Source organism: Syngnathus leptorhynchus, chromosome 3, assembly GCF_054491065.1.
Source record: "Syngnathus leptorhynchus isolate UIUO chromosome 3, UIUO_Slep, whole genome shotgun sequence".
In the NCBI taxonomy this organism is placed as follows: domain Eukaryota; kingdom Metazoa; phylum Chordata; class Actinopteri; order Syngnathiformes; family Syngnathidae; genus Syngnathus; species Syngnathus leptorhynchus.
The window spans coordinates 7,026,543-7,095,973 of record NC_141197.1 but is presented as its reverse complement, the minus strand read 5'-3'; the positions used below and the strand labels follow the sequence as shown (position 1 = coordinate 7,095,973).

General features: G+C 40.4%; 8 protein-coding genes across 11 annotated transcripts in view; 4 read left to right on the top strand and 4 right to left on the bottom strand.

Annotated features, from left to right (window-relative positions):
* The window catches only part of LOC147059020 (SMAD family member 6-like), a 16,638-nt gene extending 5,408 nt beyond the window's left edge, over positions 1 to 11,230 (bottom strand). The window contains exons 1-3 of the mRNA XM_085907429.1: positions 9,942 to 11,230; positions 8,868 to 8,921; positions 7,541 to 7,600 (exon numbers count right to left, since the gene is read on the bottom strand). Of these exons, the coding sequence (XP_085763555.1) occupies positions 7,541 to 7,600; positions 8,868 to 8,921; positions 9,942 to 10,587 (760 nt within the window). The 5' untranslated portion in view covers positions 10,588 to 11,230. The remainder of the gene's footprint in view (positions 1 to 7,540; positions 7,601 to 8,867; positions 8,922 to 9,941) is intronic.
* Positions 11,231 to 19,864: 8,634 nt separating this feature from the next.
* tmem208 (transmembrane protein 208) lies at positions 19,865 to 21,618 on the bottom strand. Its single transcript, XM_085908217.1, has 6 exons — positions 21,405 to 21,618; positions 21,063 to 21,158; positions 20,874 to 20,933; positions 20,648 to 20,784; positions 20,431 to 20,515; positions 19,865 to 20,344 (listed from the first exon to the last, which is right to left on the bottom strand). The coding sequence occupies exons 1-6, from the start codon at positions 21,408 to 21,410 to the stop codon at positions 20,207 to 20,209; spliced, it is 522 nt and encodes a 173-aa protein (XP_085764343.1). The 5' UTR covers positions 21,411 to 21,618; the 3' UTR covers positions 19,865 to 20,206.
* A 712-nt stretch (positions 21,619 to 22,330) lies between these two features.
* Positions 22,331 to 26,119, top strand: slc39a1 (solute carrier family 39 member 1). Its single transcript, XM_085908216.1, has 4 exons — positions 22,331 to 22,600; positions 23,230 to 23,363; positions 23,595 to 23,915; positions 24,953 to 26,119. The coding sequence occupies exons 1-4, from the start codon at positions 22,486 to 22,488 to the stop codon at positions 25,304 to 25,306; spliced, it is 924 nt and encodes a 307-aa protein (XP_085764342.1). The 5' UTR covers positions 22,331 to 22,485; the 3' UTR covers positions 25,307 to 26,119.
* Positions 26,120 to 29,729: 3,610 nt separating this feature from the next.
* On the top strand, positions 29,730 to 32,526 carry LOC147059017 (retinaldehyde-binding protein 1-like). Its single transcript, XM_085907192.1, has 7 exons — positions 29,730 to 29,738; positions 30,169 to 30,297; positions 30,357 to 30,561; positions 31,692 to 31,870; positions 31,959 to 32,117; positions 32,193 to 32,303; positions 32,380 to 32,526. The coding sequence occupies exons 1-7, from the start codon at positions 29,730 to 29,732 to the stop codon at positions 32,524 to 32,526; spliced, it is 939 nt and encodes a 312-aa protein (XP_085763318.1).
* A 1,671-nt stretch (positions 32,527 to 34,197) lies between these two features.
* Positions 34,198 to 43,726, bottom strand: LOC147059016 (monoacylglycerol lipase ABHD2). Its single transcript, XM_085908235.1, has 11 exons — positions 43,571 to 43,726; positions 42,575 to 42,650; positions 41,767 to 41,982; positions 40,078 to 40,253; positions 39,603 to 39,770; positions 39,325 to 39,508; positions 38,719 to 38,811; positions 38,403 to 38,504; positions 38,252 to 38,321; positions 38,085 to 38,169; positions 34,198 to 35,643 (listed from the first exon to the last, which is right to left on the bottom strand). The coding sequence occupies exons 3-11, from the start codon at positions 41,973 to 41,975 to the stop codon at positions 35,435 to 35,437; spliced, it is 1,296 nt and encodes a 431-aa protein (XP_085764361.1). The 5' UTR covers positions 41,976 to 41,982; positions 42,575 to 42,650; positions 43,571 to 43,726; the 3' UTR covers positions 34,198 to 35,434.
* Positions 43,727 to 44,739: 1,013 nt separating this feature from the next.
* LOC147059015 (lactadherin-like) lies at positions 44,740 to 51,850 on the top strand. 2 transcript variants are annotated; one of them, XM_085907011.1, is made up of 10 exons: positions 44,740 to 44,986; positions 47,113 to 47,238; positions 47,308 to 47,439; positions 49,057 to 49,170; positions 49,422 to 49,603; positions 49,672 to 49,827; positions 49,893 to 50,037; positions 50,492 to 50,676; positions 50,751 to 50,906; positions 51,126 to 51,850. In XM_085907011.1, the coding sequence occupies exons 1-10, from the start codon at positions 44,911 to 44,913 to the stop codon at positions 51,267 to 51,269; spliced, it is 1,416 nt and encodes a 471-aa protein (XP_085763137.1). In that variant the 5' UTR covers positions 44,740 to 44,910; the 3' UTR covers positions 51,270 to 51,850. The 2 variants fall into 2 exon arrangements, with proteins under 2 accessions (XP_085763137.1, XP_085763136.1); XM_085907010.1 differs by having other exon boundaries at positions 50,474 to 50,676.
* Positions 51,851 to 52,823: 973 nt separating this feature from the next.
* Positions 52,824 to 58,730, top strand: LOC147059014 (nucleobindin-2-like). 2 transcript variants are annotated; one of them, XM_085907009.1, is made up of 13 exons: positions 52,824 to 52,994; positions 53,435 to 53,572; positions 53,923 to 54,030; positions 55,066 to 55,198; positions 55,275 to 55,378; positions 55,700 to 55,885; positions 56,026 to 56,116; positions 56,204 to 56,262; positions 56,332 to 56,424; positions 56,555 to 56,644; positions 56,711 to 56,881; positions 57,216 to 57,276; positions 57,348 to 58,730. In XM_085907009.1, the coding sequence occupies exons 1-13, from the start codon at positions 52,887 to 52,889 to the stop codon at positions 57,581 to 57,583; spliced, it is 1,578 nt and encodes a 525-aa protein (XP_085763135.1). In that variant the 5' UTR covers positions 52,824 to 52,886; the 3' UTR covers positions 57,584 to 58,730. The 2 variants fall into 2 exon arrangements, with proteins under 2 accessions (XP_085763135.1, XP_085763134.1); XM_085907008.1 differs by having other exon boundaries at positions 52,826 to 52,994; positions 57,345 to 58,730.
* A 123-nt stretch (positions 58,731 to 58,853) lies between these two features.
* On the bottom strand, positions 58,854 to 66,925 carry LOC147059013 (caprin-1-like). 2 transcript variants are annotated; one of them, XM_085907006.1, is made up of 17 exons: positions 66,732 to 66,925; positions 65,885 to 66,019; positions 65,323 to 65,385; positions 65,152 to 65,238; positions 63,972 to 64,213; positions 63,803 to 63,885; positions 63,349 to 63,510; positions 63,217 to 63,263; positions 63,044 to 63,127; positions 62,801 to 62,962; positions 62,500 to 62,599; positions 60,868 to 60,929; positions 60,361 to 60,477; positions 59,982 to 60,135; positions 59,698 to 59,886; positions 59,503 to 59,612; positions 58,854 to 59,391 (listed from the first exon to the last, which is right to left on the bottom strand). In XM_085907006.1, exons 2-17 carry the CDS (start codon positions 66,017 to 66,019, stop codon positions 59,332 to 59,334), a joined length of 1,857 nt encoding a protein of 618 aa, XP_085763132.1. In that variant the 5' UTR covers positions 66,732 to 66,925; the 3' UTR covers positions 58,854 to 59,331. The 2 variants fall into 2 exon arrangements, with proteins under 2 accessions (XP_085763132.1, XP_085763133.1); XM_085907007.1 differs by lacking the exon at positions 60,361 to 60,477.
* Between the last annotated feature and the right edge of the window lie 2,506 nt (positions 66,926 to 69,431).

The following is a 69,431-nucleotide window of genomic DNA, read 5'->3' as shown; positions in this document are numbered from 1 at the left end:
GACTATCTCTGCCATCAGAGGACTGTTATCGCCAGACATTGGCTTCACAGTCCACCACAATGGGGCTGTTGCTCACAAACACGCACACTGCTCCCTCCGTTTTGATGTTCCAGTGTGAAAATCCCATGCTTCTAGTTTAACAATATTAATATGACATTATTCCAGAGCTTCCCAAGTTCTTAGAATCTGACAATGCCAGTAGAATTCCAAAGATGTGTGACTCCAAAAGAAATCTTCCAGAGGAAAAGAGAAAGTGACCTGTTTCCTGCATTTCTCCGTGTCGGGCCAGGGAATTCTTCAGGTATGACATACGTCATTCATCCTGCTTGACTGGACGTCCAAACATTATATCATCCACCAAGAAGCTTTGCCTTGGCACAACATGTATGTTGGACCGAGTTACTGAGCCTTTACAGGGAATTCATTCAAGTACTTTGAAAAAGTTGTTGTGGTACATTGCATGACAATTACAGCAATTTTCCTGACTTATTTCAAACCACTCTACTTATTTGTTTTGTGTAAAAAAAAGTTGCATCATTGGCACATTCGTCCTGCATGGGCAAGTGTACCATTGGCTTTGTGGATTATCTTGGGTAATTTCTATGATGTATCCATAATAATTGGTGGGAGAGGTGATCACCGTGATTTTGGTAATACGGTCACTTTGGGAGCTTGTGCGTGTATGTGCATGACCATTTGGGCTACTTGCGCATTTGGGAATCTCAGCTCTGCCATCTAAACTGGGCCCTAGGATATGTGTCGTGCTTAGTGCAGCATGGAGGCCTCAAACTTTCCATCAATTCCGAGTAGGCTCTATTTTTGTGAACAGAGTAAATTTTGTGTGGTGTATCTCTGCGTGGAGATGCAGTTCACCAAAGGGCAGGGAGCGGTATATCTGCAAGAGGGAGGGTCACGCCGCTGTGGGAGTGGTCACAGTCGACTTCAGACATGCCCAATCAAAGTAGGTCCTTTGATTCTTTTTAAATGCGACACACTAGTCGCATAATAGTCTCCACATGGTAGTAGTACATCTGGGTTGTATAATGGGCATCCATCCATCCATCCATCCATCCATCCATCCATCCATCCATCCATCCATCCATCCATCCATCCATCCATCCATCCATCCATCCATCCATCCATCCATCCATCCATCCAAAGACAGACTACACCCTGAACTGGTCAACAGCCAGTCACAGGGCACATATGGAGAGACAAACAACCATCTACACAAACATGCAGACCATCACTGAGTCTGAATCGATCCCACGCTGTCAGGTGAGTGTACCCCTCCACCATCAGCGACTGGAGAACACTCTATAAAATTGGCAAACAGCCCCAGTGAGCTTCGCATTGATACTTGTATACAGAGTGTCCAAGAAAATTTATCAAAGTAAGAGCCCTTTGATTGTAAATTAACAAAGGATTGAATCAGATCACCATATTGAAAAACATTCCCATAATGAGTGACACAAATTAAGCATGTTATAATGAATGTTGCGGTATCAGTCAAGCTCTCGGTTAATCTTGTTGGATTTTCCGTGACAAACAGAGTTAGCCCAGTCCCAGTTCGTGTGGTATACAGCGCTTAAAAAGCCTGCATGTGGTTACATGTCGGAGGAAAATTCTCTGATGTAGCCTTGTAACCATAAATCCATATAGAGACATAAATCTGATGATGAATAAACTTGTCTGTCTAATTATTTTTTTATTCGAATGGGAATACATACGGTCAGGCAGCAAGTTAAAGAGTAAAAGGGGGGGGGGGCTTATAGTTGACATGCGCCCTTCCAACACATTCCTGGACAAGCCCTCTTCCTCGACACTTCCTCCCTCGCTCAGCCAGTCGCGGAGGTCAAGTTGACAAGTGTCTCATTGAGTCTCACGTGGGCCAACTATATGGCCTTCACTCTTCAGAATGTAATAACACAAATTAGTCATGGATCACATCCACTTTTTCCACTATGAGGAAGAAATTCCGACAAATGGTTAATTAGGGGGCATTATCAGAGTATGATATTCCAGCAGCAGAATATAATGTTTGCACAGTAAAGTCATATAGACACAAGAACTGTGTGAGCTTTGCATGATAAGTGAAATCACAGTGTATCACTTTTTAAAAGCTTTGGACCTTTCTGATGCAATGATATTCATAACAAAAGGAAAGAATGTTGCAATCCCAAATCCAAATTCGGGAATATTAGACTCGACGTACTCAAGATCGTGTCTCTCCTGTGGCCTGTGAGATGACTCGGTGATGAAAACGTAAATATTGCTGACTCACACAAAAAGCAACCGCAGCTTGTGAAAACAAGGTGAGTGTTGTTTTTCCAAGATAAACACATTTTGAGTCATTCCGCATTGCGTTCACAGTCACAGCGCAGGGTACGCTGTCCTACATTTCATCAAGTCAGTGCCTTTCAACATCTGCAAAGAATCTTTAAGTTTGGCGGCATGGCAGGATTCCATTAAAAGCCAAATTGCGAGTTGGCAGAAACTCTAAGGGAACAAAGGAAAGCCACAGCCAGTCCTGTAATTTAAACCTTATTTTAAACCGTGAAGATCTGACAACATGGACTAAGGCAGCGCATTGGAAAGACACAGAGAATGACAGGACAGCCAAAACTCAATCGAATTACATGCGTGTGTTCAGTAAACACGAAAAGCCGAGAGAAAACATGAAACTGACAAAAACGCTGATGAGCAAGTAGTAAAAACTGGAGGAAAACAGATAGCCTACCAATGCGTGACTCGGTGTCTTTAGAGGCTTGTGGTGAAAAAAGGGCCGTGATGGAAAATATTTGAGGAAATGGCAAACGGTTAATGGGCCAACCCTTGATGTAGAATTCCATAGCCTAATGGCTCTCAGTCAGGCATGAGAGTTCCAATGGTAAGCGTGCCAGCAAACAGGCCACTAAGACGACCCGTCCCGACTTGGGCAGACATATTCAAGATGGTCATAGCACACTTTGGATATCTACTGTTTGCACTATTTTTACATCCAGCCTAATAATATCTCGAGAATTGATTCTTCCTGGATTCTGCTCGGGAATGGAATTTAATATTCATGTTCATTGTCTGACGTGGACTTGAGAAGAACAGAGCCCCAACAGAACGTTGACCGATGCTTGTCATACAGCGTGGACCGACGTGGAACATTTTTATCCCGCAAGACCACTTCAACAGCGCTCTCTTGAAACCGTCTCCCAAACTTCCAAGAATGTCGGCTCCTCTCTGTGTGTCTTAACTATTAGTGGTGATATGTTCAAACATGTATCAGATGTCACTCTCCAGAGTCATTCAGACCCCACCGGCCCCCTCTCCCGCCTCTTTTGCACCGAGACCCTACTCCCCCTCACCTTCCCAACATTCCTGGGCTGTGCCCCATCAGTCAAAGAGCCAATTCATGAGGTTAATGCTGCAGTGAGTGCAGACAGGGCTTAGAGACGTGATTGTTTGGCTGATACCTTGCTCAACTTACCAAAAAATATATATATATGATGGAGGGGGGTGGGAGAGGGTTTGCTCCACCAGCCCCCTTATTTGTAGCTCCAGAACTGTTATTCCTTGTGTTTTGGTTGGGACAGCACATGGATAGCGGGACTTGTCTCTGTGCCGACGATACAAAGGCAACCTGTCATTTATTGTTGTTCGGGAAAATACGCTCATCTCATTTAGATGCCTTCAGCATTGGTTTTTGTGTTCATTTGATTGGCCCGATTCACAGGGGAACCAGAGCACAACTCAGTTGGCGAATGTAGCAAGTGTACCAGGTTATAAGTTTTGTTGGGCTCCAAGAGTCAGGTTTAACCCTAACCCTATATTTTGGGAGTTTCCCGAACGGCCGGTCTATTTCTGGCTCTGTCGGACCCTAGCTACCCCCACCCCACGCCTCACCTTGCCCCTGTTGCCGATTACATTTCATTTTTAATATAATTACACTGGTCAACAGTAAATTTTAATCAGACATGGCTTTGTGTGCCTGAATGTATTTTTTATGCAGATTTATGCGTATATATATAATTTTTGTTTATTAAATGTATTTACTTTTTTTCTATCTCAACAGGTTTTTTTAGATCTTTAAATTTGTTTTAATTAATTAATTAAATTTATTAATTCATTTTACATTATATTTTTTGTATTTATGTTTTGACTTTTTTGTTTTTAATTTTGACCTTTAAAAGCTTGCACAATACAGATTTTACCGTGCCTTGAAATTTATAGCTCTAACATTTCCGAATAAAAAATCCACCAGTTGCTAAAGTTTAGTTTCACCTAATCCAAACATATTACTAAGTATATATTACTGTATGACATATCACTGTTATTATATTATTACCACATTATTATTATCATTCATATAACCACACAAGCACAGGGAAAACATGCAAACTCCACACAAGGTCGGCAAATTTGAATCTTTTGCTGTAAGACTGCAGTGTTAACCACTTTGCACTCTAATCATAAATAACTAAATGACTAAAAATGCATTCAATGATGAAAGGCAACAACCAACTTCCGTTTAACTCGTGTGGTCCTGTGCGTGAGTGCATCTGTGTTTGTCCTGATGGAACCCCTATTTGAGCACACTGAAACGATCTTATCAGCAAGTCATTGCAGAAATTCCTCTGTGTCACAAACACACACGACAGACAGACAGACAGACAGACAGACAATAAGAGTTGAATGCTAAAAATTGATATCACATGAGGAACCGATATCGACTGAAGTTTCCTTTTTCAAGCTGCGCTGTCGTTTAAAGGGAATATTAACTGATTGAATGATAAAAGAGGCGAGGGCAAAGGTATGTATGGACCACGCCCTGCTTGCTGCTTTTTACTTCTAAACCTCAAGCAAACAGCAGCTTTAAAGCAGAAACCAAAGCACATTTGTTATGTAGAAAACATCACAGGCTAGTTTGTGAAAGACTCATAATAGATTCAAAGGAGACAGTAAATGTTTCATAAGCCGGCCGGCCTCTTCATCGACAACATGTTCACAAACCACCTGTGTCGCCACTGGAGCATCTCATAAAGTGGCAAACAAAATCTGAGATGAGAACAATGTGCAGATCTGTTTGTTTCTTGTGTGTACTGCATAAAAGTTCCGGAACGTTAGTGCGGTGGGTGCGGTGTAGGGGGCAGGGGAGCTGAGACCACACACATGCGTGCTCTCGCACAAACACGACACGCAGCATGTCTGTAAGGAAATTAAGCGCTGCTTCACGTCGCCCAGCACAATCAGTGCTGCCTCCTGTTGCGGTTCACAGTATCCAAAAGTCCACCTCAAGTGGAATCCCTCGCAAGCTTTAGAAACACTTTAGAATCCAAGTTATAAAATGGAGTGGAATAAAAATGAAGAAAAGAATCATGATTTTTATGATCAGTTTGAAATTTGCATGTTGACATTTTTAGACTTCCCTAAAGAGCCAGACAAGCCATTGATTATATCCTTTCACTTCCGGTAGATGTAAGACTTCTAAACATTCACACAGTTCAAACAATCAATATACGTATAAAACCCTGACTTGCACAAACTCTTTAAGTACTCATAGTGAGGGATGATGATTTACTAAGAGCGGCCCTCAAAATTCAAAACATGTCTAAAAAGAATATTAGAGTCCGGGCCTTCAACAAGGCCAATCCTAATTTGGAACATCAACTCATCACAGATATTCCTGACTAACTCCAAGTGCGAAAATTAGGATTTAATGTTCTCTTTTTTACACTTATTCAAATCCGAATACCATTGATTCGTGACTGTACCGAATGCATAACAACAATCACTATAGTTGACCATTGAAAACATCATTTCGGTCAAAAAGCTTCACCACAACTCATTGCGTAATAAGCAGAACCCAAACTAGAAAATCATCTATATTAATAATTTAGGCATTCTGTGGTCTAAAAATTCCATTGAGCAAGTATTGAATGCGTCATTGTTATTGCAATAGATTCATCTGGGTCATTTGTGATCTGTGGAAGAACCAGATTTCTAGTTGAGCTGAGAAAGTTGAGGAAATCTTGCTATGTACGCAGAACATTTGGCAGATCCCACTTTTGTACTTTACCATGACACGACTAGACATATCTGGTCTAAAATCCCATAAAATCCACGAGCTATGCGTGTGGGGTGGGCTGCGGGGGTGTCAAATTGTCAACGACTTGAGGATCTCTCACAGCCCAGCAACAGGCGGCTTCCAACACTCATGACAACAAGGCAAGACAGTGATGAGTACATCAGCTGTACATCGGACATGTCTGAGATGCCGCGACGACACCGCACGGGGTTCTTCGGTGCCCGTTCATCATTCAGCACCTTCCACAATGTTGTCCAGACAGGCGTGATCGAGTGGGTTTGTGGCCATTTTTTATTTTTTTTTAATACTACGTGGACCTCTCTGGCCGACCCCAGCACTTAAACAAATAAAGCTCTAGTTTCATCATCTAGAGGGGGCTGTTTCCTGGCCAAGCGCAACCCTAAACTGCCCCTTTCCACATATACACACGCAAATTCTACACCTAAGCCAGATCACAACCGCCAGGATCCCCCGCCCCCAAAAATACAAGTCTCTTTCCACTGCTCAATTGCCGAGAGGAATGAAGGGATTTGAGGGAAGAAAGAGGGGGATGGGCGCTTAGAGAGGCAAAGGGGATTGGGTGTATGCGTGGAGATCTTATTGCAACTTCATCCCAGTGAAATATTTGGCTGTGGTGGAGAGGAAAAGAGAGATGGGGAAAGGGGGAGTGGAAGGCTACTTTTGCAGCATCAGGGTAGTGAGAGACCCCAAACAAAGTCCCCCCCCATGCCTCACTGACAATAGACGCTTTATGCTGCAGGCTTTGGGGTTATCTTAACAGCCTTCGAAAATAGGAAGGAAGGTATGACATTGCAACAGCGCCGCGACTTATCAATGTATGCAAATGTTCATTTCAACATACTACACGTCGCACACAAATACGCACAATTACATTCATACAATTTTGTTTGCTTGAGAGGTATACACAAACAATTCAAATTTCACAGCCATGTACCACAGGAATGGATGGAGGACCAAACGTACCAAAATTTAATTAATCAATAAAAATGTTTCACTAAAATGTCATTATTTAATAACATTTTTTATGTCTTATGTCAATGAAATTAAATGATAATAAATGAATACACCATTAAAAATCATAAAACACTGCAACACAGGACCATGAAAATGTGATTGAAATAATCATTATAATTACCTATTGTTGGAAATTGTGTTAATTAATTCAAAAACACATTGATTGATTTAATTCCATATTTAATGAATAAAAGAAACATTTAATTAATAGAACATCTATTTAATTATTTAATGCTGTATTTATTTTTTGTTTGATTGTACAATTCTGTATTAAATTCATAAATGAAACATTAATTTAATTAATGAAAATTTTAATTCAACATTTCATAGTGTATACATTTATTTATTTTGAGTACTTTTGGTTCTCCATAGGAATGGGAAAAACTCTAATATTTGCAATGAAAAAAATACTGCTATGTAATCTACCTGTATAGTCGGTCGGTCTGATGGGAGAGGGCGGAGTTTCAGTGTAAGACAATACAGAGTCTGGAAAATGTTGAAAAAAGGAAAGCATAAAACATACTTGCATTAAAATTTCCCCTTTTCCTATCAATTTCATATTAAACAAATACAGCAAAGCCCCAATTTTACATGGTTCAATTCTACACGACTTTATATCTAACGCAGTTTGGTCATGGGCCCCATTTTTTTTTTCCGTCGTAAGTACATTTCACTACTAACCTTAAAACATTTGGAACACAACTGACACAGCAATCGGTAAGGGCTATTTGATCTTTATGACTTTGAGACATCGTAGCTTTCGCAAAGAAGCAAGCTGTAAAGCAAAAGGGTATTGTGGGCTATTTTAAACATGGAAATCAAGAATGACTTTTGGGATTACTTTAAAGTCATGATTTCAAGTTAATGTAAGAACGTAACACTACACGTCACAGTTTAAGGATGTTCTCTGTTTCAGAGATCGAAATTTTCATTTTCATTTCAAATAACGTTTCTTATTTACACGCGTTATAGTTTTTTTGCTATCGTTCGGTGAGCATGGTTTTGCTGCAATAATACGATGTCTATTTGTTTTTTTCAAATTTTTAATAATTATATCGTATTCATTTTCACCTAGAACAATGATGTTACTCCCCAACCATAAACATCTTATCTTAGTATCATTAATATCTTAGTATGTATTCCCCAACTGCAATTACCCGATACACTCGTATGCATGGCTCAGATTTTTTTTTTTTCCCCCCTTCCAAGACTTTCTATCCAAATTTTTTTTGGGGGGGGATTCCCAAATTCTGGACCCCAAAGTCCGCGTAAAATTGAGGCTTAGCTGGTGACATTTCTTGGGTTTGGTCAACAAAATACAATCCAGTGGAACCTTAAACACTCCTTTTGTCACCACAAATGATTTATGATGGTGACAGCCTTTTTTTAAATTTCCATGTGTTCATTCCGACCGTTTTGATTGAACTTTGAACTAATATGAATCTTTTTGTTAACAACCAAACCAGAAATTACATTTGTTTTTCTTAAACTATCCATCTGTTTTCTATGGCCCACTGCTTTCACAGATCAGTAGTTAGTACCCAGACTGTAGTTTGCTATCCTTTCTAAACACCCAGTGGAAACATGTGATTAAGCATCAGATTCATTTTTAGATAGACTTTATTTTTCAACATGTAATTTTACATCCAAGCCATGATGTCAACCACAGAAGAAAACCTGTCAGCCTGCTCTGGCTGAAAGATGACGACGCCTGTCATTTACTGCTTTGTCGTGTGTCTGCTGCCAAACTCACCCAGTGGCTTGTGTTCATCCGAATGGGACACCGAGTATGGAGGAGGAGGTGACTCTGGAACAAAACACGGCAACGTTTCGAAAATTAAAATGATCACTTATAACAGTGTTTCTTTCATGGAACAGTCAGTATTGCTCATGTATGTTACTGAAATGAGAATTCCCGCCGTATCAAACAGCATTCAGGCTCTCTCCCTTCAACACGTACGCAGTGAAATGAAGCGCGCTGGCCCTTTAAGAGCACAGGCAGTAATTGCCGAGTCCTCTGTCAGATACCCAGCGAGTCAGTCTGGCGCCAGCTCTATGCAAACTGTATATTATCGGCACTCCTTCGCCTAAATAACAAGAAGAGGACCTCCTTGTCAGTAGGAGACAGAAGGGGGAGAGCAGGGGGGGGGGTCAGAACCTCATTGCAATTTGAGAGCAGCCTTCAATCGGATCATGTTGCAAGCAAGTTTTCTGGAGCAAATTTAAACAGTCTGTAAGAGTTGTGTTTGAAAGTCTGGACTCTGTAGGAATAGAAGAGCTTGACCAATTCAGCAAACTATTATTGTTGACTTCTGATTTCAAAATTAATAAGGCATCAATTTGTTGTGTATATGTAATACGTAATATGATGAAACATTTATTTGCTTTCACCATCATAATGACCCAATAAGGGAAGCCATAACTACAATGAAAATGCTTTTGACACTCAAACGAGTTTTCGTGCTTGTGTGTCTGTCGTCCGATGTCAAACTCTACTGCCATTGAGTGCATGCCTCATGGCTCGCTGTGTGGCTGGCTTCAAGGTTCACCAAATGGGCTCCCAAATGGGGTCTCCACAAACACACACACACACACACACACACACACACACACGCACACACACACACTTCCCCGAGGTATTTGGTGGTTTCATATCACATGGATGGATGGATGGATGGATGGATGGATGGATGGGTGAGTGGATGGATGGGTGTGTGGATAAATGGATGATGGATGGGCGAGTGGATGGATGAGTGGAAGGATGGGTGAGTGGATGACAGACAGACGGACGGACGGATGGACAGACAGACAGACATTGGCTATTCACCTGGCCCACATAATCGACTGTAGTGGTAAGGGTTGCAGCACACCTTTCCACCGTCCCCCCCTTGGAAACTTTGGCAGTGGTGCAGAACTTTGAGCGGGGACGAGAGCGCCAGGTCACTCCATCGGTACATCCGACCCAGGAGGTACTGAGGCGAAATGTGATGAGCCCCTAAACGAAACTCTGTGCTGAGGACCATGACGCACTCACTTGGAACCCCTCCTTTGGACTCCACAGCCTTCAGTAACAGGTCCAGACTTTGCTCTGGCAGTCTTTTGAGAAAGGCGTAGGCAATATTCACGATGTCACACTCGCAGGGGGCCCTGTTGTCTTTAGGGGGGCCTGAGTGGGGACCCCGAGGTCTGCGATCCCACTCCCCAAACAAACAACACGTCACCGTCGCGTCCGCCTCCTGTTCACTGCGAGAGCTTGTGCGTCCCCGATCGTCGTCAGCCTGCTCCCCTTCCTCCCTGTCCCCGGCTTCGCCCGCGGGGTCCTCCCCGGCGCGTGTCACCGGCCCCTGTTCTTTTCTGGGCAGCCCGGAGCCACATGGACATCCTCCTTCAGCTCGGCCGCTTCCATCGCTCTGGGTGAGCGCACGGCTTCTCCACAGTCGCCGTACAAGCCCGGAGCGTCTCGACCTGAACATACGACAACCTAGACCGTCCCGGATGCGTCGCGTCGGTCTCGTCCGGCTCTCGGAGGGTCCCACATGGGTTTATTTAGACTAGGCGCCCGGGACGTGCGGATGGTGCACAGTGCGCCCAACATGCGCAGCCAGGGGTGGCCGTCCCCGGGCTCACACGCAACATTTGGGAGAGAAAGCGTTCACTTCGACATCACAGCTCCACGTGAAGCACGCAAACCGCACACGTTGAAGGTCTTGCTTCGAAACTCTATGGAACCTCAACTCATTCAACTCCACATCCCACGCACAGTCCTCGAACCATAGTTCCAAGAGCACTATCACTATCATCTGACAGCGTGGCGTTCGTGTCACACCTCCTACGTTTCCTTTTCTTCGGCACCACAACAGCATCTAAAAAGCAACATGTGCAGGATTACATCCAAGAGCCTGCCAGGAGTTTGCCTCCTCCTCAAGAAATTCCGGCATCCACTTAAAAGAAAACTTCCACTCTGACGTAAATCCCGAGTCGACAGAAATCCCTTAATAATCCCGCTACAAAATCCGGAGATAAAGCACCACACTGGAGCTCTTTTTCAATGATAGCTTCCGTTCTTTGAAACTGAGTTGGAATCGTTCCTCTCCAGTCCCCCTGCAAGCAAGTCCTTCACAGGCACACACACGCGCACTCAAACATGCGCAGGCATTGGAATGACGCGACGTCAAATAGGCCATTGGAAGGAGAGTCTTATTCCGCATGTATTTTCAGAATAAAAGACACATCCTCCAAGTCGCCCCGAGCAAAATTTGATTTTGGACCCTTATATCTGTCAGTTATATTTATTATTAATCATGAATTGTTAAAACGTACCATTACAGTATAATGTATATTTAAGATTTATATTTCATAATAGTGATGATGAATAGTGTACTACACCCACTACTACTACTCCTTCTCTTCCTCCTCCTCCTTCTACTACTACTACTACTACTACTACTACTACTACTACTAATAATAATAATAATAATAATAATAATAATAATAATAATAATAATGATAATGGGGGGGGGCTATCAAGAGTGGCCTGGCGTTGCGTTAGTTGACATTCTAAATGTGTAAGAACAACACAAACAAAAATCTCTTTGACCAGAGGTATTGAAATGATGTAACAAATTTTGCAAACAAATAAAAATATGAATAATTTGTTCTTAAACTATGAAACGATGTATTTTTTTGTAATAAAAATAAAATGAACAACTTCTAAGAAAAACATTTGACTTTATGGGCCTAGGACAAGTCTGACGCAAAGCAAGGTCTAATTGTGCAAAATTATGAAATTTTCTTTTCGTAGAGGTGCGTGGTTAATGTTTAATTTAGGGAATGAACACAGAATTCATGAGAAAACTGTGCGTGCTGCCAAGATGGTATGTTCTTTTAGTCAGTAAACAAAAGCATTGTTTACTGACTAATAGAAGCAGCACCTTTCCTTAACTTTAAATACTATATGTGCAGGGTAGGTGCACTGTCTGGTCGAAGCGGACGGACTAAAATCCTTGCAAGGGATTAAACACAAAATAAAATAGATCGACATTTACAAAGAACTGCAAGACCTCCAATTGCAGATGAGGTAAATTTGACTTCTGTGAATCAGACAATGTGACGATGTTTTGTGAAAGACCAATCATGTGACAACCTAAACCTACATCTAAGGTGCTTTTAAAAACAAAACTCTAAAAAAAAATAAAGGGTGAATAACACACCAAACATATTCAGATTCAGATGTTTGTAAATCATCATTCAGCAATCAACGAATTACCAAACCCATCATTTTAATAATACATGTATGTATGAAAAACACTTCTCGGACATGAAACAATCAAATAAAATTGTACTGCAATAACTGAGTTTGCATTTTGTTTCAGTGACATGAATTTACATGTGCGCTGCTCAATCGAAACATCATACATAATGTCAGTAGAGGAATACATTCACCTCTGAATTAACTTGCAATTAGCCACTTGTAATACTTTTATTTTGAAGTCTCTCTCTCTCCCTCTCTCTCTAATTCCCATCATCATGTGCCAGTCTAGACGCTTAGGCGGCGGAGAGACGCACTGGCTGGTGGCGCAAATGGTTTCAAGTTTCTCAACTCTTAAAAAGTCTTCACATCCTGCTTTGCATCAAGGGGAAATAACATCGTGGTAATCGCTGGGACCAATTCAAAAGAGAAAATGCTGCTAAAATGTGTCCATCTCATAAGTTGACCAAAATATTAGAAACAGCTTTCAATAGCCTACGGTTAGTATTATATGTACATAATCATGTAGGAGGGGAGAAACGCTCTTTACACTCTATTACACTCTAAAAACTGCGGAATCATTTTGGGTTATGCAGTTGTTGATTCAAAAACTAGTCTCCAAAGAAAAACAAATGTTTTGAGCATTGCAACGTTAAACAAATTCTGTTTAATAGTTGAACACGAATTGGGTTTAAAGTTAAGACGCAATGATACAATAGATGTAAATGTTTACAACTGAACAATACTTCAAAAACTACAAAAAACGTACAGCACAGTATGCAATATATTTTTTCTAGGAGCGCCAACCTACTGTAAATGTTGGATAGTTTTGCAGCTTTTAAATGTTGTTGGATTTTATTTGTATCTAATTTGGTGATTTGCTTCCCCCCCAAATACTAATAGGGAGACCCTGGGTGTGAACACAGCCAGCTTGATTCACCAATAATTGAAAGGAGTTTTCTCCTTCCCTTTAAATGTCATGAGGAATACGCCGACAAGTGGAGGGAAGAAGTGAGACAAAGAAACGGCAAGCATGCTTCCACAGGTGGATCATACGTATCTGTGTGCGGACCCCCCTTCGCTATGGGAAGATTTGAAAGAGTATATAACAAAGATGGTGACGATAATAATAATGCGTTCACCTTTCTACAATGCTTAACACCGTTTGATGGATCCTGTTATGTATAAGAATAAATTATGATGACATCTACCACACATCCGTGATCACAATCTGTCTCCCTGATCTGTCTAATTAAATTCACCAAAATCTTATTACACTACCTGTGCCAATATTTTGAAATCATAATACACACGTTTTTGCCATATATATATATATATATATATAGGTCAGCAGCAGCCTCGCCATATAGTGGCATGTTGGTCAGCGTGTGTGTCCTGTCGCCAACAGACTCCTCCAAATCTGCCTGAAGAGACGGGAGTCGTGTTGCAGTGACTGACAGACCGTATCATTGAAGGAGCAAGAGAGAGGAGTCGTGTGCTTCACTGGGCACCTGTCCAAAATGTGTTTCCTTCTGTAACTCAATCATTTGTAGAGGTATAGTGGTAAGGAAGGAACTTTGTGGATCATAATACTTTAACTCCTCTATCCAGAGGTATTTGGACGCTGAGTTTATATATATATGATATATATATATATTTATATATATATATATATATATATATATATATATATATATATATATATATATATATATATATATATATATATATATATATATATATATATATATAGTCTTTGTGTATGTTGGGTTATACGATACCACAATGAATGTGACATAAAATTATCAAGGACACTAGACTTCAAAATGTATGAATTGTAAGGTGTAAAGGATTTGACTAGAAGCTCACACTTCAGCCTATTTGCAAATAACAGTAACAACAACCAAGCTGAAGTCTTTAACCTTAGATCTTCAACTTTGTCAACGGTCAAATGAGTGGCCAAATGGTAACTTAACCGAGCATATTTTTCACTTAACAAAGCCAGATGTGAATGCAATAAGCCCCATGAAAAACATCATGGTGGCCTCCTTATTCAAATGTCATTTTTTCCTAGTATGCTCCACCAATTTACTTCCTATAAAACTAATATTGCGCATGTCATAAACAATCTCCTCGGTGTAGGTTACAGCTGAGCTGTTTTGTGTCCACTTTGAGTGAACCGACCCACTAACAATCTTTGTCATTCCAGTCACCCAACCAAAACATTGTTGCGTGAGTGCTAGTGATAAGGTGTGTATGTGTTTTGAGTGTGGGAAGAGATGGGTGGAGTGTATGGAGGCTAGCAGGAGTGTAGACACTGTGTCCAGCACCAAACCGCCTCCCAAAATAAACGCCGTCCTTGCGTCTCCATGTCTGTCCGGGGGCAGACCTGCAGGCTCCCCAGTGCCCCAGCGGCAGCAACGAGGAGTCTGGGGCCCACAGGAACAGCATGTCATCACCTTCATCACTCCCCCTAATGGTCCTCCTCAAGACCAGAGACATGGCAGACTGGGTTGCCCTACCAAGGCGGCAGTTGACACACACACACACACACGCATGCATACATAAACATGCACACACAACTACTCCCAGCCTCTTATAGACCGGACTGGAAAGACTCACAGGTCCTCTTATGAAAACATGAAGGGGTGCGGGAGATAATGTCTTGCTAGAACTCTGGACGCGTGCCAGGCTGTCCTCTATGAAGGTTTTTAACAATGGACCGATAAAATGTTCATGTTTACAAGTCAGCCTTATTTTCAAAAATAGTCATTTGGATTTAACCTGTCAGGAGCACTGGGGGCCAGTGATGCCTTCCTTTCTGAACGAAACAGTCAGAAGCACTGTCCCCTATTTACAGTGCATGCCAGTATTTCTTCCATGAAATTTTGTCATTGCAAGCATCCCCACTTCAGTCCGTTCTCTTCATTTTGTGGCTTTTCTCAAAGTACTGTTCTTGAAGTTTTGTTCAATATGTTCTGCAATATCAAATTAAATCGGAAGGTATACAATATTTCCTCGCTACATCACGGTTCACCTTTCACGGCCTCGTTGCTTCACAGATTTTTTTTCAGTCATCGTGGTATGGCTTCAGAAGAAAAAGACACTTCGAGTCAGGCCGCAGCGAAATACACGTGAGTCACAATTTGTCCTACTATATACTACGTACTTTGTATTGATAATTAACATTATTCTTTTACTGTAGTTATTTGTAAAACACATTTTTGATTTAATTCAACTTAATTCATTTAATTTTGGTAGGCCGATTGAGCACTCCAAATTGCCTCGAGCTATGAGTGCAAGTGCAGATGGTTGTTTGTGTGCCCTGCCATTGGCTGGCAACCTGTTCAGGGTGTCCCCCACCTACTGCCCGATGACTGCTGGGATAAGCTCCAGCATGCCCAAGACCCCCGTGGGGACAACCGGTATAGAAAATGAATGGATGGATGGATTATTTAATTTTAATTTAGTAGACAAATGCTTGGGCCTGAAAACAGGCTTTTGTTCATTGGTGTCACTTTTGTACATGTATAATAATAGCAAAAAATAAAAATGGAAAAAAAGGTTATTACTTCATGTATTTCACCTATCACGAGTTTTTTTTTTTTCAGAATGTAACCCCAGCGAAAATGAGGGATTACTGCATAGGGAATTTGTTGAAGCGCGTGTGATGCTTTTGTCGCCCCCATGCGGACAAACACTTCAAACGTCAGTTAATAACTTAGTCATACTGTCAGAGAGAGCGTTCTATTTTAAAACTAAAAAGATACTGTCCGTGATCATACACAAATTATATTGAACGAGACCACAATTATCACAATCATCATTTCATTTGGTGCGATGATATATTTTGTGTTACAAAAACAGCCAACACAACAACAACATTGTTTATTGTGCACTCACACTATAGGTTGATTTATTTCCGCTGCAGAATAGGCTAGCAGGTCAAGAGGGCAATGAATGTCAAGAGGCCTCAAACCCAACCTTTCCTTGTCAGCGGGTCTCAGTGGTGCACACGCCCATCCTCGTCCGCTTGACTTGTGGCACCAGGGAGGTGTAAATCTCTTCTCGCTCGTCACACTCAACTCTAATGCTGCGACAAGCTTTTGAATATTTCACTCCCCTGTAATGAATTTCCACGCATGTAATGTTTTAAGGCGAGATATTAATTTTTCTTCCTCCGTCTTGGGTCTGACTCTCACTTGGGCAAGGCTGGCGGCAACAGTTAAACTCGTTAATCACTCTTCTTCTTCTCGCTAATGGAAAACATTAATCATTCCTAAAATATGTGGAGTTCTGTTGCCATATTTGTGTAATCATGCAAGGTGGACGCCATTGTGATCAAATGAAAGCATTTTGCATTTAGCATGAGGATTCATTTACAATTCCATATGGGCTCCAGAATTTTCCACTAGCTTCTCAATTTCACCATAAACTCTTGTGTGATGGATGACCTATTGTATTCGCACTCCAGGTTCTTGTTGTAAGTCTTTGGTTTGGTAAAGTGTGCACAACCTGGATGCCCCAGCCCCAAATTATTGGCCCGGAACTTTGCATGCCCCTGATCTGTCATTTATGCATTGATATGGAACACACAGTAACCATCTGTTGCCCTTACTTTGTACATAGATGCTGCATTTGCTTCTTCGGCCTTTGGGGACATTATGAAAGAAGTTGGAATTTAATTAACCATCAATCATTGTGATCCTTCCTACAGTATACCACCAAAGTCCAGAATGTAAAGGTCGTCATATATGTAGATGTAAGTCTGGTAACTTTCACAGTATTGTTTTTTTTGTTTTGTTTTTTACTTCCACGTGGGGAGACAGTGTCTAAGAAAACGAGGAAGGAAACGGGATGAAAACAAAAGGAAAAGGAAGGGAACCACGGTGTGATGATGCCGGTCCCCTTTCAAAGATCTCGGGCAGGCTGGAGTCATGTGGACAGTGGCGCCACTGCTACGACTAATGGCTGTGGTCGCTCACGAGAGACCTTTTATTTATTTATTTATTTGACTAATAGACCAACAAGGGAATTTAAATCCTTAATGGCAGGGGCGGGGGTGATGTTGCCAAACAGAGTTACTATGGCAACTTAACATCAGTAACTTCCCAAATATGCTGAGAAGGTTTTTTTTGCCTTTTTATTTTGCATTTTCAGTAGTTTGACCACAGCTTCCTTTTAAGGAGACAATGAGAAAACTGTGCGTGCTGCCAAGATGGACACAGGAGGAATCATCAGCAGATGATCAGATTAAACTGGGGAAGTAACTTGTGGCTTGATGTTACACAAAGTATTATTCTTCAAATTCCGTGAAGTCTGTTGGGGTCATTGTGTTTCAGAGTAAAAACAAGGTCAAAATGAAGTAGGGCTTGATCAAATTGAAGGAGCCAACACCCACACATTGCCAAACATACTCTCAGCTCTGATTCTGTTTACATAGAGGGGGCCAAATGTTGAAGGCAACACACTCAGCACAGCTTGTAATTGCTTGTGATTCTCTCCCCTGACTTCAAAGTCAAGGATGGCTGCAGTTCAAAGGTCAAAAGCTCCAGCAGTGCCCAATGCCCCCTCAATTTCCTGTTACGTCTGGTGTCCCAGGTTAAAAGGATTTCAAATGTGAAGGTCACTTTCTTTTAGGTTCAACCAGACAAAAACATCAACTGGTTCCAGCTTTTTTTTTCACCTTATATACGGAAAACCAATAAACATATCCCATGAGCCGTTTGTATCAATTGAAGTCCTTGCCACATTATTTGATACAGTTCTTGTATTGTTGTGGCTGGTCATTCATTCTACGTTCTTGTTCATCTTGAATCAACTGCAACAGTTGAGGCCATTTTGAAAAAGGTGCAACCAAAGAATCTGAGACAAGCTTTGTAAATGGAATGCTTTTTCAACCTCCTTATTTCATCTTGTCAGGAGAAACCCTTTTTTACAGCCATCCATGGCGCATGAGACGCTCTCCCTTTTGCTCTTCTCTCCAACTTCAAGCAGCGGCCAAGGATTCTCATATGCTGTAAATTATCACGGGATCCATCTCACTCCGTGTTTCGCTCCAACAGCATGAAATGGAAAGTGGGATGACGAACATAAATTTGTGTGTACGTTTTATTGAAAATATTACTTACGATATTGAACCTAGTAAGACCGGCTCCGTGGAAGAGTGGGGTTGAAATATCAAATAAGCCTCGGTGTTCTGTGCACACACACACACACACACACACACACACACACACACACACACACACACACACACACACACACACACACACACACACACGTACTATATTTATATATTGGTGATTTTGTGGGGGGTTGGGCAAACATGCGTGTGAGGAGACCCAGTGCTAAATTACACTGAAACCTGGTCCCTCTCACAAGCCACATGTGGGATTGGCCCTGACAACTGGATGCAGTACTGCTCTCATTTTGGTTACTTTGTTTACAACCCTATAATAGAGACGGGATTGGACCACAGGGCAGGACACAGACAAAGCAAAAGCAAGCTATCCTGGAAAAGTTTCCGGAGAAGAATGACCTTAGCTAAAATGAGCTTGTTCGAATGACTGTATGGAATGGATTAACTTCAAGCTTTGATTTTTGTTGGTATTTTTATTTTCTTGCAACAATTGACTTTCAAACTGAGTGGAAGGATTTCAACAGGAGGTAGTGGTTTGTTGAGTTAAGCGGCTGCGTATGTAATTACAAGAGAAATGTGTAATTATATTGCAGATGGATCTGAATTTCACCAGCCTACTCCCTCTCTTTGCATTAACAGTGCAATCATTGACACACTTTGTTTATGCGTAAAAGATACATTTAACAAAGTCTCTATTTAGGAATGGAGTCATCACCTACACTCAAATAACATGCATTCACTTGTCACAGCTTGAGCTGTTGAGAATTTGGTTTCCTTGCTCTCCAGATCAACTCGGGAGTGGATGGAGTCACTTTGATTTTTCTTTTTAGGTTCAAGGCATGTCTCGAACAGAAAAAAAACTATTGCCATCCGTCAACTGTCTATAATTAGCCAAAGACATAAATGATCAGCTAAAGTAAAAAATAAACATTTATATTTATTTACTGTATATAGAGTTGTGCCTAAAAAGATTCCTCCCCATGCCAGATTTGGATAAGTTGCCAACAATGTTTTAAAAAAACAAAAACAAAAAAAAAACATTATTTTTAAATTGATTATTTTATCTTTTATTCCAATGACCAAACTTTCCTTTCCCAGCTGAGCGAGAGGCCCTGGACTAGTCTCCAGCCAATAGCAAAGACAAATCATTGCGCACAACAATAACCATTTGAGTCTTCTCTAAATTGCAAATGCAAATGTCCAAAGAAAATACACACAAATACTAGGGGGCGAAAGTCGAGGCTGAAATGCGAACCACTAGTTCACTGTGCCACGTAGCCTTGCAGAAGAAATAAACAATAAATAAAAAAATATAAATGGCTGCATGGTTGCATTATCAACAAACAGCCAAACTGCTGAGTATCGTCAATTTTTTAATCAAAAATAAAATAAATCAAGACAAAAACATTCCTGCAGCATAATATGACTTGGAACTCAATTTTACTTGTATGAGTTAGATGTTTATGCGCAACACAAAATAAAAATGTACAGGTGCAAAGTGGACATTTGACACCTTTACAAGACAGGTGACATTTAGCAAGGAAACTGGATTGCATGCAGGAAGAAAACAAACACGGAAATCACATGATGACAAGATCAGGTTTGCATTTAATTTAACAACAAAATGTCTTCTATGTCATAATTTAGGATTACAATAGATCCTGTGTATAAAAAAAATACTGCTTTCTTTAGTTGTGCAGTATCAGAATCTTTTCATTTGTCGCCGATCTTGTCTTCTCTGTCTTTTCTCATTCACTTCCTCTGGTGCCGATTGGCTTGTTGCAGAAAACCAGGGGCCCAGAATGTTCACCCAAAGCAGGTGAGCGGCGCGTGCCGGTGCCTGGCAAACAACGCGAACATTACTTCTCTTTAAAATAAGGAATCAAATAAATGTACATGGGTCGAGAGTAAAAATGAAACTCTTACCAGCAACCACAGATACCAAAAATATGAAGAGATACAGCTGAGGACTTGGACAAACACTGTGAGTAGGATAACATCCTTTAGGTGCCTGGTAGAGATAAAAGCATATATATATATTTAATGTAATATATATTTTAATGATCTAACTTGTTAATAACAAGTTACATACAATTTTTAAATGTTTTATGGTGAGACAGTACCGTGTACTGTGATCACTTACTCCGCCATTCCTTGCTCCATGTTCAAGTCTATTCCTCCATCAAAGAGACTTCCGTCATCAGCAAACACTGGTTTGGCCATCGTGGACATGGAGCGGTAGCTCCCAACGTACACAGCTAGCGCAAATGCGAATAGCAGCTGCATGAAAATGAAAACATCAAAAAATTCACTTCAAATAATAGTTGGCCAAAGATTTCTAATAGCATATCAATAGACATAATGCTCACCCATGTCCAAAAAGTAGATGAACTGTAGAAGATGAAAAGATTTACAGCAACATATATGGCCTGCACATAATTCATATTATTAGACAATTGACCAACAGTACGCTTGAGAAACAGCAAAAGAAAGAAGCATCAGCTTATTATCAATAATTATGAATGGACATCTTGCCATTTACTAAGATTACTGCATACATTAGCTCCCAGAATGACTCTTGTGTAGAATTTGAGAGTTGACTCGTTATCCTCGAAAATCTGCTTCTTTCCCTTAGTACCAACTTTGCCTTTGGGCTGGAAAGACAGAGAGACAGAGAGGGGGGGGTGGGGGGGTCATTAATAACTTCATATAAGCACTTCATGTCATTAAATTAATTGCTGCTTTTAAATGATTTTAAATATACATTAAATACAACAGTGAACTAAATGACAAAATGACTGGATAAAAACTGATGGTGATATGTCAATCCATAGTCCAAATGTGCATAGTCGGACAGTTGAGTCAGTGAAAGAAAAAGTGCAAGTATGTTGCAAGCTCACCGCCATGATCTCTCAGCGAGATACTTGTGCACGCTTCCTCTGTGTCCCCTTACAACACGCTGTCCTCGTAACAACTTTAATACGTATGTTACCTCATCGAAAACTCGCAGAGAAAATCACTCCTTATTTCTTGTAACACATCAGCGTTCAACCAGGTCCGGGATCGGCAGTTCCGGCGCGTGAAATAAACGTCATTCCGGTCCTTAGAAACTGAAATTTGGTGTTAGTTTGTCCTCTGGTGGCCGTTTTGCAACTACAGTATTGCATTGTACAGTAGTACAAACAGAGAACATTTAATTTTAACTTGAGTTTTAATTTGACGTAGTACTTATACAAATATGTGATTTGTAAGTATTTCCACTACTTTCCACAGTTGCTTTACTGTCATAGTCACGTCAAAGTCCTCGCCATATTGGATGTGGCAACGTGGCCGCGTTCATTTTCAACTGCCGATATTAAATTAAAATTCTTCCTTACAAAGGCGTATTACTGCAGGCAGCCACTTGCCTGTAGCCCCCAAACAATAATAATAATAATAATAATAATAATAATAATAATAATAATAATAAAATGATGCAAAAGCTTTCCTCGATTATAGTTTTTGTCCTAATTAATGCGATTTTATAGTGTAACATATTTAATATGTAAATTAAATGTGTAATATCTACAAAACAGTAGCAGCGCAAACTAAGGTATTTACGGCACAAGCCAGCACAAACGAACGTTCATTTAGAGCAGAGAGGGGCTCGATGACCTCTAAAATAATCTCTCGTAATTAAAAAAAAAACGTAGCAGCACAAACAAAAATTTTTACAGCACAAACAACGCACAGACTATTTTCTTCAAATTTTGCGTGGGGTGGGAGGCCAGCTTCAAGCACCCTCTTAACGTAGCATCGCTCCTTGTGTGTGTGTTTTTATTGGCTCCTTTTCGACCTTTGTCGGCCACCGTCGAAACAGCGACTCGTCCACAGTCCGTCCATCCGTGTTTGTGTTGACGAACAATCCTGATGTAGTTTTCACAACTAACTTATTTGTAGGTCAGGCGGGGAGCGAGGCTCTGTCTGACACTTTAACACATTATGGATTTTTTGCTTCAAGTAAAAATAGGCGCTCTGGTCGGTTTGTTACTTTTAACCCTTTTTTTCGGCTTCATCCCGGCGAGTGTCGCTTGGTTCAAAAACACAAATGGGACAGGTAAGTGCACTTATTGATTTTTGACAAACGGCCGCTGAATTTCTTGCTTTTAATTTTTAAATTACGTTGACCGAATTACAGGTAAACGAATGCTTAATTTATAACCAAAACTATTTTTTAAGCCGGACTCTGATAGATCTGGCAGGATTGTATGAATGATTTTTTACTCAGTGAAGAGTCACGTGTTAGATTAATCGTCAGTGATTTGATCAATTGTTGTACATTATCAATTACGTGGGTCTAACACCCAGGGAATTAAACGCTGTTTTTTTTTTTTTAAATACAAATTTGGGATTTGCTGCAGTGGTTTTTATGCATGAATATAAACTTGGTTCTACCCAAGGTTTGGATCACCTGACCTGACAATGACTGCTGTAGCCCAAAGGCATAATAAATGTTTGTATATTTTCATAATGCAACAAAGGTGGTTGTCATAGTGAACTTGTCCAAAGTGCATCTAGACTATCGAGTGTGGAAGTGAAAATATTACTTCTCTCTGAGCACTATAAGAAGGATCTGTAAACAAATCTACGACGTCAGAAAAAGATTGTGGGCAGAGACCAGGGGGGGTTGCATGACCATGTGTGATTTCTGATTTCTGATTTTTTTTTTTAATGTTGCATTTTCAGAGACTCACCGCACAGTTTTGAGTCTGATAAGCTGCTTTGCCGGTGGAGTCTTTCTGGCAGCATGTTTGCTGGATATCATCCCAGATTACCTGGCGGACATCAATGCTGCCCTTGCATCATCCAGCACAATCGAGGTACAGTTAGCCAGCCTGCTGGATAATCTGCCTACCTGTTACTTTTGTGAGAAGAAGATTGCTACATAAGGGATCTTGACAGTAAGCTGTAATCATATTGTGGTTGTGTGTGATGTTATTCCCATATCAGGAACATGTATTTCATATGATTGACTTCATTTGAACAGTATCTACGTATTTGCTTGAGCAAAACTTTATGATGGCAAGGCTTGATCGCATTGTCTCTTACAGGTCAACTTCCCACTTCCTATGTTCATCATCGCTGCCGGCTTCTTTGGTGTCCTCATGTTGGAGAGGATCGTTCTGAACTGTCGGGAGAATAGTGGTACTGGGAATGAGAGAGTCCCACTTATACAGGACAACAGGAATGGCCACGGCCACGCCCATGTCCACGCCTCTTCCGTGAGTCCGGATCTGGAGAGCAGCGGCCACCATGTCCATGTGGACTTTCAGGCCCACTCGCCTTTTCGCTCCTTTATGCTCTTCCTCTCGTTGTCACTCCACTCCGTGTTCGAGGGGCTTGCTATCGGCCTGCAGGATACTGATTCACAGGTAATAAAAGAGGAATGACATTTTGTGACATTGGATGATCTCAAGGTTGCAGATAATACTCCGATTTGATTTGATTTCTCAGGTTTTGTCAGATTGTTTTATTGTACTTTTGTAGAGTCTTGACTAACAGTTCTACTGTCCAGTGCATCAGGAGTGCCAGTGCTGTATTGCAATGTATTCACAGCTATCAAATTTGATACCGCTTTTGTGTATCATAAATTGTGGCTAGTGAGTACATTTTCAGCTTTGGGTCAAATGCTTTGGCAAGAAAGTAATCTTGCGGTCATAGGACTTAAGTCTTGTCATGTGGTCATATAGGACCCTCTGTGCAGCCTCAAAATTCTTTTGCTTTAGGACTTTTCAGCTATAGGTTTCATTCCCGGCTCTTAAGTAGAAATACGTTTGAAAGCGTTTCTTTGTGCAGTTTCATCAATTTCAAACAGTTCCCATGGTGTGACTTTTCATCATACCATGTTTCTTGTTTTGGTCATGTCAGCCCAGTTTGAGGGAGAAGCCATATGAAATAAGTGACTGTTCATTTGTATACATTGGGTAGTGACGTTTAGTAATTCCACAGGTTGAGAAATCACTGATAACGATACTAAGTAACCGACACTACTCCTACTTTTGATATATAGATCATTTTGAAGGAAGACCTCAAGTTTATTTGAGATAAAAGACACAACAGTCACAACTCTCTCTGAGATGAATTCATTTGTAATACATTACCAAAAGTGCAAAATAAACCAAACTGATATCTTCCTGATTTTCATTGTCGGTTTAAAATAAATTGAAATGGGGAAGAAATACAGGTTAAATTGTTGTTAACTGATTAGCATGACACTATAAAGTTGTCAAATAGGGCTCGGCGATACAGTTGTGAATGTTTTCATTTCGGGCGTTATTCCTGACGCGTATTCACAATGATTGAAAAAAATAAATGGATTCAAGACAAAATGCAACTATCCACAGGAAGAATAGCAAACACAATCAGTCTAATGAAATGAATAAAAAAAAAAAAACATTTCATCCTCCAGGTGTTGGAAATCTGCATCGCCATACTGGTCCACAAGAGCATCATCGTGTTCAGCCTGTCAGTGAAGCTGGTCCAGAGCGCAGTTCGTCCCGCATGGGTTGCCGCTTACATCGTCGTGTTCGCCGTCATGTCGCCTTTGGGCATCGCCATCGGCATCAGCGTGATCGAGGCCCAGCTGGCGGCCGGCGCGCTCATCCAATCCGTTCTGGAGGGCCTTGCGGCTGGGACCTTTGTCTACATCACCTTCCTCGAGATCCTCCCGCATGAGCTCAACTCCCCCGGGAAGCAACTGCTCAAGGTGCTCTTCATCCTGTTGGGATTCGCCGTCATGGCCGGACTCACGTTCGTGGGCTGAGGTCGGGATTGCGCGTCAAGATTTTGACTTTGTGTTTGACGTCATCTGACGTGTTCTGAGCATGGAGTTAACATTTTTTTTTTCCTCACCTTATGACAGTATTGTAGGTCCTTGACTTTTCATGTCCAACTCTGCATTTTTAAAGGACCAAATTCACATTGCTTGATTTTAATATATATTTTTAGACCTTTCTGTTTACTTCTTAAGATAATTCAAGATTGATTTATAAGTATATGTTGTTTTACTTAAGAATAGGTCTTGATTAATAACCAAGCTAGTCAAGAGTAAACAGAGCATATCTAAACTTTCACATGTCACTGGCAAACAATTTGAACTTGAAGATGTTTACCGTGTGTATCATACTTTGTATTTTATCCAATTGAGTCACATTATTAGCAACTACGTTTGTGTCCATTTACTTTTGGCTTATTGATTGAAATGATAATTGCTTCCTTACAAGTGCCTCCAAACGTGTATACATACGTACATAATTAATTTCAAAGTTATTTTTCCTTTGTTCTTTTGTTGTTGTTGTTTTTTTGCTTCTAGTAGCCTATCTCTGACCTCATGACATTTGATTTGTACTGACATTTTATGACATTGCCTTAGTCCATTTTTGATTTCAGTAATATTTTGTTGCTTGTATGATTCATAATGAGATTTTGTGAGCTTGCTTAAAAGCAGGCACTCTTCCTGATGCGTTGTGTATTAAAACCCAAAATGAAAATGTAATCAAGAAAAAACTGTGATTTTTTTTTAAATACAACATTGATATCTGAGAAAGATTGTATGTACTGATTTAAAATGAACAAAACAAATTAGATTCACAAATTGATCAAACCACTTCAACAGCAGTGTATGATTTTTAGCCTTGTGAGACATGAAACAAGAGAGCATACACTACATATCCAACCATTAATCGTAATCTAAGGACAATTAACTTGAATTTGTCTGTAGGTATGATTGTGAATGTGGATGGTGTGCCCGTGATTGGCTGGTGACCTGTTCAGGGTGTACCTGAACTGTCCAAAGACTGCTGGCATAGGCTCTAGCAACCCCACGACCCCCGTGAGAATAAGAAATACGAATAATAAATTCGTACATAAAACTGTCTAGATATTATGATAAGAAATATCCCACTTAGTGTTGATCCAAAGAGCCTTCTTTGTGTTCAATTCCGTTTGCAATTGAGGAACTATAAGTCCTCATTGACAGGGTTTGTTCCAACACTTGAAAGTCATGTTCTCTTCTACAACTGAGGTGAAATGTGAACTATTGCGTAAATGACAGGGGTCAGTTCTCCATTTAGCCATAAAGTCCTGTTCCCTATTCTAAATGAAATGTGAAACACTTTTGTTTGAAGCACAGGGGCATCAAACTCAAGGCCGGGGGGCTCAGAGCTGGCTGGCCACATCATGGCCCGTGAAAGCAAATCATGTGATCAGAATCACCTTGCTAAATTCCGTACCATCATGTAGAGTAAATAACTTCAAGATTTTGCAAGATTTTTTGATACCCTTTTCACAGTAACTTAAATTGTTGGGCACCGTACAGTGGATAAGTACCCTCCATTTAGTTTTCATCCTTGACTTTTAATTTCAAAACTAGTCAATTTGATGTGTATTTAATCCAGTCAAACTAGTCAATGTGATGTGCATTTGATCGTCTCATTGTATTATTATACGATAAGACGATTAAACATTTGGTATCATCATCATCAGCTGATGAAAGCCATAACTATTGCTACTTGCTAAACCCTATGCAAGCAGCATTGTGGAATTTGTGGTTTATTTTTATACAAAGTATTATGAACTTGTAAATGGATAAATAAGTATTTGTAACAATATTGGTTATCCAGTCTTTACTGTGAGATCAGTTTTATCAGATCCGAGACAAATATTGGTTGCTGAAAGTAATTGAATGTAATTGTGCAAAAACGTTTATCCTTAGTAATACAATCAATGCAACGTTGACGATAACATACTGCCACCTACTGGATCTCTTTATGTATTACAATGCAAGTGGATGAAAAGCAACGTTAGTGTTCCGCCTCATTACAAAAAACTAAGTAAACTATTCAAATGCTTTCAATGTTTATTTTCATGCACTAAAATAATGATTTTATGAATATTTGTTGTTGTGTTTTATATCTGAATTTATTCTAACTAAACGATTCAGAAAATGAATGAATGAATGAATGAATGAATGAATGAATGAATGAATACATTATGTGTGGGTGGCACAGTGGGGCACTGGTTAGCACGCCTGCCTCACATTTCAGAGGTTGCAGGTTCAATTCTAGTTCTAGCCCTCCCAGTATGGCGTTTGCATGTTCTCCCTGTGCCTGCGTGGGATTTCTCTGGGCACTTTACAAAAACCTGCATGATAGGCTGACTGAGCACTCCAAATTGCACGTAAGTGCGAGTGCAGATGGTTTCTCTCTGTGTGCCCTGCGATTGAAAGTTGAAGTGCATGCCATATTCAATTCCATTTATATAATTTGTTGCGAGCCGCAATTGGCGGGCCTCAGTTTGGACACCCATTAAATCAGTTAGAATTTATAAGATTAATGTCTGCACACACACACACACCCTTATATTTGTTGTGTATTCATATTCAATTGGATGGTTGAAAATAATTTTTAAATAATTGTACTGCCGTCTCTATGTTTTTGCAAAATCCAGAATTTATTGGAGCTGCGGGTTTTGTACTCATCACATGCTTTGCAAAATGGTACAACATCAACACTCTTGCCTGATGTTAAAGAAATTGCTAACCCATTTTTTTTTTCTTCAAGGTGAAAGGTCGCTTATTCATGAGAATCTGCTAATGAGATATGGAGTTGACGAACAATAGCACAGAGTAAGTCGGCCAGCACAGAGGCCTCAGTGTGTGTGTGAGGGAGCCAGTAGAGCATTGAGCTCTGGTGTGAGATGAACTCTTCAAACAGCTCATTAAGCTGCTCTCTCACATCTCAGGACAGTCACGTTGTTTCCATGAAAGCAACGCTCACATGCTTGCCAAATTGCAGATACTCTGGTCAGTTCATACTACATAACAATGTCAGAGAGGATCAAGAAGTTCCAATCATTATTATCCATTTCTTATCACTTGAAAATATTTTCTGTTGATTAAACACAATGACTGTTTTAATCCTTTGTGTTGACAGAAATGATTGTAATCCAATTATTAAATAGCCATAGTTGTATGAGGTAGTTTGCTCATCATGACTTATGTGTAATGTGAAAAAATAAAAAGTGGTCCCCCCTCCAAAGGAATGTACAGAGAGGAATGTGCAGCATGATATCGAGTGTGGTCCCTTCCCACAGTCTCAACACAATTTTGAGATCAAACTCAACATTTCATGTCACGCGCTGTGCCACACAATGGCAATAACACACTTATATGATCTTAACTGGATGGAGCAATTCGGATAAAAAACTATAGAGTGTAGCAAAAAATAATAATTTCACAAAAATTAATAGAGAAAAATGTCCCATATGATTTCCTGTTTGATGTTAGTGATTGTGTCGATATTCTGATATACTAATATTGATGAAAAGTCAATCATTCAATTCAGTTCAATTCAAAAAGAGAAATTCAAATGTTATGCAGTACAAATTTACTTTTACGTTAAATAGATTGTTTTTTTTAATGTAAATTCCAATGTTGTCAAGATGCTAGATTTGAGGAGTTTGTCAGCTGTATGTTAGCAAACTATCTAAAAAATATCAACCATGAAATATTTCACTCATAGTTCCATTGACATTAATGAGAGTGGAATTTCTTTCATTTGTTTTCAAGTTGTTGTTGCGCTTTATGGAACAAGGAATATTATTTGGCATCTTAAATGAAATGGAGAACCAGATAATGTCAAGCAGCCAATCATCAAAGAAATATATTTAATCATGAAATAAGTAAAAGACGGGGAGAAAAAAATGCACTTCATCATCCTCAGAAACTATTTATAATTATGTTGTATACTAACTGTGTTCATATGTAGACAGTGGCAATATTCTCAATGATACTGTACGGAATATATATGCTGTATATGTTCAAATATGAATTGTATTGTTTTTCTTCCTCCTACATGGTCATTCAAGCTCCACCTTCATTTTGCATTATGCAAATTAGCCAATTGGTTGGTGGCAACTAAGTGATGCCTCCTCCCTTTCTGGTCCACTTTCCTCTAGTGGTCGTCTCTTCCACATTGCCCTCATATCACATTCCAACTTCTGAAGGTAAGACGGACATTTTCTCCATTAGGTCTTTGTGCAAACCTTGGTGATATAGAAATAGTCAATTATTTTTCAACATATAATGATCTCTTTTAGCAGTATGTAAGACTTCAACAGAACATCACTAAAACTTTTGTCATCATCCTCCTCCACAGTGACGCTGCCGTCAGATACCGCAAGCAAACATGGCTTCCGTAAGTGAAATCATTTCGTGTGAGATATTTAACTTTTGCCGATTTGATTGTTCCTCTTTTCAAGACTTGGCTTTCCAAGTCCTTTTTCTATAATCATGTGAAGCAGCTTAACCAGTCACTCAGTGGGTGTGCATCGCTCCGGGTCCCTATCGGCTCAACAATTAAAGAAAAAGTCAAGTCCAAAAATGTCTTCACAATAATATGTTCTATGCACCCTGAGTCGCTAATCCATTTCAAGATTCAATTTGAGTCAAGTCATTATTTGGATGAGGCAATTGATACTGCTGGGTTGCCACGGTGATGTACACTGACGATACAAAAATAACCTTTCTTTCCCAAACAAAACAAAATCTTTCAATGGCAGATTTTTTTTCATTTTGCAATTTGAGTCTAAATGTTGTAGTGTAAGCTCTTATTCCTTTTCAAGCAGACTGGATCATTCCGTGTGGTGTCAGAGGACGAGCAGGCCATGAGATCCAAGCTGGAGCATCTGACAGTGAAGGATCACGGCCCTGTGTTTGGGCCATGTCACAAAATGCCGGGCCACACGACGCAAAAGGTAACATGGTGTTGGATGGCAATGACCCCATGACTGAAAATATGGTGCCCACTCTGCAGGCTAAGGATGAGCTGAATGAGACAGAGGAGAGGCGAGCATTGTCCCTCAAGGACCTACGAGGTATGATGAAGGAGAGGGCAGCCGAAGGAGATGACCTGGCCAAATTGGTGCTGGAGCGTCTCGGCGATAAGCCCGACGCTTTGCTCCTGCGCTTCCTCCGAGCTCGCAAGTTTGATGTCGTCAGGGCCCATGAACTCATGAAGGGTAATTATCTTCATTTTTCATCTCTTCACATTCCAGAAATATTTACTGATAACTTCAGTAATTGAGGGGGAGGCCTCTTTTTTTTTTTTTTTGTGCTCCAGTTTAGCAGGAACACTGTCCATCACAGAAAAAAAAAGGGAGTGTGTTTGTTAATTGGAGGCTCTGATGAGCCCCTGACAAAGACCTCCTTTGTGTCCAACTGGGACAGCAAGATTATTTAACGTGTGAACTCAAAGTGTACTGATGGGAAATTCACAGTAGCGCACCATGAGTGACACTGGTGGTACTGGTCAGTTATTACAATATCCTTATTATTTGATTGGTTGAACTCCATAGTGAATATAGTAAATGTACACATACATGTTGATGATAAGATGAATAGTTTCAGAACTTTCCCCCCACATAACTTAAAAAAAAAAAAAAGGCAGATTGAAACAGTAAAAATCAAAATATAGGGATTTACAAGAAGTATTTTTTTTAAATTAATATCTCAGTAGCAACCAAGCCCTCCTGCAAAAAGTGGAATAAAATCACAATTGACCCTTTTGGAATTTCTATAATTGTATGGATTATGTCAGAAATTTAAAACATAAATATATCAAATGACAGTTTAATATGTCATTTCAATATTACCCTCCAAATTGGAAGAAAGGCACCCGAAGCATGTTTTTTCAATTGAAATGTTATTTCAATTTTAGTTTGAGGTCTTTTGTCGAAACTGTTTTAGGGTTTCCAACCAGTCTTGGGATCGCTAGTTAAAGTTCCAGACTGGGGTTAGGGTTCCCGACTAGGGTTTTAAAGCGAGGTTAGGATTTCAAACTAGGTTTTAAAACTAGGGTTAGGGTTTCCAACAAAACACGCTGTGCTAAGTGAAAAGTTTGCCCTTTGAGCATGACAATCACCAAAGTACACAGAGAGTAGAAAAAATTCAATTTCTCCCACATGTATGATGAGAGAAAACATTTGTGTGCAAATTAAATGCAAACTATATTTCTGAGAACTTACTGAGGATCGTGAGTGAAAATCAATCATGTTAATTGGCGTCTCTTGTTCGAAAAAAGCCACGTGGTGCACGTGCTATGAAACAGCGGCATCATTGATGAAGATAATGAATGCAATGTCGTTTGTAGGTTACGTGCGTTTCAGGAAGGAGTACCCCGAGTTGTTTGAGAACCTGACGCCCGAGGCGGTCCGCAGCACCATTGAGGCGGGCTACCCTGTGGTTCTGCCCAGCAGGGACAAGTATGGTCATGTAGTCCTGCTCTTCAACATTGAGAACTGGGACCTGGAGGAGATCACCTTTGATGAGGTTGGCAAAAACATCTTGGATGTCACTAAGAAGAAATACTAAACATCTCAGGGCAGCATTAAGTCTTTTGCGTGTGTTTATGTGTCAGATTCTAAGAGCGTACTGCGTGATCCTGGAGAAGTTGCTTGAGAATGAAGAGACCCAGATCAATGGCTTTGTCCTGATAGAGAATTTCAAGGGCTTCACCATGCAGCACGCTTCAGGAATTAAACCTGCTGAGCTTAAGAAGATGGTGGACATGCTTCAGGTCGCTCAAATATTCCGCCAACCAACACGTGCATGAGTGTTTTTTTTTTCCAGTGTCGTTTTGTTGGTTATGCAGGATTCGTTCCCGGCTCGTTTCAAGGCGGTCCACGTCATCCACCAGCCATGGTACTTCACCACTACCTACAACATGGTCAAGCCTTTTATGAAGAGCAAGCTGCTGGAGAGGGTATGGGGAGATGGGTGGGGTGAAGCACCTCTTCTTCCACATCTAGTATGATTAGCATTCATTTCTTACACCTCAGGTCTTTGTCCACGGGGACGAGCTGGACAACTACTTGAAAGAATTTGATGCCGACATCCTGCCTGCAGATTTTGATGGGAAAGCTTGCGTGGCAGACTGCCAGGCCGTCGCCGCCAGGCTCTTTGGCTCAGAGGACACTGCTCTCTGAAGGAGGAAGGTTCTTCGTCTTGGACCATCGATGATCAGACAGGCACTCTGTTGTGAAGCTATAGGACAAACTGTTTTTTTTAATCGGTAAGGAAGTGCTGAGAACACAGGTATTTAGATTTAGCAGGTGATCATTGAAATGGATGTTTAGATTTTGGAGAAATAGCTGTTGGGATGTGCAGTTAATATTTTGGAGGTGGTGCGTTTTGATGTTTTCCTTTACAACTGGCAGAATTTGTGCCTACAAACCTGTCAGATGAATGCTATCAGAAAACAAAACCGTTATAATGCAGGACAACTTAAAGAGTGACATGTTATAAAGTTATAAGTTAATCTGTATGATCTTAAATATAGTAGTCTGCCTCTGTGCTCTGCAGTGGATTTCTAACCATATTAAATTTTGATTTTCATTTTTTGTTGCTGTAATATAATTTGTCAGGGAATTACAAACACGTTCATGTTGATATTTGAACAGTCTCGCAATCAATCAACAACAGAAAATGTGCTTTTGTCAGACAAAATTTATTTTTATCATAACTCCTTTTATAAAGACTCTTGAAAAAGAAAACAAGAAAATAAAAAATACCCAGTGTCCAACATGAGAAAATAATGTGTGCACCTTTTTTTTTTTAATCACCTTTGCATCCTTTTATGGCATTTCAGCATAAACAACTACAAAACCAAAATTAAAGCTGCATATTTACTATGGCTCATTATTAATGAGGGCTCTCAACCACATACCAAAAAAGGTTGACTCCAAACAGATGTGTGTACCCCTCGATAAGAATGAGCCCAAAATGCCAAAAAGGATAGGCGAAAAAAAAATATTTTAGATGCACTGGGCACTTATAAATACATTTTCTTTTACAACATGGTACATAACATTACAAGCCACCCACCACAGTGTCTTATTTACATTACACTGATCTTCGTTAATCTCGTCTGATTGCTTATTGCCTTTAGTCCCTTTAGTTTTGCCCCATCCATGGGTTAATGACGATTTCAAAATAAATACATTTTCCAAATATTCATTAAACTCTTTCATTTTTTAAAGTTAATCGTTTTGGTTTTTTGTCAGAAGTGATGATAAGACAAGGTAGGCCTACGCATGTCATTACTCACCAACACTCAAAAAGGTATTCAGGAAACAAGAATTATTCACAAAAAAATAAAGATCTGTTAAGTTAGAAGAGGCAAAAAAAAAAATAATCTCATTCATGATGACTGAATTGGAAACAAATCAACCATTGGCCTCTCGTTGGTTGAGATGATAATGATTGGGCGTCTCTGACAGTATCAGTGATTTTAATAGAAAGGCTCCTGGCAACGAGAAACTTCTCCATTATTGGCCATGGTTATATTTAATGTTATTTTTTTAGTTTAATCTTATGACTAAATTCAGCAATTAAGGTTTTGTATCATGTCAAACAATGGTCACATTTGAATGAAAATGAACTGCAAAGGAGAGAAAGAAAATCTGAAAGGGAAGCTACAGGGGTATCATATTTTGCCAGACTGAGAAATGGATACATTATTCCTCACTTTCGTGACAAAGGAATTGTCTAAATTATGCGTTCTACTTTTTTTTTTTTTTCCTGACAATTTAAGAAAAAATTACAAAATACTCAAGTGAGGACGAAAACCAGATTTTACATGAAATTGGTGCTGGATCTTTAATATACACAGTTGTTACGGCTTTTTTTTTTTTTCCAAATAAACTAACCTATCTCATCATCATGTTTATATCAGAGTAATAGGAGTTATGTTGCCTTTGGGTCAAATGTATTATTGTTGCAATTAGATCTCTAATAATTCCTGTTTTAATCATTTGCATTTTGAGCAATTTACTGCATTCCTTTTTGTTCAAGTAGCTGCACTCGAGCACTGAACACCATAAAAAACAAAAATCTTCCTTCACCTTACATCTTAGTATCCGTCACTCAAATGTGCACTGTTCACTGTCTGATAACACAACATCACAATCACCAATATTGTTCAAACAGTCCACAAAAATAACCATTTGGTTGATCATTTTGTGACTTGGCATTTTAACTCGTCAACTGAGATTATTCGAGCCAAGCTAGCGAGTGTGCTTGCCAATGCCGAGCCGTCCCTTTAACGGTACGGCGAACAAGGGCTTGGCTCTGGCCACTGAGCATTGGCAGTGGGTCAGCGTCTCCACTCGAGCTGCAGCTGTGGAAATAGATTGCGGTGACACCAACAAGAGGCAACGCACACGGAGGACATCTGAATGATCTCACACATACGCCCAACGTTGTCCTCTCACTAGCAGAGGTGGCAAAATCAAAACTTGGAAGGGATGGGAGGAGCTATAAAGTGCAAAGAATCAGAGTAATAGAAAGGGACTGCGGGAATGTGCATGGATTGATCCCTTTGGGCTTGATCCCTCCTCACGAGCAAATGTGCTTTCTTCCTCTTCAAGTGTCATGCACACAGTAAGAGGGATGGCGGAACAGAAATCCGACCAAAATATGACTTGTTTTCGTTCACGGCAAATTTTCGACGCTTGAATCGGGCCTACGTGATGATCGTGTTACACGTGGTTCCCAGTCTTGCTATATTTATGACTGATGCTGAATCAAGCAGACATCATGGAGCTATAATGGCGGTGATAAGCAGTGATCAGTAATGGCCACACTACTTTGGTCAATGCCTTCATTATCAAAGGTCACCGCTGAGCACATGTCGTAAAAACAATGTGCTTCCTGCTCTCAACTTTACAGAAGCAGATCGTTGTTCCTGTGCTGAAGGCAAGGGGGACGTGTGGCAGGTGCAGCACCAAAGAAGAAGGCAGAGGAGGGAGGGAACACTTCCACATGTCTCCTAAGTGTCGGGACAGTGGAGTCTTATGTAGTCAGGGAGTGGGGAAAAAGACGTCGAGAAACATTTTAGGCTTTTTCCTTTGTGCAGGAACTCTCACTCAAGGGGTCACTTTGGCACGGTGCTTTCTGCTTCTGCCACTGGCATATGGCGTTGGCGTAGCCCACAATTACTTTGTCCATCCAGGTGAGGGGTTTGGGGAAGAGCACGGCACCTTTGAAGAAACCCAGGTGGCCACCGTGTAGCGTCAAGGCAAAGATGACGTTGGGCTTCTTTTCTAGGAAGTGACAAAGCGGACAGTCATCAGACCTTTGGACTCTGAACACGAGAACAGAAAGTTGCCACTAATGACACTAATGACGGATTATACAGACAAAACCATGACCTCATGGTTCCATATCACTGCCGGACAACCACATGGACTTTAATTAGAGTATGATAAAGCAGAAAAAAAGATTACAGTCAGACAAAGACATAGCAACTCAGAATAGAGCTCATATTAAAACTAGTCTCAGATTTGTCAGTAAAATTGGCCCAGTTGACAATTTAGATGGATTATCGTACACGGGGTTTCTTGGTTTGCAAATCTGTTTCATCGCTAAGGCGATGAATACAATTGGTCAGTCGGAAGACGGCGGACGTCAAGACCATAGATGAGGCCCCCCTTCAGTCATTAATACAACCTTAGACAATCTCACAATTAGGGTCGCAAAATTCTGTTGGAATTAACAATTATCAGAGTTATGGGAATAAAAGACATTTACAAAACTGAATAAAGTTGAGGACATTTTTAACAAGTTCAAAATTTGAGGCGGACACCCTCGCAAGCCTTTGGCATTCAGTGAGATTGAAAGCAGAATCAACTTGCAATAAATTGGGTTGTTTCAACCAAGATTATGCTACAATGTATTTTCCCCAACCGTGTTGGAGTTCCTCCGGCAACCAACTGCCAACACTTTCTTGAAAATTGCCAACTACTCTATTCATCCATTTTCTACACCACTTAGTCACTGCTTGAGCGCTGATTTCTGCCGCCAAAAATGTGACAGGTTAAATGCAGTGGAAAAAGTCTCATGAAATAAATACAAGCGCACACAAAAGATTGCGGAGATAAAAATGAAGGAAACTATGTCGTTTTTCCTCCTTTTGCAGCTATAACGACATTCGTTGTTTGGGGGTCTTGCAGAGACATTTTTGGGTGAGCATGGGTACATAGCATGCTAATGGGTTTGAATTTGGTGAATGCTGCTCAAAAGCTTGCATTGGGTACAGTAGCTAAGTTAGCTTTCCTCAGTGTTGTTCCACGATGGCTAACTCCAATATGAGGTGATTGTGGAATAAATTGGACATTGTCAGTATATCTGACTTATTAAAAAAAGATAACGTGCAAAACTAGGACACCTTCCCCGAAGGCGATAAATCATTCATCTTCATCCGATGGCCACGTGAACTTGCATAGGGTGCTGCAGCTGTGCCCGAGCGGAGCGGCGTTCTCGGTCGGCTATAAAGGATTGGCCTGGATGTCTTTATTTTTTTATCTCTTATCTGGGTTAGTGGGAGACACTGATTCAGTTCAGTTGTGATTTTGATCCCACAGGGCTTTTAACTGCATGGAAGCTGCCTTGAGTGCTTGTCCGCACCCTCCGACATCATTTCACCAGGCACAGAATGATGGTTAAATGGAACGCTCAAGATTTAACGCTAAAATAATAACAATAGTTGTAATAGTGGGTGTACTCTGTGTTAAAGTTTGGCGCACAAGAGTAGCAGCGTGTGAAGTTGGATGTCTGTCATGCCTTTTCCTAGTATGACTGCATTATATTTTAAAACCAACAGCTGGTCATGGTGTTACTTAAAAGACACGTGACTGAAAGTCAGTTACACAAAGCCTAACAGATGAGGGACTTTTCTTTTCCAAAATAGCCTCTGGGTTTGTATATGGCAGAGTATTAGAGGGCCCAAGTGTACATTGCACAGTTCATCTGATATACTTTGGATTTTTTGGCAGCCAAATGGCTCATTTATCATCCATCATTTTATCGAACATGATATGAATTACAGCAGTGTAAAGAGAAAACAAAATGATCGAATACAGCCTCAGAATAAAATAAAATTGTTTCTCTGTATTATGTATATATTTATGTATCGCTGCCACAGTCAAGTGTTAACATTATTTTCATGCAATTTAAGTGTATGTTCTGTGTAAACAGACCCTTTTTATTGCATTTTTTTCTTAACCTAATTATTTTGGTAGTGCTTCAGTTCCCAACATACTTAGAAGCCTATTGACTTAGTTGTCAGGCACTTTGGATGAGAATGAAAAAGTTGGCAAATTAGAACTCATAGTGCAGACATTGCACCCTACTACTGGCACAATTTGGCCAAAGATTTTTTTTTTTTTACCACTCAAATATCTCTAACATAAGTGAGTAATCGATCGCTGTCTGTCATGTCATCTAGCAGGATGACATTCTTCCCTCAAGATGTGTCATCTCAGCAAGAAACATCTGCAAACTACTGCCTTTAAATTGAAGGCTTCGGCCACAAAAATACAATTTTGAGATTTTGTCTGCAAACCACACCGGGGCTGGTCTTTGCTCTATTGAGGTTTGTGGTTCGAAATAAGCACAAACGAAACTAATCCGACAGTAATATGTGGAATCATAGTCGAAACGTGTTGCGCCACTGAGGTGGTTGTCATGGCAATTTGTTGCTTACCTGCTAATGTGCGGGGGATTTTGAGCAGAGAGTCATGAACCAGAGGATCGTCTGCAGCGTTCACAAGCAGCAGAGGGACATTAACCTACGAGAAGACAATTATAATTCATAAAGTAAACACCACAGAAACAATGTCAACTCGCGTTATATGAATGGGCGTGTCTTACATTGTGAATATAATGGACGCAGCTTTCCTTCTCATAATACTCTTTGAGCGAGCTGTGGCCATGAAATTTCCTGTTGAAAGAAATAATAGAGTCATGGTAAGAGATTGAAATTTGTGTTATTTGAAGATCAGAAGCGGCAACTTGAACGTACCTCATGATGTTGTCGTCGATCTGCATGAGGGACGTTGCTGTATATAGCCGACCAAGATCTCCAGGCACCATTTTAACAGAGTTTCCCCCAAATAGACTATGCCTTGACCATGCAAAAAAGTTAGGGTTACATTAGACAAGTTAGGGAATACAAGAATACAAAACAGTTACTACATTTTTTGATCTTTTTCTGAACAATTTACTTTTTTTTTTTATTTGTTGTAAGAGTCAAACATAATTTATGCCTGATGGATTGCGAAATATTTTTTTTATTCAAATCTAATTAAGGCAACTAAGCTTTTCTCCACAAGCGTTACCTGTGTGAAAGGATTATTTTCTTCATGTTGTCAGCCATGAGAAAATTATAAAAGCGCCTGAATTGATCCCACTGTAGGAATGTTTCCTGGGCCCTGAGAGACAAACAGACAGGAAGTCAGTTTAGGAATGCTGAGTGAGCACTAACAACGCAATGTCATATGTAATCCATTGGACAAAGAGTCATGCCGAGTTCTGCGTCAGACATTAACAAACAGCTCAGTGGGCGAAACTAAGAATGAAATGCAAATTATTTATGAACAGAAGAAATAACGACAAAGAGTTGTGAATGAAGCTTTACATATGGAAAGAACTTGCAGTCTTTCCTGTTTCTTATTAGGAGCTGTTGGCAAATGTATGCACTTAGCTTTGCTCCCATAATCTCCTAGCGGTGTGTAAATATCAAAAGCATTTATGAATATGTCAGTTTCTGTGCAACCCTTCAACCCCTCTGCTTTATGACATCTATGTGCCAATTGCAGTATGTGATAAGAAAGTCAGGAGGAGCATACACCAGGTAGATATCATGGAATCACACTTAATAAACAAATGAGACCAATGTGTTATCATAGAATGATTCCGATTAAGCAATGAGAAATCACACCAACCTAAGAGCACTGTAACCTTGACAGACGCTGACACAGCACAGCACTCGCTCCTGGTTGGACATGTTCTCACCGAGAAACTTGCAGACAATGTTTCCACCCAGACTGAAGCCCACCACTATCAACTGGGTTTGAGGATACATCCGCTTAATGTAGCCAACCATGGCGGCAAACTCCCATGTGCAACCTGTGAGGATCATTTTACTGAGTTACATATACATCAATATGAGATTTCTGGGCAGAAAAGAATGCATTCGGGTGGTTCCATGATCAGGATTTACCATATGTAAACATGCGTGGTGACGTGAGCTCGATGTTGGGTAGAGCTCCAAGGTGGTTTAGCACAGCGCAGCGGTAGCCGTCCTTCTGGGCATAATCCACAAAGGTTCGAATGTAATGCTTCTCACTGTGGTTACCGATGCCGGGGCAGATCACCATGGTGATGTCATCTGGTCAAACAGGCAGAGAGAAATTTCACGAAATAAAGGATTATGGATTATTTTACCGCTTTAATGCAGATCAAAACAAGTCAAGGGGAGTGAGGCCAAAGGATTACACTGGTTCTCTCGAGCTAAAGCAAAAAAGTCAACCCACTCCTGGAAAAATAGCATATTTTTTATGTAGAAATAAAATATTACGATCATTTCAAAATGTCAACGGTGCATTTGTTTGCTTTCAGTTTCAGTCATGAACATTTTAGCCATTTAGCGTTGCTAAAAGCTATACAAACAACCCTTCACAATCCAATTGCATTACCTCCTGTTCGATGGTCCCCCACTGGTTCAAAGAGGTCAAAGGTCGCAGTGGCCCCATCCGACATGGGCAAGTACTTCCTGATGCCACTGGGATGAGGTGCGCTCACCCGACCTAATTTGCCGTATAGTGCCGTCTGGAGGTGACCGCTCTTGCCCCATAGTAATGGTGGAATATACCTGTGTAGCAACAGTTCCATCAACAACTTTTTATGGCTCTAGATTGAAGCATGAAGCCGCATTATAAATAACAATAAACAAAGGATACTGATTTGCATTGGTGGTTTATGCCAATGGAAAAGGTTTGGGTCATCATACAGTTGCCTTTTTGGTGCAGCCCTTGGAAGATTACACAATGATAAATGAGGGGCCGTCAATGTTTGACATTGTTGGTCACAGCTCATGTTGCAAGTTACTCATTGGGCGTGCTGGCATTCTAGTGATACCTTTGATGAACTTCAAGTCTTTAGTTATGAAATAGGCTGCTGAGATTGCTGCACATGACGCAGATAACATGACCTTAGCTCAAGATCACAAAATCGGTGAGTTTACGATCATATTATGTCATACCGTATTTGTTTACAAAGCTTGCTGGCTGGTTCTAAAACACAATGATCAGCACAAAAATATATAACATTAGTCCTGTTTTTATAGATTACAATGAAAACCTTAGCGACAGAGTGATTACATGCTCTGCATAGGTTCAAGCAGACACGTTTCTGTGTATACAGTTCATCGTGACGTCACTTTAACCTTGTCCCTGTGTTTTCTCATCTCTGGCTCCAACATTTACCGCACCTTGAAAATACACAGTTACATAAGAGCACAGGCAGCAGCTTCAATTTGGTAACCTGATCGCCTCTGCCGTTTGTTGTAAGCAGAAGCGGATCTCGACAGCACGTTTCTGGAAGGCGCACTGCAGTTTTAATCCGACCGAAGTGGATCATCTCTTTGTTGTAATGTGGATGAGTAGTAGTGGCCTTGTGACTTCCATTTCAAAAAGCTTCATATCACAAACAGCTTAACAGTCACATAGCACCAAGGCGGACTTGACATTTTTCTTGATCACGCAGCAGTCCCAGTTGTGTGCACATTCCCAAACACAACCGAACAGTAGTTGGCTCTAATAACTTCCCAGCTCTTCAGAGCTTGCACAAAATGTGCCATTGTGGGTAACAAACATCCATAACTTCTTAAAAACACAATCATAAAACAGATTAGATTAGGGCAAACAACAGCTATCCTATCCACTCGCATGTTAAAATGACTCTTCTGAACATGCAGCAGAGTGAAAGGCAAAGGGGTCCAGATGAACTGGTTACATAAGCAGACCCCTGTGGTTACCTCTTAAGAGGTTAACTCTAAGGAGTCTTGCTAAAGATCTAGGGGATAGAAGAGGAGGTTGGCTCTCAAAAGTTCAGGTATTCTTTTCACAAATACTGTACAGGCTGTGAAGCTGACATAAAAATGCATTTTCTGCATTCGTAACTCCTGTTCAATGAATTCTACCATAGGGCCCTGTTGTTTCGTGTTCCACGACAAAGCCTGACAGAGATGTACGGCGCACAAAGGAACACTGACGACAGATGGGATCGTCACTAGACTGAGTGCTACATTCGCCACAATCCCAAATGGCAAGCCAGCATCTACATTTCCATGGCAACAGCATGAATGATAAAAAAAAAAAACTCACTCTTTGGTCAGCTGAGAACAGGACTTGAGCAGGAAGTGGTTGAGGGGTGTGTCTTGATAGGTGAGGTCTGGGGGTGCGGTGGGACTCTTAAGGTTGAGGCAGCGTACAATGACGTAGAGGACCGTCGCCACCGCTGCCAATTTCATGCCATCAAACATCGCCGGAAGCTCCGGAGCGATGGTGTGCACATCCGATTCATGCGTGCTCATGATTGCTCTGGAATAAAAAAATAAAAATTGATAAACAACGTACAGTATAAAAAATAAAAATATGCAATTTGTTAATGCTAGGGATTTTGGGGGGAAAATGAATGATTAGGAAAAATATAGACGATCGTGATCAATTGTTACTTGGATGATGATATTACGGTAAGAAGAGGAACTGCACAGAGCACAGGAAAGCCACATATTTGTCATGATCATATTCAAGGAGAAGTACATTGCATAAATTCACACAGCATTGCACCAAAGTCTTATGCCACAATTTGTTTTCATGACCCTGTTTACATCATTACCAGTACAGCCCAATAAACGGGAAGGATACAAGCTTAAGCAATGAATTACAGAAACATATACAGTAGGCTTGTGTTTTTGAGACTTTATAATACTGTGCAAATAGTTTTGTGAATTGTTTGTCAACTAACTTACATATATACGTTTTACACAGTCAATAACTTTGTCATGTACATTCAGAGAAATTGTTTTTAAATACATTTCATTGCCTTAAAAAAAAAGACTAAATACTAAATGTAATTTTTATTCCCCTCCCTTCAATCTGTCTTTTCTGTACTTTTTTAAGGATGACTTACTTGTTTTCAGCGTGACTACAAGAAACTATTATTTCCCAAACTGGAAAAGTGTGATGTCACAGTGATGTGGTCAGACCTAAAGAGCAAAATAAACAATACATTAGAAATAAAACATGGTCAGCAAAAAAAATAAAATGACAGAGTTGTTACCAACATTACATTGCCTCGTGTGAAATGTTCATTCAGTACCATCAATCATTTTTGAGTCTGAATGTCAGCGCTAGTTAGTAGACTGCAAATTATGCTATTACAACAAGCAATTTAGTGCTGCCTTCCTTTGCACTTTTAGTAAGAGATAAAGCAATTATGACTTATGAAGACTTCAAATATGTGACCAGATAGTTATTTTCCAGCCGGAGAACACGTTAACACAAGTTGTAGCGTCTGAATCCCCACCCACGATTAATAAGATCGTCTAGTTTCTGCATTTTAACAGTAGATCACGTAAATAAAGTCGTGGACATATGTCTTACTGTTACAGAATAGCCGCAATTAATTGATTTCTTTTTTTGACAACACTTGGGTCAGTAAATGAACGTTGTGATCTGACAGGGGAGTCTGCTAATGTTGCCTCTGCTAGCGTTCTTTGTCACGACTTGCAAGCACAGAGACGCTCGCTGCCACAAGGACACACACTGCATGATGGAAAAGGCGAAAGGAAAACACTTGCGATCAAAACCCTCAAATAAAAAACAAAATCAAAGTTCATATATGTCTGGTGGTTGTTTTAAATATCTCCAACCCACCATTCACATTACACTGGCCCCACAATCCTGGTATTAAAAAAACAACAACATGAAAGTCGTTTTTTTTTTTAAGATTCAGGTCACGCTGATCGACTCAGTTTGTGTTTGACTCAGTGTCTCCATACATTTTATTTCATTTATTGCAGGATCGTCAGGTTAAACCTCGGGCTAGTACGTTAAATACAATACGTAGAGCAAAGGAAGACAAGAGCAGCAGTCGCAGCAGCATCTTTGGCATCGCGTTACTTACCACAGTCGAAGAAAGAATCCGACGCTGACTGCCTCAAAACGTTTGTTTGTTTTGTTTATTGGGTTCGTGTTAAGTCATAATTGTCTGTTGTGTAATGCCGACGCATTGGAAGTAGCCCATGCAAAGCACACCAGGTACTGGTACTGTAGCCACCACACTGACAGCTCGATTCCGCTTCCGAGAAGATTCTGCAATTTGCATATGGGCGCTGTCATTGGTTCAGCATGTAGTGACGTCACAAAACACTGACTCATATCGGGACATCTTTATCCTAGTGTATTCTTTCAGAATTTTATCCAATTGTTATTTCAATAAATTTACGTTGGCATTTTTTTAAGAGTTAGTTTCTCATTGGAGATAGCAGAAGTGTACTTGTTTGGCCTCAAACTACTAAAGCAACATTTTTCAAATTATCACTAAGTAACATGGTCCACTTGTTATTTAAATTACAAGTACATTTACAGTACAGGTGTAAACATGACATGAACAATGTCAAAGGTCAGAGGTTGTTGTCGTAGATTACAGTAGGCTGTACGTACTAATATTGTACAACTCCATCTCCCAAAGAGTTTATATTGTTTGCCCTGAATGTAAAAATTCTGAACTTCTGTCTTTGTGACAACAAATTGAGACATTCTCTTAAATTAGCATAAATAATGGGAAGATTGGTGTTTTTGTATTTGCATTTCATTAATTGGAACCACAGATGGCGATAATAAGGTTTCTCATCATATACAGTTGGATTTATTTTTTATTCCCAATATGTTTTTCAATAATTATGAGACTGTGTGTGTGTGTGTCGGGCACCCATTTTCTGTATATTGAATACCGAGATGAGTTTGTTACAAAGAGCGCCCGCCTGAGGGCGACAGTTTTCCAAACTATTGCATTTTAAGGGTCTCATCTTGTCCAACATTATTTTTCTAATTTAATATATCTATGACATATGAAACGTGCAGGTAATTTGGTTTGAGGCGGTAACTAATACTGAATATTATTTATGAAGACTGTGTTAGCAATATATTTACTCCGATCTGCGAGCTATTGATTTCACATTTTGCAGGACGCATAGTTTCAATCATACCTATATATTTAGAAAGTACATTCAGCGATTTTTGAATGATAAATCAGACCCGAGTACTCGGTAGGACTGCACCCAAATCCTCTTGATCAGTCCACAGGGGGAAAGGTTTCCACCCACTGGATGACGTCACGGCCATTTGGTTTTTCGTCCGTTGGCTGCCACAGGATTCCGATTTTCACAGTGCACTTGAATGCGGCCACAACCCGAATTTCTGCTCCATTCTATACAACCCTAGTTCAATACAGAATAAATAAATATGACATCTTCCAAAAATGCAAGAGGAGTCAACGTGACAGCGATTACGCTTCTTCTTTGCCTGTCGTCGGTCATAGGTAAGTTTATTTGTCTCGCTTTACATGAAATGGCCTTTGCTGACGACTGTAAATTCAAAATGTTGCATTGATTAAATGTGTCATTTACAAAATAAACTATCTGAACCATGCAGCATAAGTTTCTTGTAATGTCATTTAAAAAAAAATAATGAAACCACTTCATTGGCCATTTCTTTATGACTTGTGTCCTTTGAGTCAATGTTGACAGTAGTATGAAATTTGAATTTGATCGTGCACACTTCTCTAGCGATATTCCTATACCAGTTGTTTACGACCTTAACTTGTTCACAGGAAATGCATTTCCACTTATAAATGGATTTTCTTTTATTATCTTATAAATCCAGAGTGATTGTAGTTACGGACAAGTTGTTATTAGTCTCCTCTTATTAAGACTGTTAGTGGAACCGTCCTGAGAACGCTATAGTGATATATTGGAAGAAGTGTTAGGAAAAAACCGGTCGCAGTTACGTTTTATTTTTCTCTGACAATATTACATTGTCACATAATTATGATACTTTTATTCCCATTAGAAACGTTGTCTAGAAACAAATAAGGTCATTTATGGTGATTTAAAAGATGTTTTTATTTGTATCAGTGGACATCATTGCGTGTGCGGTACTACAGATGGCGAGGACAAATAGCGCCATATGTGCTCATGTCTGGAATTAACATAAAGCAGCTGTCTGCTCACCTAACCTGATCAACTTGGGAATGTCCTGCCAACGTCTTGCACCTGCACACATCGTTTGCCAAAAATAGGAACCCAACATGTCTGGGCTGTGCAGAGTGCCATTGTCTGGTGCTAGTCGACCGTTATGACGTCATGTGGACATCCAGCACCAGTTGCACTCACAAATTACCTGCCAGTCAGGTCATTGGCATCAAAACTTGAGCTGCGCTGTCATGTTGTATAACTGCACGTTCCCTGCTCATTCTGTATGCTTTCCAACCGCTTGGCTAATCCTACAATCTCTTAATCCCAACCACACTCAGACACGTTTTTGTAGTCAATGCCTTAAATAGTAATGATCGTTTTGTTGTGAAATAAAAATCCCATCCGCCGTTGTAACATTGTTCCCGATTTTGAATTGAACAAGGTGCACAAAAAGGAAAGGTTATAGTCACTTGATTATGTGGTGCGTTTTTGTGCTGTTGTCATAGACACTCATAGAATAGAACGCGACACAACGGTCATGAAGACACAGTTTGAAAGGTGGATGGGTCTAAGGTGGCAAACTGCAAGTCCCAGGCTTGAGCTCTTTGTACTGGAGCTATGAATTTGATCAGTTCACGATACAAATTGATGTTAAACTCATTCACCTAAAATGCCAGATGCTGCTGAGGGAATAAATAACAACCTCGAATAGCGTTTTAAGAGTAAACAAACACTCAGATTATGACTCACAATCTGTGCCCTGCCACTCCCACTGCGTTTTTCTGCCTGATTTGGTGGAGACGTCCAAGAAATATGACTCAGTTTCCTAGGACTCTATATTCACAACCAAAATAACACGACAAATGTTTTGTTTTCCATCTAATTCTTCATTTTGAATGTTGTGACCCCATAAAGAATATTCATCCACTTGAAATATATAGTTATCTTTTTTTGGGGGTGTTTTTTTCTTTCTGCAAAATCTGTTGATGTCCTGCATTTTTCTGAATTATTTTGCAAACTGTAAAGAATGTTCAAAGTGCCCAAAGTGCGCGAAATAGCCAAACCAGCATTGGGTGCAAAAGGGACCACCGACCCAATGTTGGGTTTGCATATTGGGTCAAGGATTTTACTCAACATTAAAACATTTTGAAACAATAATCAGCATCATTTTATTATTAACATATTCTATAAAGAAAAAACAATAGACCTGTCAGTGGTCGCCAGAGCATGTGTTCAGCACAGTTTTTGCACCAAATATCTCTCGCAATCTGCTGGGTCAAAATTATTAACCCTACTTTGGTAATCCAATGCGCTAAATCCACATATACCCAGTAAGTGGTGGGTTAGGAAAGGAAAAAAGTCAAAGTAAATTCCAATGACATTTACAGATGGGACGTTCAAATGAGGTTGAAATTGATTGGCATGTAATTATTATCCATTTCAATATTGCAGCTTTTTTCTAATCTTCTAGGTGACTACTGTGAAGTGAATAATTGCCATAATGGAGGAACGTGCGTGACAGGGGTAGGAGATGAACCCTTCATCTGCATCTGTGCAGATGGATTTGCCGGCGACACGTGCAACCTTACAGAGACGGGTAGGTCAAACAAGCCATCATTTGACGACAAACATTTGTATTCACTTCAATCCCTCTTGTTTGACTCAGGACCTTGCAGTCCCAACCCCTGTAAGAATGATGCGTCTTGCCAGGTAATCACTCCTACCAGAAGGGGAGACGTTTTCACAGAGTACATCTGCAACTGCAGGGCAGGCTTCGAGGGTGCTCATTGCCAAACCAGTAAGTTGCTTCAAACGTTATCGAGGCCTGAACAATCACTTTTGACACTCTGATGTTCCCTGTGAGAAAAATGCGACACTATCACACGAACGCTAATAGCAAAGATTGAATACGTAATCGAGGTCAGCGCTGTTAGATAGGATGTGTAAGTCCCTGCAGTGGTCTAATGAAAGAAATCCTTTCACAGAGTTTTGTGGTCTTTCTGTTTGGCTAATTAAGTAAGTGAAACCCTCCCCAAGTCTCTTAGCATGCAGATGCCACCCACACCGGTTCTCACAGACTTAAACTCAACAAAAAAAAAGCTTGATTATTTTATTAAATCCCTTTAAAATCCTCTTAACATAATGACCAAGAGAGCTTGTGGTCATTGCAGGGTTGTTTAAAATGATTAGAAGGTCAAATTATTATTTTTTTCGGACTCATTTGTGATTCAATGACTGTAAATTGCTTGTATATGAAAATGTAGAAGGTGAAAAGGTCGTCAAAGAAAGTTTGCACTCACACCTTGATGATATTACCAAAGGGATACTTGTTTTGAATGAAAAGCTCCTCCCCATCGTCCGCAGGCTGAACACCAATTGTGGTGTTTGTGCAGTCTGCTTCCTGCACCACTTCTATTTCTGTATCAGATGTCATTGGCAGAAATCGTCTTGTGGTTTACGGTGTATAGTTATAGTCAGGGAGCTTTAGTTATAGCTTAAACTGTTATCTGGTAATGAAACAGTGCAGTTCTGGCAAATATGTGTTTTATTTTTTAAAAGCTATTTAGAGTTAAGGTTATATATACTGTGTAATTGTCTCTATGTTGTTTTTCAATGTTTATTTTGGTCCACGTGTTGCATTGCTGGATTAAGAGTAAATCAGTTAGTCTATTTTGCATCCTTTCTGAGTAGGCTCAAGCATTTCTCAGCTCTTTTATTTGTGTTGTCAAAGCCATACTGGCATTTGTTTCTAAGTTTTGACCAATCCTCTTAGTGGAGCAAGAATTGCACAGATCCATGTGGCATTACGTCAACCAGTCGTCTGCTTGAGCAGAGTATTTTGGGCCATGTGATGCAAGGTAGCACAACACAGTGCTTGTCATTGTTCTGCAGAGTTGTTGCATTCACACCGATTGTAGTCAACAAAATGAAGTTACTTAGACACTTGCGCTAGTTAATTGGGTCATTTTTTTTACTATCAGTGAATCACAACAAAATATTGCTAAACATGAAGCCATTCCTAAGGACGTCTTTCTCAGTAATACGTAAATGCTAGTTGACATCAACCCTTTAAAAAAAAGGGTGAAAGCTTTCCTTGAAAAAACTGTTTTGCAAATTTTATATATTTAGGAATCACAGATGTGAAATGGTCAAAGGCTCGGGTAATAAGTCAGTGTAGAATCTGAAAAAAAAAATGCTATTCGGTCATATTTAATTTGTCAGGGGTTTAGTTATTTCTGAATCTAGACCTGGTCCTAGAGCATCTTCGCTGGCTCCATGATAAAAAAAAAATATATATCACAAGAAGAAACAAAAATTGTATATGGCCATATACTCGAATAGAAGATGAGACTATCATGGTCAAAAGTACATTTTGCATTCTGTGCTTTGAAAATTATAACGTCTTTATTTGCAGATGTGAATGAATGCGCCAACCGACCTTGTAAGAACGGAGGCCTATGCAGAGATCTCGAAGGCGATTACTCGTGTCAGTGCCCGTCACCTTATGTTGGGAAGCAGTGCCATTTACGTACGTAAATATCGGCCCGTTCATTCTCATCAATTTATCATATTCATTCTTTAAGTATTATATATTCATATATGTACTGTATATTGTAATGTATTTCATGTAAGAGGCTCTGTTTGAAAGTCCAACCTCAAATTCTTTGGGCCCGATATGGTCCTGTGTTCTGGGAACATAGTGAGCCTGACCCCCCCCCCCCCCCCCCCCCCGACACAGGCCACTCAGTCTCTGTACAACTGGTGTTTTTTATGTCTCAGGTTGTATTTCTCTACTGGGAATGGAAGGAGGAGCAATCGCAGAGTCCCAGATTTCAGCTTCTTCTGTGCACTATGGTATTCTGGGTCTTCAGCGCTGGGGCCCAGAGTTGGCCCGCCTCAACAATCAAGGTATTGCCAATGCCTGGACATCAGCTGCCCATGACAAGAATCCTTGGATTGAGGTGAGAAAAGTTGTCATTCAGCCTCAGTGATACAGTAACAAACTGAAAAGAGCGTTTCTTGACCCCAGATTGACCTGCAGAAGAAGATGCGTCTAACAGGAATAATAACGCAAGGTGCCAGTCGCATGGGCACAGCAGAATACATAAAGGCCTTCAAGGTGTCCAGCAGCTTCGATGGAAAGTCTTATACCTCATACAGAATGGATGGACAGCGGAGAGACAAGGTTTGAACTTAGCTTAGTGCTACATGTACAGTCCATATGTATTGTGATACAACATTGTATTGCAGGTTTTGGTGGGCAACACAGATAACGACAGCACAAAGACCAATCTGTTTGACCCACCCATTGTGGCCCAGTACATCCGTATAATTCCAGTGGTTTGCCGCAAGGCGTGCACGCTGCGCATGGAGTTGGTGGGATGCGAACTCAACGGTAAACACAGCAAAAACATCCAGTTGCATCTGAATTCTGGTGGTGAAAAAAAAAAAAAAAAACACCACTTGATATGATAACTCTCCTTACATTATCATATCATCCACATACAAATCTTGCAAAATAACAAACCCAAGTAAAAAGCAATGTTTATAATTGAAGAGGAATGTTGTTAATGTGACAATATGAAAATGTCAGTGGAAATATTTGCTGTCACATGGTATTATGTAGCACTGTGCGCGCTTCCTTGCACGCACACCATTATTCTTTCTGCCTTCTTTCCTTTGTGTCCACTTTGGCTTTGGAAATGGAATCATTCTCATTTTTATCTTTATACATAATTTCCTGGTGGAGGATATTGATTAATCTCTTCTGGGTTTATTTATTCATCTGTTCTGCTTTTCCTCTCTTGGTTTTTCCATTCCTTTATTCACAGTTTCTTCAAACACAACAGGGTGCTCCGAGCCAATGGGAATGAAGTCTAGGCTGATCTCAGATAGCCAACTTTCTGCCTCCAGTTCCTTCCGCACGTGGGGCATCGATTCCTTCACTTGGCTGCCTCAGTTTGCCCGCCTGGATAAGCAAGGGAAGACTAATGCATGGTCTCCTTCCCTAAACAACCGATCAGAGTGGATCCAGGTGACATATGATGCCGTGGGTTAATGACTTTTTTGAATTTTCAAAAAGATTCATTGTTAATATTTCTTGCTTAGGTGGATCTTGAGAAGACAAAGCGCCTAACGGGCATCATCACTCAGGGCGCCAAAGACTTTGGGGTGGTGCAATTTGTGTCTGTGTTTAAAGTGGCTTACAGTAATGATGGAGAGTCTTGGAGTCTGGTAAAGGACATTAACACAGACAGCGATAAGGTCAGTTATATCCATTCCAACATTTCTCCTAGTTTTTAATATCTTAGAATTGGGAGAATGGGGCTCTCAGGTTCTTCAACGAGCATGAGTTTACGGACCTTGCTTTGTGCAATTGGACTCAGTCATGCTGGATCGTAAAAGAGCTGTCCTCAAGAATGAATTCAAAACCGATTTTTTTGTGTCACTAATAATTCATTCATTCATTCCTCTTACTCACAGCTTTTCCAAGGTAATATTGACAACAACAGTCATATGAAGAATGTATTTGAGCCACCGTTCTACGCCCGATTTGTCCGAGTGGTTCCCTGGGAGTGGCACGAGCGCATCACTCTACGCATGGAGCTGCTGGGCTGCGATGACTAGAAATTCAACTTTCTTTCTCGGAGCTATCACTACAGTACATTTCATTTGATCAGCTGCTCCTCTGACAGAGTTTACATGGCACTGTATAACGCTCTGGATGAAGATCATGTTGGCGGAATAGCTGAAACTTTCACATTCTTTGTGTGTGGGTGTGATTTTGTGTGCGTGTGTATGTTTTCAATGCTATGACTTTGCATATTTCTACGGTGTATCCACGCTCTAAATTGTATTGTGTTAAAGTCTTACAATTAATCCACTGTCTTTGACATGTACAAGCCCCCATGCTAATTCTGCTGCTGTTGAGTTTAAGACCAAGCAAAACATCATTCTCAAGGACAACTTTTATTGCATAAGTGAGCACAAAGTAGCATGATGAACCGTGGTTAGTACGATGCGGCTTTTGGTCCGCTGTGATTCCTGTAGATATAGTACTTTTTGTTTACATATTTCAGATGTATTTCTTATTCATGCTTTGGAAAAAAAAATATTTGGATGCAACAATTTCACAGCACATAATGTGTAGAAAAGTAAGGACGAAACGTTTTTAAAAATGTATTCTTGAACTACAATAAACGTCATTGATTGAAGATGACTATTCAATCTTGTTTCTTGTCATGCATTTAGTATTGTAGTCTCTCTCTCGCTCTCTCTCTCTCTCTCTCTCTCTCTCTCTCTCTCTCTCTCTCTCTCTCTGCCTCTCTCTGCCTCTCTCTCTCTCTCTGCCTCTCTCTGCCTCTCTCTCTCTCTCTGCCTCTCTCTGCCTCTCTCTCTCTCTCTGCCTCTCTCTCTCTCTCTCTCTCTCTCTCTCTCTCTCTCTCTCTCTCTCTCTCTCTCTCTCTCTCTCTCTCTCTCTCTCTCTCTCTCTCTCTCTCTCTCTCTCTCTCTCTCTCTCTGCCTCTATGCACACACCGCAGCTGAGTTTCTATAGCAACAAGCGGTGGCCTTTATTTTTGAGAAAATCTCCAAGTTATCATGGTCTAAAAACGCAAACATGCACGCACACAATAATTTCTTGGATAATTCAATAAAAGTTCAATTAAAAAAAAAGGTTAACCCGTGTTATTTAAAACTTGCTTCAACACATCATGACTGGATCATTACTATTACGTTTAGAAAAAAGAAGTGCAAAAACTGCCAATTACTATAGTAGTAGGCTTTATAAAGCCTAAAACATGAAACATTGACACATGACATTCAACTGCAAATTATGGCGTTAGCGAGCTATTTTTAGTAATACAATTATAAAATGTATACGGCACGGATATTTGCAGATTTCCTGATATTATTTTACACTTGTTTGAAAATTATATGAATCTTTTTTTAAACATTTTTTTCAACGTTTATCCAGGTAAAAATATGTTATGATTTGCAAAAGCAGAAAAAAAAACCAACAACATACAAATGCAGCACAGAAAATAAATTGTCGAGTTTGTCATTTATTCACTCATTCATTCAGACGTAATTGATGGTTTGTTTTACGTCATGACGCGATCTCACCATGCACATGCGCAGTGTCGATTCATGATGAACAACTATCGCCACCTCGCCACGTACTATTCGATGCAACCAAACTGCTAGTTGCTTTGACAGACGTGCAAATCGACCAATGAGAAAGAAATGCTACGACTTGGACCTCCCATGAGCGGACTAACAAGCCACTTGCCGACAGGGCTCCTGCAGTGGAGGCGATTATCAAAGCAAACAATGTTTTCCACCCAAAGTAACGTGAGTATACAATAAAGACAGATTTATTTGCTTTTGTTATGCATGTTAAACCGTGACTTTATTGTAGACACTAAGAGAATGAGATCGGAATATGATATAATTTGTACTTGCTTGGGGGTTCAATAGCTAAAACTGTCAGTGGCAGTGCTAAGGCTTATATCAATAGTAGCTTTTGGATTTCATCCGACAAGGTGTGATGAAATAACAAAAAAACACAGGCCACAATGCCATTCTAGGTCGTTTTAAAGGTTTGATATTAGTTGTTTTTAAAACTCTTAAAAACTGTCAGTGGCAGTGCTAAGGCTAATATCAACAGTTCCCTTTGGATTTCATCAGACAAGGTATGATGAAATGACAAAAAACCACAGGCCACGTTGCCATTACTCATATACATATATGAGTTGTTGTTAAAACTCCTTTCTTATATCTTCAATGTCAAGATGTGGTGGAGTCGTGTCAGCTGGATTCTGGTTCTGATGCTGGTCCAGCTGCCCACGTTAGAGGCTGTTCCCATCAGTAAGGACAAGACCAAAATGACGCAGCCAGAGGTCAAAATTGAAGATGCTCCTGCTAGTGTGGTAAGCTTACAGTTACAGTCTTATTTTTGTGAAATGTCAATGTAAAAAAAGGCATATATTAAATCCTTTGTTGAATAAACCTCTTAGTGCTCTATAGAATGATTTGAATGAAGATATCAAACTGAGATAGACCATCTAAAATAATAAAATCAAAAATAAACACACACACACACACACACACACACACACACACACACACACACGTAAGACACACTTAAACTTATTTGTCACCCTGAGTTAAAGTTTATGGTAAAACCAATGTTTCAAACAAAATATGATGAATCATTGTGTATTTAAACACTAAATGCAACTTTGTGTCCATTAACCTTTGATTGTTTCTTCTGGGAAAGGACACTGGGCTCCACTATGACCGTTACCTCAGAGAAGTCATCGATTTCCTAGAAAAAGATGAACATTTCAGAGAAAAACTCCACAATACAGACATGGAAGATATCAAGGTAAATCCCTCTTAACTCTGTTCTTATAGCCATAGTATTCTTTTGTTCAGACAAAGTTGCAAGGTCTTCCATTAGTAGTGACGTTTCAGCAGTAACTTCCGCGCAGTCAGAAAAAGCTACTAAGGTAAGACCTTGCAACTTCATTCATTCATTCATTTTCTGAACCGCTTTGTCCCCACGGGGGTCGCGGGCGTGCTGGAGCCTATCCCAGCCGTCATCGGGCAGCAGGCAGGGGACACCCTGAATTGGTTGCCAGCCAATCGCAGGGCACACAGAGACGAACAACCATCCGCACTCGCACTCACACCTAGGGGCAATTTGGAGTACTCAATCGGCCTACCAAGCATGTCTTTGGGATGTGGGAGGAAACCGGAGTGCCCGGAGAAAACCCACGCGGGCTCGGGGAGAACATGCAAACTCCACACAGGGAGGGCGGGAGGTGGAATCGAACCCGCATCCTTCTAACTGTGAGGCGGACGTGCTACCCAGCAACTTGTCTGAACAAAAGAATACTATGGCTATCACAAATGAAGACATAACAAACACAATCCAATCTGTTCTTATATCTTCATCTAAAAGTGTGTGTGTATGTGTGTCTCTGTGTGTGTGTAGAGGAGCGGTGTATTATATCGCATGAGGAAAACATTTCAGAATTTCATATGCAGGCTCCAAAGGAAATGAGATGTCACTCTGACGCTACAGCGTCAGAATTCATTTAATTGTATGCGTGTGTGCTTGTGTGTATGATGTCCCTTGAGGTAAACAGATTTCAGAATTTCATATGCATGCTCAAAAGGAATTAGATGTCACTCTGACGCTACTGTGTCAGAATTGAACTCAAGCCCTCTTTCTGACCCCGATTTTTTTCTCATCCTTGTATGAAAGGGCATAGCAGAAGAAAAACTTCAAACCCTTTTCATCAACCTACTGTACTACAGATGAAATGTGTATATATATATATATATATATAAAAAAGATGATGATGATGATGATGTTTTTGCTCCAACCCTTACATTGAATAATGTTTACCTCCAGCAAGGTAAACTCGCCAAAGAGCTGGACTTTGTCAGCCACCACGTTCGAACCAAACTGGACGAGTTGAAGAGGCAGGAGGTTAATCGACTCAGGACCCTCATCAAGGCTCGGCATGATCTTGAGGGTGGAAATGGTAGGTTAAGTGTGGGCTAATAAAATACGTTTATGTGATATAAAATGCTCTAACTGTACACGTGTCATTTTAATAGATATCGCAGTGGACCACCAGGCTCTCCTGAAACAGTTTGAATACTTGAACCACATGAACCCACACACATTTGAGGTGGACGACCTGGATCGCCTAATAAAATCGGTAAATTGGGCGGCCGGCAAAAATGTTTGCATGCTTGCTCCCTAAATTGGAAGACGCTGCTTTGTGAATGATTTGGATAGCAATATTTGGAAAATGACAGGTTGGCTCAATTAGCTAATTTAGGTATTTAAAAAAAAAAAGAAATGTAATTTATTATTATTTAAAAAAAATATATATATAAAAAAAAAAAAAAAAAAAGACCAAAATGCTTTGGACCTTGCTAAGTCAGTGTTGAAAGAAATCTCTTGTGCACTATTGCTGGACTAATTAAACAATTTTGCCATGTTCTGAAAGTGTCAAGCATGTCGTTTCTATTTCAAGGCCACAAACGATCTGGAGAACTTTGACAAAGAGAGGCACGAAGAGTTCAAGCGTTATGAAATGATGAAGGAGCACGACAGACGGGAACACTTGAAGACGCTGGATGACGACGAACGAAAGCGAGAAGAGGAGCACTATGAGGAGCTGAGGAAAAAACATGCCGATCACCCCAAAGTCAACCACCCGGTAAGTCTGGCTTGTCGCGTTTGATTCAGCTATAACGTTTTGTGAGTCTGTTTGTAGGGGGGAAAAAAAAGTCATCGTCAAAATTAAGCATCCTTTATAGATTATTTTGAAAATGTTGAAATGAGGTGTTCATTTTGTAGGGTAGCCAGAATCAACTCAAGGAAGTGTGGGAAGATACAGATGGCTTAGACCCGGAGGATTTTGATCCCAAAACTTTCTTCAATTTGCACGGTAAGTCATTCTTTCCCTGTGATGGGTTCACACACAGACACACACACACACACAAACACACACTTTGGCTTCCTCTGCCTAATGCAGACACCAACGGCGATGGCTTCTTTGATGAACAGGAACTGGAGTCGCTGTTCACCAAGGAGGTAGGAATTCTTTTTTTTTGTTTTTTTTTGGACTAAATAGTCCTTGACTCTCGCTCGCTGACTTATCAGTTGGAAAAACTCTACGATCCCACGAATGAAGAGGACGATATGGTGGAAATGGAGGAGGAGAGGTTACGCATGAGGGAGCACGTTATGAATGAGGTATAGTGCAACTGTCGGAATTAACTGCGTGATGGTTTTGGATTTACGGTCAGCTTGTTTGTTTCTCGCGTGACACTGAATAAAGTAACTCAAATATTAGGACACTAAACGGGTTACTAAACACCCACAGGTGGATTCAAACAAAGACAGGCTGGTGTCTTTAGACGAGTTCATGACGGCTACAAATAAAAAAGAATTCTTGGAGCCAGATAGCTGGGAGGTAAGACAAAATACACAACAAGCATGGTCTTTGCAACAAATTCAAGAAGTGGAAAATGTTTGCTAGACTTTGGAGCAGAACCAGGCCTACACGGATGAGGAGATGAGGGACTTTGAGGAGCACCTCGCTCGACAAGAGCAGGAGCTACACCAGAAGTCTGTTGACCTTCAGAATCAGAGAGATGAGCTGGAGAGGCAACAGGAGCAGCTGAACGCGCAGAAAGTGGAGTTGCAACAGGTAAGGGCATTGAAAGATTGAAAGAAAAGCTCCACAGCGGCCATTGGAAATAATTAAATAATTAATTATTTTTCTGGTCAAATCAGGCTTATGATGGGGCAAATTGGCTTGTGAGTCGACAAACATGAAATATTTTTCGACTAAAGCTATCTTGTATGTTCATTTCAAAAAGTGAAACTCACAACACAGACATATTTTCTTTCTTAGAATCTCGGAAACCGGAAATTCACCAGCTCAACAAATTTAAATGTTATATAAGCAACCATTGAAATGAATTTTAATATCCAAACTATTGAAATAAATGTACTTAGCAAATGTGCATTGTTTTCACCAGGCAGTTGAGCATATGGAACGACTCAAGGCTGAAAAACTAGAACCGCCTCCCGAGGTCCATGGTAGGTTTGCGCTCATTATTTCTTAGCGTAGGCCGTCTGACAATGCTGATTCGGAATCTTCTCCGCAGTAGAAGGAAACGCCTTACCGGAGACGCATGCAGTTGACGATCAACAGCGACACGACCGGGTGGCCCTCGTTCAAGAGCATCAGCCTGCGGAGCAGGTCCATCAAGATGCGGCTCAGGACCATCAAGATGCGGCTCAGGACCCGAGTCAACACCAGAATCAGCAGGTGGGCGAGCAACCACGCCGGGATTTGCCGCCGGGCCACCAAGAAAGCCCACAGGTTGAGAACCACTCGCCATAGGGCCTTCAACACTGGACTTCTGCAACCTCGTCCAATCTAAGAGTGTCTGGCCTTTTCCACCATGATGACTGATTGGTGCTTTTGAACACACTCAGGAGTCAGGACGATGAAGCACACAAGATGAACAATGCTAGTTTTTGGTGCCCGACTTGCCAATCACATTCTGGATTTTCAGCAGCATTTTTGTCAACCTAATGACAACAAAGGGACATTATTTTTCAAGGCCTGTGGAAAAAGTCATTTTAGAGCGACCACCAGAGTACTATGATGTGAAATTTTGAATAGATTTTTTTTTTTTTTCCTGAAATTTTTTTGGGGTAAACATGAATTACCATTAAGAACACAGATGGTATGCTGTTTGTTCACCACTTATCACAGAATTGCCATTCTTTGAATTGGTTCCCTTCATCTTTGTTAACCTAATCTAGGTAATCATTATCCGTTAAAATTTGAACACCGAGCTGCCAAGACTGGAAAAAAAGTAATCATTTTTGGATTTGTTTTTTAATTTGGCACAGAATTTACTCCAATTATTTGATTGGTGTTCGTGTAGGAGTTGGAGGTTGTTGACATTTTAAGGCCATTTTTTTTTCTCGTATACATAACTGTATATGGCATTTATTTGATCATAATTGATCATTTTTAACTTATTGGACAGTTATTGTTAAAAATGTTTTTTAATATAACAGCAAAATTTGGGCATTTGGTGTTTTAGTTGCATCTGACCTTTAACTACTGAATTTTAAAAAGGGTAAAAAAGGAAACTTTCTGTAATGCAGAAACTCTGCATTCAGCTCACTTATGTGATTATGTTGTACATGAAGTGATCTAATCTGAAGGATTCAAATTTTAGGTCAGATGTGATGTCACTTGACATGCCGTGCAATGTTGTGTTTTGTGTTCATCTTTTCTTTGCATCAGCAAAACAGAATGTTTTCTTTGTTTTTTTTTAGTCCCCTAAAATGCATACATACTTCCAAGCTATTATTTCTCTGTGCCAAGAAGTTTTCTTTGTGAAAATTCTGCATAAAAGGTTTGCACAATACATTCATGTGGTTCTGTTATTGCTTGCTGCTGGATTTAATTCAATCAAGTGTTTGTTGCTACTGTATGCCTCATTTCAAGACAATAAAATTATTACATCTATTCTCTTGGTGTAATTGATAATACTGTAGATTTTTTTTTTTATCTATTTTAACTAGCCAACTGAATTAAGTTTTCATTTTTGCAAAACTACACAACCATGTCTTGGGTAGCATGAGCAAATGCCTTGTAATAGAACACAACTTTATTGAATCAGTCTTGACTGATATACAAAGAGGTGATGGTGAGAGATTAAAAAATACATCGTCATGTCTACAAGATGTGACGGAAACGTGACCAACGAGCACATGCCAGAGGAAAATCTCTTGGGAATTATTTTGACAGTGGCAGGGTTTTTTTTTTTTGCATTGTTTTGTACAAAAAAATAAATTAATGAAATCTTTCAAGTTTACAGGAATATCTAGTTTATTATCGCACGTTATGTGCTGATAATCTTACATGAAGTTAGGAGACTCGGCATTTTGTGTTAAAACATTTCGAGAAAATGGGCAGACAAAAGCAGACTGACTCAGAAACGAATAAAAGATTATTAATGAGAAATGAAACGTTACAAAAGTGAGTTAGGGTGAGCACATTCAAAAATCCTGAATGCTCAACGTGGAGCGATAAGCCGGTCAGTAGGATCGCCTTCCTCGAGCAATACCTCAAGACAGTCCTCGGGGCCCCTGGGCACTTCCACGTTTGAAACCTTGTTGGTAGCCCTCCTGCAACAGAAATCATGAATATACACAATATATAAAGTTCACACCCCAACTGCTCAAATAAATGCTCCCCCCCACGATGACAAAAGATTTGTCGATGAAAGATAATCTTACCCTCTGGTAGTTGTTGCTCGAGTAGTCCCGGGGCCCCGTGTTGAATTGGCTTTGACCATAACCACTGCTGGGAGGGTTAGAAAAAGGAGGGCGGTAACCTTCATAACCCCCTGATGGAAAAAAAACCAAAAAAAAAACCAAGACATGAATTAATACAATCTGATCCAAAGATGAATTCTGATTAGGACAGCGTACCTCTAAATCCATTCGAGGAACCTCGGTAGCCGTTCATGGTACCTCTGCTGTTCCTCGAGCCGCCCCGGGGCACAGCCCTGCTGTTGTAGAAGGACTGGCCCGATTGTCCAAAGCCCGCACTGGGCGATGAGTCTTCGTGCACCACAGGTGAAGGCATGACGTGGGCTTGGGGCTGGAATCCGCCAACAACTGGGGGAGCCACGCATGACATAATACAATGAAATCCTACATTAGTCCATTATTGAAGGGGAAAAAAAAAAAGTCAATCTTCCTTGCTCATTCACCAGATTGCAATGTTTCCTGTGGAATGTCAGGCTGGTCCACAGCAGGATCTGATTGAGTACTCAAACTCTGCCCGTAGCCCCCGGGAAACTGAGACGGTTTATGAGGCTCTGATTGGCCACTGGCTGGTGTTGCAGGTGCGCTCATATTAAATACCTGAAAAACCAAATTGAGATTTCAACATTCCAAAAAGAATACTGTCTAACCCACTCGTAGTGCCCATCCATGATCATAAATGGAAGGAGTGAGACGGAGAGAGCCACGTGTCCACTACTCAGGAGGACAAATAAAAAAAAAAAATGAGGCTAGGACTGAGAAAAGAGAAGACATGCACGTATTGGCCGCACTTCATTTCAGGGCTGGTCAAATATGAAGCATTACCGCTTGCACTGACTGGAAGGGTGCAGCATTGACATTGATGCCTCCGGTGTGAGAGGGTTTGGAGGCAGGTGGGAAGGCAGAGGACAGGGAGCAAGAGGCAGGCGACTGCTCAGAAGCCTGGAGGGTTCAGAAATTGGGGAACAGGAGGAGAGACAACCGGAAATGCGGGGAGGTGAACAGAAGGGAAATTCTGCCTAAGAGCTCTTGAAACAACAAATTGCAGTCATTTGAGAAGTTCATTTTCTGGAACAATGGAAGAGTATGCGAATGATTTATCTACAGTATGTATATTATATTGTCACTTTTCTTTAAGACAACAAACGAAAATACCGAAATAACATTGCGCTAGTCGGTTGTCAGAGTTCTTACTACGCACACACTCACTCGTCCGATCACAAAATCTAACAACGTTCATGATCGAGCTGTGATCGACAGTCGGTGGCAGATGGATGAAGTGTCTCGCTCGGGCTCATGTCATGATAGTTCGGTTCTCTTTCTGTGACTTACTTGTGAGGGCTCCTTTGGTCCTGTCACCATGTTCATCGGAGGAAGCCTGGACTCTGAGTGAGCTGGGAATGTGAGACAATTGTTAATTAAATGCATGCCGGTCGCTCATAATTTCATTCGTCAAAATTGCCGAGAATATCGGAGTTTCATATTGAGATTAGATTTGGAGAGGGTTGGACATTTTTCATCATGAACATGGGAACTTCCTCTGATGAATATTGAGTTAGTTGCACTCATCCCTGGCAATCAATGACAACTTAATATTTTGGGTAATTTATACAAAGTGTATCATGTATATTTGGCTTTGCCATGAAACAAGTACCGTAATTTTCGGACTATAAATCGTTCCGGAGTATAAGTCGCACCAGCCATAAAATGCACAATAAAATGAAAAAACAAACAAACATATATGTCGCACCGGAGTATAAATCGCACTTTTGGGGCAAATTTATTTGTCAAAATCCAACACCAAAAACAGACATGAACCAGCAACAACAGGCTAAACGATACGGTATGCTAACGTGACATACACAAACGAGAAGCTGTGAACGGGCCTGAGGTAACAGTCAGAGTTATTCAAGTAAGTATTACATAAATAGCACGTTTATAAAACCATCTGTGTCACTCCAATTCATGAAATCTATCGATCGTGCTTTATGTAAACAATGCTGCCTATGTGCCGCTGACGTCGGACCCGTTGTAAATTGCATTTCTAATTATTCCACAGACCCATATAACGATATATAAAGTATATTTCAAATAACTATCATATTACAACAATATTATCAAACCATCTGTGTCACTCCAAATCATTAAATCCATCAATCAAACCCCTTGTTCTTTATGTCAACAACGTCACGCGTGCGCTGCAGAGATCTAGTATATAACTATATTGTAGCGTTAACAAAGTACCAGGAAAGACGTGGGTTTGGTAAACGGCTCTTTATTTAACAAAACAAGAGTTCAACGAGCCAACAACTACTGAACTTCCAGCCACGGAGGTGGAAGAGAGCTCCATAAATAGGAGCGGGCGTGCGTAAAAGTCATGTCCGAGCCCCATCCACCGTCCCCGGACAGCCACCCGGCCAAGCTCCGGCCCCCGACTTCCATCTACGGAGGTGAAAGAGAGCTCCCGTCGAGAAGGACCGGACGTGCGTAAAAGCCATAATAGTTTTTCAAACCTTCTGTGTCACTTCAAATCATTAAATCCTTCAAACTCTTCGTCCTCCGTGTCACTTACAAACAAAGCCGCCAATGATGCCGGTAGTACGTGGGGCCCTTCGTCATCTTCATCATCCCGTGATCGAATCCTTTGCCCTTTATGTGAACAACCGCCGCGCGGCACGGGTGACATCACTTGCAGTTCAAATGACAGTAATCCCCTGCTACATCGCGGTTCGTTTATCGCGGTTTCACTACATCGCGGATTTTTAAATTTTGAAAATTTGTAAAAAAAATCACATATAGGTTGCTCCTGAGTATAAGTCACCCCCCCCCCACCCAAACTATGACAAAAAACGCGACTTATAGTCAAAAAATTACGGTAATACATTATGGATTACGAGAAGTGTGGTGGGGCTAGTGGTTAGCCTTGCTAACAATTCAAGGTCAAAGCTGTGTCAGCATACGCACAGACTAACTCTTGGAGGTCCTCAGTCTTTACAGTCTTCATCGGCTGGACTGACACAATGGCCGGGTCCAGGGCTTGGCCATCAAAGTCCAACACTGAGTCCTTGTGGGAGAAGACAACGATGGGAAATCATGGTGTAAGCATACAGAAAAGGCATCATTGCAGAAAAGACTACAAAATCCTAGGATGGTAAGCTTGACTATGGTTACTAATTTGCGTACTTTGTATCATGTCCTTGTGTGAAAAGGCCCCCCCGAGCAACCCAAGTCAATTTGGTACCTACACCGGGTCTGCTTCTGTTACCTGCATGAAGTTGTATGTCCCTTGCATCTGGGCCATGAGGTCTTGCACCACCTGCTTTCTGATCACCGGGTCAGTCGACGGACACGGACTGACACGATTCACAGCCGCGCTCGGTTCTGGTGGTAGCTGGGCAGCGGGCTGGTGCTGGAGGGAATTCACCATCTTAAACAGTAATATGAATCAACAAAAACTACTTGGACAGAGGATTCACACATCGTAGAAAGAAAAAAAAGCACAGCATACCTGCATGTCCACCGACCACTCCTCCACATGTTCGGCGTCGGTACTGCGGTACGTGTTTTCCGGGATAAATTGTCTATTTACAAACTACAACAACAAATATATACAGTTGATCCATGAGCACAAAACTGAAAACTCTGTGCCGTATGCTAGAGGCGGGATAAACTGTATCATACCTCTGTGGTTTCCAATTGCACGGGCTGAGGATTTTCAGAAACTGTTGCTAAAAAAAAAAAAAAAAATAGTAACAAAAATCTTTTCTTTTCTTCTGCATATTTAAACAAGCCTCATCTTGTGTTAAATCCTACCAGGTTCAGATAATTGCTCTCCCACATTAGAATCAGCCACTTCTGTTTGCTTTTCCTGCTTCTCCTCTTCCTCCTCCTCACATGTTCCATTTCGACCACTTGATGGTCTATCAAAGTAGCCGCTATGCAGCAACTTGTCCAGGATGTCCTTCAGTGCCTTGTCTGGGTGGATGGAAGTCATCACAAAAACCATAAAAATGAAATGCAAATTCCAGAATGCAGTTCAGCATTGTGTCAAGTGGAAGACTTGAGAGGGGCAAACTTTATTTGAAACAGCAGCACAATACGATTCAATATATGAGGCGTACAAAAAAAGAAACGACACTAAGCTTTTGACAAAGCGTAAACCGATTGTCATGACTTCACACTACCAAAAAGCTTATCTATCTAAAAGCAACAAAAATAAAAAGTGGGGAGGACACTGAAAGTAAACAAGAGCAATGGAAAAGCTCACATGATGTCCCTGCCACAGCCTTGTCCCTGGCATCGAGCAGTTCCCACAGGTGCAGTGAAGCCTCTTCATATTGTTCAGTCAACCTGGAAGTGTGAAACAATTTATCAATATTGAATCCTAACATATAAATTCATAATATGTTAATCATAACCGGGCAGGTGCCACACACCTGACTTCACAGTTCCGATCAGGTCCGACAAGTTTGTAGAGCTCATCGAGCGAAGCGAGGTCAGCATCGGTGAGCAAGGACGAGCCAGAAGCATCGGGCCGCTTCAGATCCTGCCTGACATTGTCATCTCCCAACTGGTCCAAGATGAACTGCAGCTCCAACACAGTCTTCATTCGCCGTTTCTCCATTTCCTCTCGCTGCAGCTGTTGGCGTCTTGCGGTTTTCTTCGACGTCTTTTGAATCTAAACACGCACCTTTATTGTTTTAGCTCAAATGATGAGAAAAAAAGCACCAACTTGTGTTTATACTGTGTTCCCTGTGGTCATCGCACGCATTTTAGGCCACAGTGGACAAAACGGGGTGGACGCGAGACAACTCGGGGTGGAAATGTCATCGGCCGTGATTGCAGGGGATGCCCAGAAAAAGATAACAGTCATGATGCAGATGACAAACTTAATTGAGCATAGTAAAATGGGGTAAATGCAATTAAGTACCAAAAAGTTGGAGAAGTAGTAGAAGAAGCACACAATTTCCCTGGCATCTCATACCCACCGACAACAACAACTCTTGTAAAGCTCAGCCTTCTTTTGAATGCTTACCGTGTGTGCAAGACTGCGAGAGAGCATACTGCGTAGTGTGTACGTGTAAGAGCTCAAAAGGTTCCTGGCCTTTATGATTCCATTATATTCAGACTTTTGGACTGCTGCTAATGTGTGTTCTCTCTGTCCATAATTTGGTTAGTAGATGGACGGAGTCCCTGAACTGGACCAGCCTACAATTATCCTTGGCTTATTCAGCGAAGGAAGACACCAGAGTTTTGTTTTGCTTCTTGTCATACCTCATGTTCCCTGGCATTACGCTTGTCACCTGCAGCCTCATTGTTTCCAGTTGTACTTCACGTTTGTGTATTAAGGGGGAAGTCAACTTCTTTGCGATACGTTTTATGTCCCCGCACTAGTCTAAACACAGCATTCTTATTGATATTGCGTTTGTGGAATGTGAGTTAAGCAGCAAAATTCACCCATTTTATGCCATCTCAGGGGGCGACCATTTTGCCACTTGCTGTCAACTGAAAATGACATCACAGTTGCCAGGTCTCAGGTCACAACCAATCATGGCTCAGCTTCGGAAAACTGGTGACATTGCTAAGTTGAAACAAAAGCAATTTAGTCATACTCACCTCTTGGCCAAGCATCAGGAAGCTCTTCTGCAGCTCTCGAGCAAACTCAATCGTGGTGAGGATCTCCTGGTATTTTGACAAGGCCTCCTTTGGACACAAAAAAAGGAAAGTGAATTTGACTTGGGGTGAATAAAACAGGCTGTGTTTATAAAGCAGAGATCAAGTACATACTAGCTGATCCTGATTCAGGCTTTCACCTTTGTTCTTCTTTGCTTCATAGTCATCCAGCTTGGACTAAAGGAAACAGGTGGTGGTAAAAAATGTAAAATGGCATAATCTGTAGACAATGAACACATTGTTAACGGAGACTGATGAATCAGACACTTTTCATTCCAAAAATACGGTGGAAAAAATTAAAATAGCTGAAGTGAGAAGAGAAAGAGTCACAAAATAAATGTGTGCACCCATCGAGCTTACAGCGTAGTTTATAAAATTCATTTCTAGCACCCAAACTTAATTTTGGAAGCGGACATGCATTTTAGCAGTGGTGTTGGATTCAAAGTTAATCACAAGCAGGGGTTTAAATCTGTTTTCCACTGTGAGGATGAAAAATGAACATGCTAAGAAAGCAAAGCCACTTTCCCAAAACATTCCTCAGTGAGTGTATTTAACAACAGAGAAGATATTAAAACAGCTCTCGTTATGCTCCAATGCATGTTTGTTTCTCAAGCATTGACCTAAGTGTTGTGGATATGATGACGATCGTGACGAATACGATGGGTGCAGTTGATACCTTTTTTTTCTCCATGTTGCGAACCTTCTTGTCGAGCACACCAAGAACTTGCTGGATGGCCTCTGACTTGTTCCCATTTCCAACCTCTGGAATGGCAGACTGGACAGCATTGTTGCCAACCATTGCTGAAGGCATCTAAATTAGGTTGAGATAGACAGAGAGAGAAGGTGATGGGTTATACTTCATTATGTATTTGTTGGGCTGAGTAAACCAATTCTTAATGTCCAACGTGAGAAACCTTTCAATTGCGTGGGAGTTCATCATAGTGGAACACCGACATTTTTGGTACTGTTTACAGTTGTCGTGTGCTTCAAAATTGTAATTATCACAACAGAAAAAGATACCAGATGCAACAACTGTGAAATATATATTTTTTTGTTCTGTGAGGTGACATCAGTTATTTTTAAGAGGTTCAAAATGTTACGTAACGAAAGCTAATTGAGCGGAACAAGCGGAACAATGCGAGTTTCACCTTACTTTTAGCGTTCATGAGTTGTCCGAGTCTACGGGTGAAACGAAACTCACCTCGCTCGCGTTTAACTTGTTATTTAATTAGAGAACAACGTTGGTCTCAGGCTCCATGTCCCATTGTTAGCCTGCAAGCTAACCCCTTATTGGTGCTATGTTGCTATTTTACCCGTTTTCCCCACTGTCATTAGTTAATACATCGAATATGTCATTGTTTATGTTTACAAACGAGGATTTCTGTGACTATAAGTGCGGAAAAACAAAAAGAATCAGTGGATGCTACGGCAGCTCGTCGTGTTAAGTCGTCTCGGCTGAAACGTGAAAAAAAAGAGGATTTTGTACTTATTGCCACCCCGTGATTATTGTACGGATATCGTACCTTTATACTCTTTGTCTTCAAAGAGATTTACGACGACTGGATTAACAACAATTGTGCAGGTGAACTCAGAGGTTGTCTGTTTCTGTAGTATTTTTCCAGAAAAGATGCTCCGGGTGATACACTCACAAACCGGTTGAGGAAGAAACTGCTGCTCTATGGCTGATCTTTGGGTGCCTGCTGATCATGATGTTCAGGCAGGCAAGGCTGCAAGGACCCTTCTTCGGTGCCCTCAACTTTGCCTGATAAAAAAAAAAAAAAAAACCCAAAAACAAAGCAACAACAAAATAATTTGTTTTGTTTTTTTCAAACCACCGCCATACGTTTTACTGTACTATTAAATTCAAAAACACTTTCTGAGTGGTATACTGAACTGACCCACACCTCACTAGCCCCAATATCAGCAAAACATGAAGTAATTATACTAATTATATAAATATATACATATATAATGTGTGTATATCTGTGGGGGGGATTATAGTGTAAAATATATATGCCTTGGTTTACGTATACATGACTGTAATTGTAAATGTGAAAATGTAAAATGAAAATATTTGGTGCAATTGCATAATTCTAACAGAAGAGAGCATGAACGACACATTTATCGTGTGTAGGCCAACCTTCACGTCTTCTGAGTCCCAAATAAGTTCGAGTTTTTATCACGTTAAAAACCTTAACTAATTTTCTTGTAGCAGATGAACCCCCATGAGTTACACTGGTTGTTAAAACTCGATTTCGTTTTAGTCATTTTAAAATCTATAACATTAAATACTAGAATCAATTGCCAATTTTGATTTTGCATAGATTGATTTTGTTAAAACCTCTCCACTAGCACACACAAAATGGCCAAATAATGTAATTTGCAAGTTGCAAGGTTAATCCAGAGATCCAATTTTAGATTGTCTTATTCATAACAAGTTAATCTGCAAATAAGTCTTTTCATTGCTGTTATAACTTTAACAGAAGCCTACCATAAATTGAATTTCACTTTGACATACAAATATTTTACCCTATTATCCGAAGCAATATTTCTGGAAATGAAAGTATGGCAAGCACAACATTGAAGTTAAGAATATCTGTCCTCAAGAGCAGTGATCGAAATCACCCTTTCTTTCAATTTTCAAGATTTTAACTACAATATTAAATTTCCAATGACACATAAGCTACTTTTAAAAAGTATACAGAGAGGACAAGATGTTAAAGTTAATACTGAACTTTGTATTTTATATAAAAGTGTCATATTTTTGGATTATTAAGAGTTTTTTTTCTTTTAAATTTGTGATTTTGTGCAAAGACTTGGGGGTGCACAGAATCTGTCGTTGCTCACTGTGATGTAGATTTTTGAATGATGGCCAAACAACCTCTCTTCTTCAAGACTGCGCCACATCGGAATGGATTAAATATGTGCTGATGATTTATTGGCAAAAACCCACAAGAGCCCCACAAACACTTGAACCTCAGACCATTTGTTGTGTGGCTGACACAAGCCAAAGAATCCATCTGCAACCCCTTCGGTGCCCCCTCCTCTTCTCACTCCTTCTTTCGCACTCTGTACATTTTCATTCACCAGATTTTCCTTAGTGACTTCGGTGTCCTAAGTCAAACACGCAAATGAAACTTGTTGTCTGGTCCTAGTCTGGACATTTTTAAAACAATTGGCAACATGGAAAATTTATGGATGATAATTCATGGAACACATGTGTAACAGACAGACTGCAAGCATCTCCATTTTAAATGCTATTTTTTAGTCTTTATGTCAGAGTTTTATTCGCTGTCATGCAAAGACTGAGTTTTATTTGTGGAAGGTGATCTAAGTCCTTTTCGTAAACGATGATAATTGCTATCTAATTCCCGTAATAATAAAAACAAAATTCAGCATTTTTTTTTACAGCAGTGCATTTCCACACATTTTCACAACCCCCCTGATGGCATGTTCAAAGACTCTGATTTATTATGTGTTCTACCACAGAGTGGCTGGAAAACTGCACCGCATTCATTACCACATTCATTGAGGGTATGGACATAGTGAAAGTGGTTGTGCAATGATGCCTGATGTTTGGTAAGAATTGGCTTGTGCATACAGTATTTTGTCTTTACACTAAAGAAGGGGTTTTCTATTGGCTTTGTCCAAGGGACCACCATTATAACCAAGAAGCAACTCCCGGAGCACTGCTTTGGCGGAATATTATTTTATTTTGCACCGAAGGAGGATAGACCAGATACAGGCTATTTATTTGCATCTGTAAGTCGAATTTAGAAATCTCAGTTACATTTGAGATAATGTGTAAATGATTTACAAAATTAGTTGGAAAATAAATCAAGTCTAAATTGACTTGAAGATTCAACCCAAGACCTTCAAGATTAAAGTTTATCACTCGATAACAGAGCCACGATGTGAAAGAGTATTTGGCTGGCTAGGAATCACCGTTGACTAGAAAATGTTGATGGCTAGGAATCAGAAAATGGGAAGGTGGTACTGATTTCCATTTCACCATCACTTCTTTATCACTTTCCGTCTAGATCAGTAACTTGGTTTGCAACACCCCTTCAATGATCTCAATGGAACAGCTCCGTAACAATCAAATTGACATCGAAGGCCCAGTATCCCTCTCCCCACCCCAAGCGCCACACCCTTAGATGGGGGTTTGCTGGACTTGGGGAATGCAAAGACTCAAGTCCCTTGCGGGGTCCCATGGAGGCTAC

Coding starts and splice junctions, on each gene's coding strand:
- LOC147059017 (XM_085907192.1), top strand. Junction 30,562..31,691: donor GGCCCATGAACTCATGAAGG/GTAATTATCTTC, acceptor TGTCGTTTGTAG/GTTACGTGCGTTTCAGGAAG. Junction 31,871..31,958: donor AGGAGATCACCTTTGATGAG/GTTGGCAAAAAC, acceptor TTTATGTGTCAG/ATTCTAAGAGCGTACTGCGT.
- tmem208 (XM_085908217.1), bottom strand. Junction 20,934..21,062: donor GAGTCATTCTGGGAGCTAAT/GTATGCAGTAAT, acceptor AATTATGTGCAG/GCCATATATGTTGCTGTAAA. Junction 20,516..20,647: donor ATGGAGCAAGGAATGGCGGA/GTAAGTGATCAC, acceptor TATCTCTACCAG/GCACCTAAAGGATGTTATCC.
- LOC147059015 (XM_085907010.1), top strand. CDS start 44,911: ATGACATCTTCCAAAAATGCAAGAGGAGTCAACGTGACAGCGATTACG. Junction 47,440..49,056: donor GGGTGCTCATTGCCAAACCA/GTAAGTTGCTTC, acceptor CTTTATTTGCAG/ATGTGAATGAATGCGCCAAC. Junction 49,604..49,671: donor ACAAGAATCCTTGGATTGAG/GTGAGAAAAGTT, acceptor TCTTGACCCCAG/ATTGACCTGCAGAAGAAGAT.
- LOC147059014 (XM_085907008.1), top strand. CDS start 52,887: ATGCTACGACTTGGACCTCCCATGAGCGGACTAACAAGCCACTTGCCG. Junction 53,573..53,922: donor AAGATGCTCCTGCTAGTGTG/GTAAGCTTACAG, acceptor CTTCTGGGAAAG/GACACTGGGCTCCACTATGA. Junction 56,117..56,203: donor AACTTTCTTCAATTTGCACG/GTAAGTCATTCT, acceptor TGCCTAATGCAG/ACACCAACGGCGATGGCTTC.
- LOC147059016 (XM_085908235.1), bottom strand. CDS start 41,975: ATGAGCACGCATGAATCGGATGTGCACACCATCGCTCCGGAGCTTCCG. Junction 39,771..40,077: donor GGGGGACCATCGAACAGGAG/GTAATGCAATTG, acceptor CTGTTTGACCAG/ATGACATCACCATGGTGATC. Junction 35,644..38,084: donor AATCCCCCGCACATTAGCAG/GTAAGCAACAAA, acceptor GTCACTTCCTAG/AAAAGAAGCCCAACGTCATC.
- slc39a1 (XM_085908216.1), top strand. CDS start 22,486: ATGGATTTTTTGCTTCAAGTAAAAATAGGCGCTCTGGTCGGTTTGTTA. Junction 22,601..23,229: donor CAAAAACACAAATGGGACAG/GTAAGTGCACTT, acceptor TTGCATTTTCAG/AGACTCACCGCACAGTTTTG. Junction 23,364..23,594: donor CATCATCCAGCACAATCGAG/GTACAGTTAGCC, acceptor TGTCTCTTACAG/GTCAACTTCCCACTTCCTAT.
- LOC147059013 (XM_085907006.1), bottom strand. CDS start 66,019: ATGCCTTCAGCAATGGTTGGCAACAATGCTGTCCAGTCTGCCATTCCA. Junction 65,386..65,884: donor GCAACATGGAGAAAAAAAAG/GTATCAACTGCA, acceptor TGTTTCCTTTAG/TCCAAGCTGGATGACTATGA. Junction 60,478..60,867: donor GACCAAAGGAGCCCTCACAA/GTAAGTCACAGA, acceptor TGAACCCTCCAG/GCTTCTGAGCAGTCGCCTGC.